General features: G+C 34.9%; 1 protein-coding gene and 1 pseudogene across 1 annotated transcript; one reads left to right on the forward strand and one right to left on the reverse strand.

Annotated features, from left to right (window-relative positions):
- Positions 1–21,383: 21,383 nt before the first annotated feature.
- LOC116533778 lies at positions 21,384–37,046 on the reverse strand (annotated as a pseudogene).
- A 3,173-nt stretch (positions 37,047–40,219) lies between these two features.
- On the forward strand, positions 40,220–41,632 carry LOC116533770 (elongation factor 1-alpha, oocyte form-like). The gene is made up of 2 exons (XM_032253648.1): positions 40,220–40,495; positions 41,561–41,632. Exons 1-2 carry the CDS (start codon positions 40,238–40,240, stop codon positions 41,630–41,632), a joined length of 330 nt encoding a protein of 109 aa, XP_032109539.1. The 5' UTR covers positions 40,220–40,237.
- Positions 41,633–72,089: the final 30,457 nt, after the last annotated feature.

Raw genomic sequence — 72,089 nt, forward strand, 5'->3', positions numbered from 1 at the left:
TAGAAATAAAACATAATTTTATTTTATGCAAGACCTGTTTAAACCACCATTTAATACTTAGGAAATGATGCTATGAGACATACTTTAGTTATAAAAAAAGATTAAACTTTCAAAATAATAATTGTGAAGGGCTTGTACTCTTACTCCCCTAGTACAATATATATTTGAACAGTCGACCGTTTCCTTCTCTCCGTTTTCGTTTCCTTCACTTTTTTTTTTTTTTTTTTTTTTTTTTTTAAGAAGGAGTCTTGCTTTGGTGCCTAGGTTGGAGTGCAGTGGCTCGATCTTGGCTCACTGCAACCTCCATCTCCCTGGTTCAAGCTATTCTCCTGCCTCAACCATCCCAGTACCTGGGACTACAGGCCTGGGCTACCACACCTGGCTAATTTTGTTTTCTTAGAAGAGATGGATTTCACTCTGTTGGCCAAGCTGGTCTGAAACTCCTGACCTCGTGATCTGCCTGTCTTGGCCTCCCAAAGTGCTGGGATTACAAGCGTGAGCAACTGTGCCCGGCCTCCTTTTTCTTTATTTATTTGCTTCTATCTTTTCCCACCTCTTGACTTCTCTCATATTTCCCGTCTTTTTTCTCTTTCTTTCCATTTTTCTTCCCTTTCTTCATTCCTTGCTTCCATCCTTCCTTTCCTCCTTCCATCCTTCCTTCCTTTTTTTCTTCCTTGTTTCCTGTTTTCAACATTATCTTTTTTCATTATTGAAGTCTGCTAATTTCTTAATATCTGCTATGGACTACATGTTTCATTCCCCAAAATTTTTTATGTGGAAGTCCTCATTCCCAATGTGATTTGGAAGTGAGGCCTTCAGAAGGTAAATAGGATTAGATTAGGAGAGTGGAGCCCTTATGATTAGATCAATGCCATGATAAAAAAAAGAAGAAATCTGAGCTCCCTCTCTCTATCTACATGTACCAAGGAAAGACCATACCCATAAGTAGACAGTAAAAAGATGGCTTTCTGCAAGTTAGAAGGGCCTTCACTAGAGCCCTAATTTGCAAGCACCTTGATCTTGGACCTCCAAGCCTCCAGAACTGTGGGAAATACATGTCAGTTATTTACCCAGTCATTAATTCCCAGGCAATGGTATTAATATTTTATTATAGCAGCACAAGCAGACAAAGATAACATTTTCATAATATTGGAGGTTGCTAAATTAAATATTTGACCATGACAAGTATGAACCACTTCATAGATGGGTAAAGGTTTTTTTTTTTTTCCTTAAAACGAATATAGGCAATAGTAATGATAAAAATAATAAAAATATTATAGGGGTAATATTTTTATTATTAACATGGGAAATTGAGATTGTTAAAATATCATTATAGTCTTGATTTTCAGACTGAGTAGATGTCATGTTGATAGCAATCAAAATCTTTATTGACAGGTGTCTATTCCTTCAGGTGTAACAGCAAAAGAGTCTCCATTTGGTAAAAGGGATGAAATATTTGGGCCAGAAGATTGCGCTGATAATTTTTCTTTAAGTTTAAAGAAGCTATGTTCCCCTATCTAGAAATAATATTTGTCACATAGTAATATTATTACATTATTAAATTAGTAATAATATTACTATGTGACAAATATTATTTCTAGATAGGGGAATATAGCTTGGGCATCAATTATTTTCTATGTGATGATAGTTATTCCAGGAGTTTCCTTATATTCTTAAAGTAACCAGACACATCTCACAAATGTTTATGCAAAGACTTTTTTTTCTTGAAATTACAAACATATATGGTACAATTTCTTTTAAGTGGAGAGCGAATATGTTTACAGATTTTTAGTTTCTGTAATCATTACACAAGAGAAACTTAAAATTTCCTTGATCAGGTTCAACTTCTTATTTACTTATTTCAAAAATGTCAGTATAACTCTGCTCTGGTTTCACTGTGGTAGGCTCTAAAGCAAATTTAAGCATCAGATGTTTGTAATAAAGTGCTCACTTACTTAATATAACAGAGTAAATAAGGTCCTTTGTTTTGGTAGTGGGGACAGATTCATGAACTCTATACTTGAATTGATCTCTGAAGCTCCATGTAACCATGATACCTTGATAGAGCCATTAATAGTTCAAAAATATTTTATGAGTGAGATTCACAGAATCGTTTTAGGAATGAATACAAAGATCAGCTAAATCCTGATGTAAATTAAGAACTTCAACCATGTGCTGGTTAGATAATACATTGCTACAAAATTATTTATATCAGGCATATGAAAGTATAATCCTAGGAAAATGAAATAAAGTGAAATAAACTTCATTTTTTAGTGTTTTGGCATAAAATATTCCCATGTTTTGTTTCATAGATTGAAAATTTAGCATTTAACGTTTTCTCTTAAAAATTGAATCATTTATTTCCCCAAGAAACATTGCCAGTGACCACTATAGCAATAGTAAAATTAAGTTTTAGAAACATAGTTAATTTCAAATATAACCCAGGAAAGGCAGATTTTACAACCTCCAAATTGGACATATTAGACTGGGTGTCTAGTATTTGCTGATCTGGCTTCTGCATTTATCTCCACTAGTTCTAAAAATACAGCAAAATTTTCTTTTTTTGGGAAGTCATTTATCCCTATTCTTAACCACGCTGTTTGGATACAATTCATTCATTCATTTAAGAATTACTGAGTGATTTATAGGTGCTGGACAGTATTATAAAATCAGAAGATATAAAAATGAATGAAAGACAAAAAAAGCCACTTCTCTTTTCCCATAGGTGATGAGAGCTTGCAAGGTAAAAGGTGATGTTTGATGGATTATATGACTAAAAGAGGTTCTTCCACTGGATTTCAAAGTGTTGAGATGTGAAAACTAGAGCTTCATCAGCCATTGCACCACCATGTAAGGAGCTAGCCCAGAAATAAGGAAAACGTGGAAAAAGAGAGAGCTAAAAAATTTAGGTGAAAACAGACAAACCAAAATAGGAAATCTTACGGCATTTTCTGATATTCTAAATTAAGCTGTTTCTAAAGCTGGAATTATCCTTGAAGATATGTGAGCCTGTAAATTTCATTTTCAGGCTATTAAAAGCTAGGTTTTCTCACACTTGTAAGTGAAATAATATTAATTTCTGCAGCAAAAAATTTTAAAATGTAAGATAAAGATAAACAAGTTGGTCAATATCTTCTTGATGTCTAAGAGTTAATGAGAAAAGTTAATCTACATTATTTGTGTAAATACCTATATTGATATAAAAATAATGCTATTCATGGAATAATAATATATTTAGAAATCAACTATCTTTTATTTTCATCTTCACATGTGAAAATTGAGTGAAAAGCATTGGAAATTTCCTTTGACTATTTATAAGCAAGAGGAGCAATTTGTCAAACTAGATTTTAATCACTCAAAATTAAAATAAACTTCAGTGTTTAAATTTCTATTGCATTATGCAATTTTCTATTATTTATTCCAAATCTGTGATTTGCATTGGCAAAATTAAAGCTCTTAAAATTTTAGAAAACATTCATCTTTCCATATATTTGCACCTAGAATAAAATAACAAGACTCAAATTACATCTGTAAAATTTGTCCTTAAATTAACTAATTTTAGACACATTGTTAAACCTTTGATTTAATATTAACTTCTACAATTCTCTGGCCTGTCTGTAGTCTGAAGCTCCCAGTATGTTAGTGCCTCCTTAAATCCCTTGCAGATCCAAACAAAAGCTGACCACATATTCAAGAATATATTTTGTCTGCCATACACAATAAGTCTACTATATACTACCTAAAATTGTACAGTCACTCAGACTCTCAGAATTTTTTTTTTACTATCTATCCCCCCACAAAGTTGGATCATGTATTACTGTATATTGAAAATTCTGTTGACCTTTATATATTGAATTGGAAATGTGGAATTTAGAAACATCGAATTACACATAAAATGGGACCACTGGTGAAATCTTGATTACAAAATTTTCCGACATACTGTTGTTTCCATTTACAACATAAGGTTCATTGAATAAATGTTCTGAATGCTTACCATAATATTTGCATCTTGCTTATAACAAATTGCTAACCGGTAAGTTTATGAGGTAACATATGGGTCTCAGTTCTTTAGTTGGCGGCAGTTAAACAAATCCTACATTTTTACACATAAATAAATGCTTGAGAGAGAAACTATCCATTTTATAAAATCATATGTCCAGTTGGATGTAGGTCAGGAAGGATGTGCTAGTGTGTTAGTAGCCATAAAAACCTGCCCCATGCTAATTACTATTTAGTCACAGGGGTTGGTTCAGTTAGCTATGCATACGTTATGGCCCATATGTACAAACCTTCCCATTTGTAGAGAGGCCAGATGGGCCCTCGACGCAGGAACCTTTCCTGCTACGTGGGTTAACTATGAAAAATTTAAATTGCTTGTTTTTTTAGGAAAAAATAAATAAAATAATTCACTTTAAGGCCTATATTTTTTATAGTTACTAGAAACTTTAATTCAGAAAGAGCAGTAAATGCTGTTTGTTCATGCAGAATATTTGCAAGTCATTCATTGTTTTCACTTTGAAATATACATGAAATCATTATTCTATTTCAGATTTTTTCATATATTGTAGATTAACTTGTTTGAACTAGGTACTTGTTTGAACTATGAAAAAGTGTTATATACACTGATGATTAATGTTTACTATATTAAACAGTTTAATATGCATATTATGTGTGTGTATATATATATATATATGAGTTCATGTCTCCAAAAACAATTTGAAATTTCAGTTAATTTCTGTGGAAGAGTAAAATATCAAGATTTCTCTAAAAACAGAATGTATAAAATCATTATTGTTAGAAATAATATATTTGGAAAAATATTTCAGGTCCAAAAGTACATAAATAAAATACATATTATCAGTTTTTGAAGCAAAAGTTATGCTTACTGTGTCATTCTATGGCAAAATAAAGAAGGTATTCTTGGCTTACTTCTTGCCATTAAATTTGAATATAACAAAATGTTATTCATATAAACTATGAATGCTTATGAACAAAATTTTATTCATATAAAATAACCTGATTTAATGTTTTCCAAGTTTTGTGTCGAGTTATTAGTCTTAATTAGTATACAGTGAATTACACATTTTATGTTTTTAAGGTCAAATGACTTATTATTAACTAAATCTGAAAACCTACAATTAAAGTAAACTTACAAGGATGTCCTATAATATATAATTATTGAAATGTCAGTATCCTCAGAATATTCCACATTGTACACTCAAATTTAATTATAAACAGATACAATCTTTAAAAATTTCTATGGGGAAAGCAGACAAACAATTCAATTATCCTATCCAAAGTAGGTCACCAAGCTAAAGAAAGTAAAACTCTAAATGTAAAATTCTAGCTAAAATTTGAATGTTTACCAAAATTCTATTAATTACATTATTAAAATTTTAAATTATTAGATATAATAGTTAACTATTACTCATTAAATATTTTTTATATAGTTCAGGAAATACAAATAAAAATTGATTAATTCTGATAGCTACAAAGAGCTTTGTTGATGGGCTTGGATCATAAAATTTATACATTTCAAAGAGGTGTATGAAAATATGGATGTTAGAGGAATAAAGGAAGATGCAGGAAAGGGAGCTCCCAAATTTACAAAGAAGACACATCTAGATATTTCTGCGATTGTGTAATCATCTGTTATGAGGGTTTAAGTACTTGATGAAATTTAATGAAACGTTATGACATTATTTTCTGTCCTTTAATCAGCAAGATTTCTATTTCTTGAGCATTATTTTAGAGAATAGGCTAATGAAATACTACAACCTTCCATAAATGAATGAGTTTGCTGTAAAAAGAATATAAAAGCAACAATAAATTCATGAATCAGCTATTGAAAATTCTAAATGTAAAAAAGAATCCCATACATCTTTTGTAACATGAAAATTTCTTTACTGATAATTGTGTTCCTAAGTTAGCTAAGGAAGATAATGAAGCTGTTGTTATAAATGTAATATTTTTTATCCTTTTGATGAAGAAAATATTGTTGTTTTATAAGATATAATTATAATTTGATTAATAAATTTAATCAGCATTTTAATACCTTTTCATTAAAACTAGGAAAATAGGTTTTTGAAATAATTTTGTTTACTTATATATCACAGGAGGACATTTTACACCAACAATTTTTACATCAAACATGTCTTATGTTAGGAATAATAACGACCAGAATTCATTTGTTTTTCATCATCAGTACTATTGATCTTTTGGGCCATAATTTGTTGTGAGGAGCACTCCTGCACATTATTAAGTGTTTAGCAGCATACATAAGCTCTAACTGCTAGAAGGCAGTAGCAGTTTGCCAGTTGTGATAACCAAAAGTATCTTGACATTGCCAAAAGCCCTCTGAAAGACAAAATTAATCCCAGTTCAGCACTGTACTAACCATAGGTGATAAACAAAATTTTACATATTTCATGTTGAAAGAAGCCAATAATATAACAAAATATATAAAATATTTTATGAGGTTATTGTTTGTTATAAATTTGTTTAAGTTCCTTATAGATGATAGATAGTAGATCTTCAACAGATGCAGTTTGCAGAAATTTTCTCCCATCTGTAGGTTGTCTGTTTATTCTGTTGATAGTGTATTTTGCTATGCAAAAATTGTCCAGTTTTATTAGATCCCACTCATCAATTTTTGCTGTTGTTCAATTGCTTTTGGTATCATCATCATGAAATCTTTCCACAGGCCTACATACTGAATGGTATTGCCTAGGTTGTCTTCCAGGGTTTTCATAGATTGGGGTTTTACATTTAAGTCTTTAAACCATCTTGAGTTAATTTTTGTTTATAGTATAAGGAAGCAGTCCAGTTTCAATCTTCTGCATATGGCTAGCCAGTTATCTTGGTGCCATTTATTGAATAGGGAATCCTTTCCTCATTGCTTATTTTTGTCAGGTTTTGATCTTTGTTGAAGATCAGATAGTTGTAGGTGTGCAGTCTTATTTCTGGGTTCTCTATTCTATTCCATTGGTCTATGTGCCTGTTTTTGTACCAGTACCATGCTGTTTTGGTTACCGTAGCCCTGTAGTATAGTTTGAAGTCAGGTAACATGATACTTCCAGCTTTGTTTTTTGCTTAGGATTGCCTTGTATATTCAGGCTCATTTTTGGTTCCATAGGAATTTTAAAACAGCTTTTTGTAGTTCTGTGAAGAATGTCAATGGTAGTTTTAATGGGAATAGCATTGCATCTATACTACTTTGGATCGTATGGCCATTTTAATTATATTCTTCTTATCCATGAGCATGGAATGTTTTTCCATTTCTTTGTGTCATCTCTGATTTCTTTGAACAGTGGTTTTTAGCTCTACTTGTAGAGATCTTTGCCTCCCCAGTTAGCTGTGTGTATATATATATATATATATATATATAAAATTTATTTATTTTACTTTAGGTGCATACTGTATCTGGCATTTCACCCCATGTTATCCCTCCCCACCCTCCCCTCCTTCCCCACCCCCCATTGACTCTCCCCTGCCCCCCCCACTGTCCGTGTGTGTGATGCCCCTCTCCCTGAGTCCACGTGTTCTCGTTATTCAACACCCACCTATGAGTGAGAACATACAATGTTTGGCTTTCTGTTCTTGAGTCAGTTTGCTGAGAATGATGGTTTCCAGATTCATCCAAGTCCTTACAAAGGACACAAAGTCATCGTTTTTTATGGCTGCATAGTATTCCATGGTGTATATGCACCACATTTTCTTTGTCCAGTCTATCACTGATGGGCATTTGGGTTGGTTCCAGGTCTTTGTTATTGTACACATTCCATGCTCATGGTTAGGAAGAATCAACATTGTGAAAATGGCCGTACTGCCCAAAGTAATCTATAGATTCAATGCTATCCCCATCAAGCTACCAATGACCTTCTTCACATAACTGGAAAAAACCACTTTAAACTTCATGTGGAATCACAAGAGACTCTGCATAGCCAAGACAATCCTAAGCAAAAAGAGCTGTATTCTTAGGTATTTTATTATTTTGTGGCAATTGTGAATGGGAGTTTATTTATGATTTGGCTCTCTGCTTGTCTATTGTTGACACATAGGTATGGTCGTGATTTTTCCACATTGATTTTGTATTTGAGACTTTGATGAAGTCACTTATCAGCTTAAGAAGCTTCTGGGGTGAGACAATGGGGTTTTCTAGATATAGGATAATGTCATCTGCAAATGGATAGTTTGACTTCCCTTCTTCCTATTTGTATAGCCTTTAATTCTTTCTCTTGCCTGATTGCCCCGGCCAGGACTTCCAATACCATGGTGAGAGAGGGCATTCTTTTCTTGTGCTGCTTTTCAGGAGGAATTCTTGAACAGACACTTTTCAAAAGAAGATATACATCTGGCCAACAACCATGTGAAAAAACTTGACATCAATGATCATTAGAGAAATGCAAATCAAAATCTCAATGAGATACTAACACCAGTCAGAATGGCTACAATTAAAAAGTAAATAGCAGTTGCTGGCAAGATTGTGAAGAAAAGAATGTTTTTACATTTTTGGTGGGAGGGTAAATTAGTTTAAGCATTGTGGAAAACAGTGTGGCCATTCCTCAAAGAGCTAAAGACAGAAATACCATTCAGCACAGTAATTCCATTACTGAGTATATACCCAAAAGGATTTTATTCCTTTTATAAAGTTACACGCACATGTATGTTCACTGCAGCACTATTCACAATAGCAAAGGCATGGAATCAACTTAAACACCCATCAATGATAGACTAGATAAAGAAAATGTGGTATGCATACACCAGAGGCATACTAGGCAGCTATGAAAAAAAAAACAAGATTATATCCTTTGCAGGGACATGGATAGAGCTCGAGGCCATTACCCTTCATAAACTAACCCAGGAACAGAAAACTAATACTGCGTGTTCTCACTTATAAATGGGAGTTAAATGATGAGAACACACAGACACATAGTGGGGAACAACACACAGTGGGGTCTTTCAGAGGGTAGAGGGTGGAGGGTGGAGGGTGGGAAGAGGGAAAGGATCAGGAAAAACACCTAATGGGTACTAGGTTTAATAACTAGGCAGTGAAATAATCTGTACAACTAACCCCAAAGACAGAAGTTTTCCTATGTAATAAATCTGCGCTTGTACCCCTAAACTTAAAAGTTAAAAAATTTTTTTAAAAGTTTATAAAATAGAAAGAGAAATCTATTTCTATTTTTATTAAAAACAAGACATGAGCATTTTTGTTTATAATATGCTCTCAACAAGAGAAAGTTCTTAACTCATAAAAAGGCACATTTATTATACTACATTAAGAGAGAAAAGAGAAATTTCAAAAATTGCTTACACACAATTTGACTACTAGCAGAAATTAAAATTGTATTTTGGTTCATGGCACTAATATTTAAGTTGTAATGTACAGTGGCTCTTTTATCATAATATTTTAGGATTTTGCATTTTGAATGACAGAAGCTCACCCTATGGAATCAGTAATGGGCTACAGATAATGGAAATCAAATGAATAAACATAAAATCACCCTTCACCAATTTGTTTCCATTTTTAAGATTCTCGACTCCGAGCCAGTTTTATTTAGTTGTAGAAATTGAAAAGCACAATTATCAGAGAAGTTTTCTGTATGACCTGGTGTGCATGTGTGTGCTACTTTAATGCTAATAAAATACAACTTAAATAAATTTACGTATAATATCTTTTTTATTCTTATCTACTACCAAGTGTTATTCAAATAAAACTATATCTGTCCAATCCAATTCTTCTTTCTCCTTATTCGCTAGGGATTGTTTCTAGAAACCCACAGATACAAATATCTGCAGATGCTCAAGTCTCATATAAAATGGCACAGTAATTGCACATAACCTATGTACGTCTTCTCTTATGCTTTGTCATCTCTAAATTACTTATAGTACCTAGTACAATGTAAATACTATGTAAATAGTTGTTTCATTGTATTTTTTTTTAATATTTAAACAATATATATACATATATATATTTTTATTGTACTTTAGGTTCTGGGGTACACGTGCAGATCAAGCAGGATTGTTGCCTAGGTACACACATGGCAATGTGGTTTGCCGCCTCCATCCCCCCATCACCTACAACTGGCATTTCTCCCCATGTTATCCCTCCCCAACCTCCCCATCCCCCACTGTCCGTCCCTTGCCCCCCTAACAGACCCCAGTGCGTGATGCTCCCCTCCCTGTGTCCATGTGTTCTCATTGTTCAACACCCACATATGAGTGAGAGCATGTGGTGTTTGATTTTCTGTTCTTGTGTCAGTTTGCTGAGAATGATGGCTTCCAGATTCATTCATGTCCCTACAAAGGACAGGAACTCATCATTTTTAATGGCTACATAGTATTCCATGGTATATATGTGACACAATTTCCTTATCCAGTCTATCATTAATGGGCATTTCAGTTGGTTCCAGGTCTTTGCTATTGTAAACAGTGCCGCTATGAACATAAGTGTGCATGTGCCTTTGTAATAGAAGGATTTATAATCCTTTGGGTATTCACCAGTAATGGGATTGCTGGGTCAAATGGAATTTCTATTTCTAGGTCCTGAGGAATGGCTACACTGTCTTCCACAATGGTTAAACTAGCTTACACTCCCACCAGCAGTGTAAAAGTGTTCCTATTTCTCCACATCCTCTCCAGCATCTGTTGTCTCCAGATTTTTTAATAATCACCATTCTAACTGGCATGAGGTGGTATCTCAATGTGGTTTTGATTTGCATTTTTCTAATATTCAGTGATGATGAGCATTTTTTCATATGTTTTTTGGCCTCATATATATCTTCTTCTGAAAAGTGTATGTTCATATCCTTTGCCCACTTTGCGATGGCTTTGTTTGTTTTTTTTTCTTGTAAATCCGTTTATTTCTTTGTGGATTCTGGATATTAGCCCTTTGTCAGATGGGTAGATTGCAAAAATTTTTTCCCATTCTGTTGGTTGCTAGTTCACTTTAATGATTGTTTATCTTGCTGTACAGAAGCTCTGGAGTTTGATTAGACACGATTTGTCTATTTTGACTTTTGTTGCCAATGCTTTTGGTGTTTTATTCATGAAGCCCTTGCCTATGCCTATGTCCTCAATGATTTTGCCTAGGTTTTCTTCTAGGGTTTTTATGGTGTTAGGTCTTATGTTTAAGTCTTTAATCCATCTGGAGTTAATTTTAGTGTAAGGTGTTAGGAAGGGGTCCAGTTTCTGCTTTCTCCACACTACTAGCCATTTTTCCCAACACCATTTATTAAACAGGGAATCCTTTCCCCATTGCTTGTTTTTGTCAGTTTTGTCAAAGATCAGATGGTTGTAGATGTGTGGCGTTGCCTCCAAGGCCTCTGTTCTGTTCCATTGGTCTATATCTCTGTTTTGTTACCAGTACCATGCTGTTTTGATTACTGCAGCCTTGTAGTACAGTTTGAAATCACGTAGTATGATGCCTCTGGCTTTGTTCTTTTTGCTTAGGATTGTCTTGGCTATGTGGGCTCTCTTTTGGTTCCATATGAAGTTTAAGGTGTTTTTTTCCAGATCTGTGAAGAAGGTCATAGGTAGCTTGATTGGGATAGCATTGAATCTATAAATTACTTTGGGCAGTATGGCCATTTTCACAATATTGATTCTTCCTAACCATGAGCATGGAATGTTTTTCCATTTGTTTGTGTCCTCTCCTATATCCTTGAGCAGTGGTTTGTAGTTCTCCTTGAAGAGGTCCTTTACATCCTTTGTTAGTTGTATTCCTAGGTATTTTATTCTCTTTATATCAATTATGAATGGGAGTTCACTCATGATTTGCTTCTCTGTTAGTCTGTTATTGGTGTATACATTTCCTGTGATTTATTCACATTGACTTTGTATCCTGAGACTTTGTTTTAGTTGCTATCAGTTTAAGGAGACATTGGGCTGAGATGATAGGGTCTTCTAAATATACAATCATGTCATCTGCAAATAGAGACAACTTGTCTTCCTCTTTTCCTAATTGAATACCCTATATTTTTTTTTTCTTGCCTAATTGCTCTGGCTAGAACTTCCAATACTATATTGAATAGGAGTGGTGACAGAGGGCATCCTTGTCTAGTGCCGGATTTCAAAGGGACTGCTTCCACTTTTTGCCCATTCAGTATTATATTGGCTGTTGGTTTGTTATAAATAGCTTTTATTATTTTGATATATGTTCCTTTGATACCTAGTTTATTGAGAGTTTTTAGCATAAAGGGCTGTTGAATTTTGTGGAAGGCCTTCTCTGCATCTATTCAGATAATCGTGGTTTTTGTCTTTGGTTCTGTTTATGTGGTGGATTACATTTATAGACTTGTGTATGTTGAACCAGCCTTGCATCCCTGGGATGAAGCCTACTTGATCATGATGCATAAGCTTTTTGATGTGGTGTTGCAATCGGTTTGCCAGTATCTTATTGAAGGTTTTTGCATCTATGTTCATCATGGATATTGGCCTGAAGTTTTCATTTTTTGATGAGTCTCTGCCGGGTTTTGGTATCAGGATGATGTTTGTCTCATAAAATGATTTGGGAAGTATTCCCTCTTTTTTGTGTTGTTTGGAAGAGTTTCAGAAGGAATGGTACCAGTTCCTCTTTGTACATCTGGTAGAATTCAACTGGGAACCCATCTGGACCTGGCCTTTTTTTGGTTGGTAGGCTATTAATTGCTGCCTCAACTTCAGCCCTTGTTATTGGCCTGTTCGAGGTTTCAATTTCTTCCTGGATTAGACTTAGGAGGTGCAAGTGTCCACGAATTTATCCATATCTTCCAGGTTTACTGGTTTATGTGCATAGAGTTCTTTGTAGTAATCTCTGATTGTAGCTTGTATTTCTATGGAGTCAGTGGTGATATCCCCTATATCGTTTTTTATTGCATCTATTTGATTCTTCTCTCTTTTCTTTTTTATTAATCTGGCTGGTGATCTGTCTATTTTGTTGGTTTTTTCAAAAAAACAGCTCCTAGATTTATTGATTTTTTGAAGGATGTTTTGTGTCTCTATCTCCTTCAGTTCTGCTCTGATCTTAGTTGTTTCTTGTCTTCTGACAGCTTTTGAGTTTTTTTGATCTTGTTCCTCTGGCTCTTTCAATATTGATGATAGGGTGTCATTTTAGATCTTTCCTCACTTCGCTGGTGGGCATTTATTGCTATAAATTTCCCTCTAGACACTGCTTAAAATGTGTCCCAGAGATTCTAGTACGTTGTGTCTTCATTCTCATTGGTTTCAAAGGACATCTTTATTTCTGCCTTCATTTCATTGTTTATCCAGTCAACATTCAGGAGCAAGTTGTTCAGTTTCCATGAAGTTGTGCAGTTCTGAGCTAGTTTCTTAATTCTGAGTTCTAATTTGATTGCACTGTGGTCTGAAAGACTGTTTGTTACGATTTCTGTTCTTTTGCATTTGCTGAGGAGTGATTTACTTCCAATTATGTGATCAGTTTTAGAGTAGGTGCCATGCGGTACTGAGAAGAATGTATATTCTGTGGATTTGGGGTGGAGATTTCTGTAGATGTCTATTAAGTCCACTTGGTCCAGATCTGAGTTCAAGTCCTGTATATCCCTGTTAGTTTTCTGTCTCGTTGATCTGTCTAATATTGACAGTGGAGTGTTAAAGTCTCCCACTATTATTATGTGGGAGTCTAAGTATCTTTGTATGTTATTAAGAACTTGCTTTCTGTACCTGGGTGCTCCTGTATTGGGTGAGTATATACTTAAGATTGTTAGTTCTTCTTGATGCATTGATCATTTTTCCATTATGTAATGCCCTTCTTTGTCTCTTTTGATCTTTGTTGGTTTAAAGTCCATTTTATCAGAGACTAGGATTGAAACTCCTGCTTTTTTTTGCTCTCCATTTGCTTGGTAATTCTTCCTTCATCCCTTTATTTTTAGCTGATGTGTTTTCTTGCATGTGAGATGGGTTTCCTGAACACAGCACATTGATGGGTTTTGACTTTTTAATCCAATTTGCCAGTCTGAGTCTTTTGAATGGGGTATTTAGTCCATTTACATTTAAGATTAATATTGTTATATGTGAGTTTGATCCTGCCATTTTTGATGCTAGCTGGATGTTTTGCCCATTAGTTAACACATTTTCTTCTTTGTGTCAATGGTCTTTACCATTAGGTACATGTTTGGAGTAGCTGGTACTGGTTGTTCCTTTCCTTGTTTAGTGCTTCTTTCAGGAGCTCTTGTAAGGCAGGCCTGGTGGTGACGAAATCTCTCAGCAATTGTTTGTCCATAAAGGATTTTCTCTCTCCTTCACTTATGAAGCTTAATTTGGCTGGATCTGAAATTCTAGGTTGAACGTTCTTTTCTTTAAGGATGTTGGATATTGGCCCCCACTCTCTTCTGGCTTGTAGGGTTTCTTCGGAGAGATCTGCTGTGAGTCTGATGGGCTTCCCTTTGTGGGTAACCTGACCTTTCTCTCTGGCTGCCTTTAGTGTTTTTTCCTTCATTTCAACCCTGGTGAATCTGATGATTATGTGCCTTGGGGTTGCTCTTCTTAAGGAATATCTTTGTGGTGTTTTCTGTATTTCCTGGACTTGAATGTTGGTCTGCCTTGCTAGGTTGGGGAAGTTCTCCTGGAAAATATCCTGAAGCGTGTTTTCCAGCTTGCATTCATTCTCTCCATCCCATTAGGTATACTTATCAAACATAGATTAGGTCTTTTCACATAATCCCATATTTCTTGGAGGCTTTGTTCATTTCTTTTCACTATTTTTTCTCTAATCTTGCCTTCTCATTTTATTTCATTGAGTTGATCTTTAATCTGTGATATCCTTTCTTCTGTTTTTTCTGGTTTCTTCTCATCTTAGTGGCTTTATCTACCTGTAGTGTTTGTAACTGATGACTTTTGAATGGGTTCTCTGAGTGGACATCCTTTTTGTTGATGTTGAAGCTATTCTTTCTGCTTCTTAGTTTTCCTTCTAATAGTCAGGCCCCTCTGCTGTAGGACCACTGGAGGTTCACTCCAGACCCTGCTTGCCTGGGGATCAACCATGGGGTCTGCAGAAGAGCAAAGGGTGCCGCCAGTTTCTTCCTCTGCTATCCTCATCCCAGAAGGGTACCCACCAGATGTTGGCCTGAGTTTTCCTTTATGAGGGGTCTCTTTGGGTATATGGCAGTTGGGGAATTGCCCAAGCAGACAGTCTGTCCATTATAGGAGCTCAAGTGCTGTGCTGGGAGCTCTGTTTTTATGTGCAGAGCTGCTGGGTAGGTGCCTTTAAGTCTGCTGCACTTGAACTCATAGCTGCCTCTTTTCCCAGATGCTCTGTCCTAGGAAGGTCAGCTTTATTTATAAGTTCCTGTCATGCTGCTGCCTTCTTTTTTTTTTTTTTTTTTTTTTTTTTTTTTTTTTTTTTTTTTTTTTTGAGACAGAGTTTCACTCTTGTTACCCAGGCTGGAGTGCAATGGCGCGATCTCAGCTCACCGCAACCTCCACCTCCCGGGTTCAGGCAATTCTCCTGCCTCAGCCTCCTGAGTAGCTGGGATTACAGGCATGCGCCACTATGCCCAGCTAATTTTTTGTAGTTTTAGTGGAGACGGAGTTTCACCACGTTGACCAGGACGGTCTCGATCTCTTGACCTCATGATCCACCCGCCTCGGCCTCCCAAAGTGCTGGGATTACAGGCGTCACCCACCGTGCCCGGCCTGCCTTTTTTCATAGATGCCCTGTCCCGCATGGAGTAGCCTAGTCACAGTCTGCCTGCAGCAGTGTTGCTGAGCTGCCACAGGCTCTGCCCAGCTGTTGTGCGAACTGCCTTGGTAGTGGGGGATGCCCTTTCCCCCACTGAGCTGGATGGTTCTGGGGCCAGCTGCACTTGCTGTGAAAACTCTCAATCCAGAGCATTTCAGGTTGCTTGTTTTGTGTGGGTGGTACCTGCTAAACTAGATTGCCTGGCTTCCTGTCTCAGCCCCCTCCCTTTCAGTTGAATGGCTGTCTCTGTTTCCAAGGTATTCCAGGCACCAGTCGAAACAGCTGCCCAGACTTGTGTGAGTTTTTGTGTGCTGACCCGGCACTGGCTGAAACTGCCGTGCTGAAAACTCATGGCGTTTTTTGGCTTGGGAATCTCCTGGTCTGTGGGCAGTGAAAACTTGTTTGGAAATGTGGTGAGCACTCACCCTCTACACTGTTCTCGCTGGGAACTGCGCTCTGAAGCTGTACCTATTCGGCCATCTTGGATCCTCCCCGCACTGTATTCTTTAGAAAATAATGACAAGAAAAAAACCTGTGTGTGTTTAGTACAGATGCAACCCCACATTAAAAAAAAAAAAAAAAAAATTCAATCTGCAGTTGTTTGAGTCTGTGAGTGCAACACTCACAAATGTGGAGAGTTGAATGTATTTGATTTAGGGGCAGTAATGCGAAATATGCAAGAGGAAGAGATATTTTCTCTCTCTTTTTTTTTTTTTTTTGTAAAAGAACTATCATTCAGTTGCCCAGACTGCAGTGCAGTGGTGATCTTGGCTCACTGTAACTCCCACCTCCTGGGTTCAAGTGATTTTCCTGCCTTAGCCTCCTCAGTAGCTGGAATTATAGGTGCAGGCTAATCTTTCTATTTTTAGTAGCAATGGAGTTTCACCAGGTTGGCAAGGTTGGTCTTGAACTTCTGACCTCAGATGACCTATCTGCCTTGGCCTCCTAAATTGCTGAGATTACAGATGTGAGCCACTGCACCTGGCTCTATATTTTCTAAATTTTAACCAATCTTTGATCCTTCCCAATCTTTCTAATAGTTAATAAAATCATTCCATAATAAATTTACAGTACCTTTAAGACAGACACCAAAGTACAATAATAAATTTTATTATTTGCTATATTTGGATTGGTGACCTGAAGTTTATAATATGAAAAACATATGAATGATTATTAATATTTTTAGATTTAAAACTTTTCATATTTTTGACATTTAGTTTTTACTATCGACATGATTATTTTCTTTAAAAATTTCTCATAACTTCCACTCAGTGTAATAATTTCAATGAAATGTACAGCCCTTTTAAGATTACCACCTGAGAGAACAATCATAAAACTGAAACACTGAACAAAGATAACTTTCAGAATCACCAGAAATAAATTAGAAATCAATAAAAATAATATAACCATAAATCCCTAAATATTTGAAAATTAAACATCACACTTCTAAAAATCTAGTAGCTGAAAATTGAATTATATAAACATTTAAAAAGATGAGAGCAAAATAATGAAAATACAGCATATAGGAACTTTTCAGACACAGCTAAAGAAGTACCTAGAGGGCAAGACATATTGTTAAATGAAATAAAATAATAAAAATAATTTAAAATCAATGATTGGAACTCTTCCTTAATAAATTAGAAAAAAATCTAGGTTCAAAGTAAGTAGAAGAAAGAAAATAATAATGATGAGTAAAATTCAATGAGATTAAAAATGTTCAAAATAAAGAAAATCAATGAACCCTAATGCAGGTTCTTTGAAAAGAGTCATAAAATGTATATGCCTGTAGGTAGATTGCCAAGAATAAAAGAGGAAGTATAAATTACTAATATCAGGCAAAAGGAGTAGTCATATTACAGATTCTACAGACTTTAAAATCAAAACAAAGACATATTAGCACCAACTTTATTCCAATGAATTAGACAGCAAAAATTAAAATTGATGAATTTCTTGAAATGCACAGATTACCAATTATAACCAATGAAAAAATTAAAAATGTGAAAACTCCTTTATTATGGAAATTGAAATTATAGTTTACAGAAAGAAAACTATAGATTAAAAGGTGAATTCTATCAGAATTTTAAGGTAGAAAATTACCAATACAAACACCTCCTCTTCAAAAAAAAAATTAGGAATCATTTTCAATTATATTTACAAAGCTGGTATATCCTTATATTAAAATAAGGTAATTAACAAGAAAAGATATCTATAAAATCCCTCATAATGAAAGATATGAAAATCACTTTAAAATTTAAGCCAATTTAAGTCAATGATATATGAAAAAGCAGGTAAATAATAAATAAACAAGTGGATTTATTCTGTCAATGAAGGTTTCTTTAAAGTCCAAGATATCAAGCAATGTGATTCATCACATAACAAAATAAAAGAGAAAAACGCTAAGGGGACTTTAAAAGATTTAGACAAATATTTTAATATAAGTCTCTGCCCATTCATGTTTTAGAAAAGAAAGTAAGGATAATAAAATTATCTCTCAGCAAAATAGGAATATGGGATTAGAAGGAAAACATCTTAATCTGACTAAGGATGTTTAAAGAGGGAAAAAAACCCACAAAACCGTAGATGAAATTAGACTCTCCTCTGAATGGTATAACTAAGACCAGGGAGAAAACAACAATAATGGTGTATTACCTCTCCTCAACATCATACTAGTCATCCTAGCCAGTGAAAAAGGACAAGCAAAAGAAATAAGAGGTACAAATTTTATAGCGCAAAGAGTTTAACTGTTCATATTTGCAGGCAACATGATTGTGTACATACAAACACTAAGGAATCTATATAAAATCTTCTTGGCTAATAAGTCAATTTAGTAAGCTCAGAGAATATAAGTTTGGTATACAGAAATTAATTCTATTTTAATACTGTAATGAACAATTAGAAAAAGAAATTTGCCAATCCCATTAAAAATGAAAATAAAATACATAGAAACAAATTTAATCAAAGTTGTATAAGATGTGTATACTGAAAACTATAAAACATTATAAAGTAAAACAGAAGACTAGATTTGTTTATGACTCTTGAAACTAATGTGTGTTATTCATTTATTTTCTAGATTAATTGTTATTTGACATTGGCATATCTTTTTGTAAGTGTATCAACAATGGGCTGATAGTTAAGATATTTAATGAATCTTTCACACTTCATACCATCAACATGAATCTCATATTTGGAAGCACTGAAAACATTTTATAAAAAATTAGAATTAAAAAAAAATGTTACCTCCTTCAACGAATCCTGCTTGACATATTTTAGCAATGTATTTGTGTCACTTAATGTACGTGTTTCCAGAAAGGGATCATCTCCTCTCAGCTGCTTTCTGTGTAAGCATCAAGAAAAAGAGGGAAGAAAGTTATATGTATTTATTTTTAAAATTAGTAATTTCATCCTGTTATTTTCTGGGGATTATGAATCATTATCCCGTAACACTAATTCTAGGCCAGCCTAGTTAGTTACATCTTATGGGTGGAATTCCAGCAAAAAGCAGATTAGATTAAAATTTGCTCTTATTGGATTGTTATGGTTCTACATCATAAGGATAATGACCACTTGGTCGGGAGCACTATTCTCTGAATCCTTCTACAGTGACACTTGTGGACCAAAGTTGGGGAAAAATTGTTCTCTGTAAGTTACATAAAAATGCCTTTCTCCCTCTTAAATCAGAACCTTTTGGATGAAAATTCTAGGTGTAAACAGGAGATGATTAGAAAAAAAAAAGGTGACATTATAAATATCAAAATGGAATACATCAACTTTACATAGGTAGAGAAGAATAACAACATAGGAACCTGGATCTAGATGTGTATATTTCTCCCAAGATTTTGGAAGTTTTCAGCTATTATCTCATTAAATAGGTTTTATGATTCTTCCACCTCTTCTTTTTCTGAAACTTTCATAATGCTAGTATTTGCTAGCTTAATGATGTCCCGCAATTCCTGAACACATTTTCTTTTATTCATTTTTTGTTTTTGGCTACTGAAGTATTTCAGAATACTTGCCTTTAAGGTCAGAAAATTTTCTGCTTGATCTATACTATTGCTGAAGATCACTATTGTATTTTAAAATTTCATTCATTGAGTTATTCAGCTCCAATAATTCCGTTTGATTCCTTTTTATATCTATCTCTGTTGAATGTCATTCAGATAATGAATTGTATTCCTGATTCCTGTGAATTTTCTATATATACTCTCATATCTTGCTGAGTTTTCTTAAGATTATCATTTTGAATATTTTATGCATTTCATAGTTATTTTCTTTAGGGTCTACTACTGTAGAATTATTGTGTTCTTTTGGGATGTTGTTTTCTTGCTTTTTTGTGTTTCTTGTGTCACAACATTAAAATATGTGCATCTGGTGAAACGGTTACTTCCGATTTTATGAAGCAGCCTTTGTAGGGAAATACTTTTACAAAAATTTGACCTACAGTCAGTTGGGTTGGTTTCTTTGGATTTGGTTCTACAGTATGTGGAATAGGTAGTGTAATCTTTACATAATTTCTTCATCTGTAATCAGTCAGTGATATCTGCAAGTGTCTTAGTGGGCTAGACTGTAGGTGTTTATGGAGGCAGTGGCATGACTTTTCTGGAGATCAAGTCACTGGCAATAGGTTCCTCACCAGTCAGTTCTTCAGCCCTAGGGGGTTTGTGCATGTTGCTAAACGTTTCCACTAGTTAATCATGTAAGTTTGCTGGTGGTGGTGGATACTCTGAGGCGTTGGAAGGCACATAACTGCAGTTTTTATGGTTTTGAAGGCAACTCTCTGCTATGTTAGATCACCTGGTTTGGGAGGCATAGTGCATTGCACGGGCTCAGGTACAAGGAATACTGCTATACTACTTGGTCCAGCTGGAGTTATGGTGTTACGGATTATTGTGTGCACTTGGTGCTTCTGCTTTTTTTTTTTTTAATATGTCAAATGATTTTTTTAATCATCAAAAAAGTGGTTAGTGTGGTACTTTTGCCTAGTGGCTCAAACCTACCCTATGACTACTGAATTGTGACTACGGGGCGGAGGGGTTCGGGCCTGCGCTGCCGGGGTGGCCACAGCAGCTGCCGGGCTCCATGCTGTCTGCTCCCCCCAGTGGCCGGGCCCGCCATCCACCCGCCTGCGCGCCCGCCCGTCTGGTGGAATGTGTGTATACGGGAGTGCGGCTCAGACCTTGGACTCCGTCTCCACTGGCCCGGGCAGGCCCTCCTTCCCCACGAGCTTCAGCACAGTGGGCTTTTCCCTGCTCCCTCCGGCCCCGCCTTTGCGGCCAACTGGGAAGACAGGCCTTTCTGCTCTTACCTGGCCTCCTCTGACGCGTAGGGATAGATCACCGGGAATGCAGCCGTCAGGAAACCCAGGAAAAAGCCTGTAAGGCCGGTTGCCTCATCGGGAAGTTGGACACACCCACCTCTGCACCCGGCACCAGGCTCTGCACTCGGCACCTAGCTCTGACGCATGGCTCTCCCGGAAGACTCCAGCTGATGCAAGGCTCCGGCCCGCTCTCCACCGGAAAACCCGCCCAACAACCCAACAACCAATAGCGGCCCGACCCGTCTCAATCCCGCTCCCCTGGAGTCAATCAGAGCACCCAGCTGTTGCTCCTTCCTCCTAGCCGTAAAAACCCACGCCCCAGGAAGTTGGTGCGACTTCCCTGGCCCCTTTCCCCTGGACCAAGGTACCTTGCCCAGGAATTTAATTTTCTTATGCTGGTCTCAGTTTCCTCATTCTAAACTCGGCAATATCCCTTACAGAGCCCACAGAGGCCACCATGGGGATGACATGGACAGTCCCCACAGCGTCGACCACACCCCCGAGGGCCAAGGTCACCAGGATCTGGGAGATGTACACCTGGCAGGACAGGATGGCGCAGTCGATGCCAAAGCCACTCTTGGAGTTCCCGGGGCTGTGGTGGACGTACTGCTTGATGTCGTGGTACTGGCCCAGCAGGGCATAGGGGCAGTAAGAAATGCTCATGGAGACGATACCCATGGTGCTGATGGTGACCATGGCGACATAGACATCGGGAAACATGGCCATCACGGCAGTACCCACGGAGAAGCCCAGTGTCCCCAGCACGTAGATCACCGTGACTCTCAGGTCGTAGTCCAAGTACTTCTGTAACAGGGCTGAGCAGATGGCACCAGTGGCCCATCTTCACCCTGGCGTTGTAGGTTTGTCAAGCGGTGGAGTTCGAGGCAGCCTTGGGGTCACCCTTGAAGATGACTTGGCCCATGAAGTCGCTGTAGAACACAGCCTCAGCGATGATGGAGAACCAGGTGAGGAGGTGGCAGAGGCACAGGCGCATCAGCTCCCTGGGTATCTTCAGCATGGAGAGCCACAGCAGGCGCACGGTGGTCTCGCCCTCCCCCTCCTCGCTCTCCGTGTCTCCACTGGAGATGGTGGCCCCGCTCTGGTTCCAGTGCTGGCGCCGCTGCCGCTTCTGCATGTCCTACTGGTCGCTCATGCTGCGCGAGGGCTTGATCAGCACCACCGCATTGGCACGCCGGTAGCGGTAGCGGTGGGACCCGAGCTTGCAGTAGTAGGAGAAGGTGCTGGAGGCCTGCCGGCTGAACGCGTGCCGCCGCCGCCGCACGGAACTCCACATGGCCGGGGGCTTCACATCCACCCTGGCGTAGCCGCCGAGGGCACCTTTTGCCGGAGAGCCACTTCCGTTTGGGACTTTAGCTTCATTCAAGTGATTAGCCAGCAAGGTCTCGTCCTCCTTGGCGGCTTCCCTGAGGAAGGTGGCCAGGTGGGGCAGCCCGGCCTTGGCAAGCTCCTGGCTGGTGCTGCAGTGGGTGGCAGGGTAGGAGGCGTCTTGGAAGATGGAAGGCTCCATGTCGTGCAGGAAGAGCAGCTCCGGCTCCAGGTCCAGCGCGGCGTCCGGCATGTGCAGCGCCGAGTCGCTCTTGCTGCTCACGATGTCCACGTCCAGGTAGTCCAGGGCCAGCTGGTGCTCCGACTGCACCTCGTCCGGGAAGGCAGGGACGCAGTGTGGCGCGCCCCCGTCCAGGGCGCTGGGCTCCTCAGCGCCGCGCGCTGTACTGCTCCTCGATGCTGAACAGGTGCAGGGCCACGGACACAGTGAAGATGATGGGGGCGAAGAAGAAGAGCACCTGGTTCTGTGTCCGGAACCAGCTGCCCAGGAAGGTCTGCGTCCAGCACAGCCCACGCAGCACGTAGCCGACGGCCCCGCCGAGGCCGGCAGAGAACGCGTGGATGTTGAGGGCCGTGTCCTGCTCCTCGCTGTCCACCACGTCCAGCAGATAGGCGCGAATGGGCCCCTCGGTGGCAAAGGCGCTGAGGACCACCACCCTCAGCACCGTGAGCACGATGCCAATGTGCTGCTGGCCGGGGACATCGCCGAGGGCCAGACCGATGGCAGAGCCGTTAAGGAAAAGTGCAACGCCAAAGAGGACGCCGACGCAGAGGGCGAGGATGAAAGGCCGCCGGCGGCCCCAGCTCAGGGTGTACCGGTCACTGGCAGACCCAATAAGAGCGTGAAGATGAGGCCAAGGATGGGACTCAGGAACCAGGTGAGGCTGTAGTACTGCTCCGGAAGGCCTGTCTCCTCCGGCTGGGGCCGCGGGGGCGGCTGGGCGGCCAGGAAGGGCCGGGCAGGGGTGGCGGGGGCGCGGAGCCCCGGGCGCACCGGAGTCGGGCTTCGGCGGCGGCGGCGGCGGCGGGTCCGGGCGGGGGCTGCTCCTTCGGCCTGCCGGCCGGGCGGGTCAGTCAGTCAGCGACACCGGCGCGGGGAGAGCGCTGGGAGGCAGCCCCGCGCCCCCGCCACCCCTGCTTTTTTTTTTTTTTTTTTTACGGTAGTTAACAGATATATATATATATATATATATATATATATATATATGAATGATATCTATCATATAGATGATGGCTGGTCCCCACAGACGTAGAGATGCAGGGGATACTAGGCCCCAGGGTAGCATGCTTTTCAGCAGTGGCTCCATTCTCAAAATTATACCATGCTGCGGCAGCTTGGGTCCTGGGAAGTAAGGGAACCCAGCTGTTTTTTTCTCTGGAACAATGCAGCCACATGGGATCCAGGTGCCCCCTATATAAAGTTCAGGATCTGTGAAGATTGTGTGATTCTTTCGTAGCTAAAATTGCAGGCATCTGTGGTCGTATTAGTAATTAGTAATGGGGACTGCTGGAGGTCTCCCACTTACCTATTTACTACAACGAGGAGTCCCTAATAGCTGGGAGCCAATCCCTGCAGAGTGCTTTGCTTTCCTCTCTGTGATGCCACTCTAAGTTTCCATGCTTCAGAAAGTCTTTGTTACTTCTTTGCAGAATTCCAGTGCTCTCCCTTAAAAGCTCCATTCCAATTGAAGTTATCTATTTGTTGTTTTGTTGTATCTTGGTGAAGAAGAGCATTTAACATTCTAATTATGCATCTTGGTGATAACTTTTTTGCTCATTGTGTTTTGAGGAATAAAGTTCTTTGTCTCTGACCCAGAGTCTCATATCTCCTGCCATCATCAATAAAATTGTAGAAGCTTATTAGCTTTCAAGTGGAGCAAAATCTTTGACCCCTTCAGTTTGTGATACAATTTGAAAAAAGTGTTTAAAATAGACATTTTTTTCTTATTCCTGATATTACAGAAAACAGGTTTAGTATTTTATTATTAGGTATGATAATAGCTACAGTATTTTTTCATAGATGACCCTTTATCAAGTTGAGAAAGCTTCTTTTCATACCAGGTTTGCTGGATTTTTTATGATAAATGTCTTATGGATTTTGTCAAATGCTTTTGTTATGTCTAAGAAGATGATTGTCATTTTTAAATCTTTTAGTATGAAGAATTTCACTGATTTTTAAATGCTATCAACCATGCATTGAGATAATCTCTCACTTATTTATAATATTTTATCCTTTTTATATATTATTGAGTTTAATTGACTAAATCATTGTCAAGGTCTTTATATCTAGGTTCATGATCTAGGTTCATGAGGGATTTTTTTTTTTTTTTTTTTTTAGCACTGTTGGTTTTGACATCAGGGTAATTAGGACCTTATATAATAATTTGGAAATATTTAATCTGAAATAAATTGTGTAGAATAATTTGGGAAATATTTAATCTGAAATGTGTAGAATTGGTATTATTTCTTCCTTAATTGTTTGGTATACAGTTCATTAACATTTAAATCTTTTTTCCCATATAATCATTTAAAGCAATAGCTTTTTTTCCTAAACTCTACTTTAGGTGCATTCTTCAATTAGAATTACATTGTGTTTTCTTTATCAGTCAATACAAGATAGTCTCTTATTCTCTGGGGACTTTCACCATGAAATATTTAGAAGACTTGTGTAAATTTGGAATTTTCCAGACACTTTTCCTTACTTGTTTTTTAAAATTTAATTATAAGTTAACATACTTTATATATTTCCAATTTTTCTAAATTGTTTGAGGATTATTTTATGCACTGTTATATAATATATCTTAGTATAGGTTTCATGTAAATTTGAAAAACATGAGAATTCTACTACTTTTGAGTATAGTATTTGAAAATATCAATTAGATCAAGCTATATGATAATGCTATCTAGGTTTTTATAATCTTCATAATTTTCTTTCTACTAAAAAAAATTTCAAAGAGAAAGAGAAATGTTTCAGTTCTCCAAATATGACTGTGATTTCTCTATGTCTTTTTAAAGGTCTATTTATTCTTGCACTATTTTTTTGAGCTTAGCTGTTTAATATATACACTTTTAGAAATATTATTTCTTTCAAAGCATCAACTCTTTGTCATTATGAAAATTTCCTCCTTGTCTTTGGTAATATCTCTTTTCCTGAAGTTTATTTAGATAGTAATGTAATTATTCCACATTTCTTATGAGCAAAAATTGCACAATAAAATATTTTTATTCTTTGTCTCTTAATTTACCTTTGTCAGTAGTCAAGCCAAGTTTCTTATAGGCAGCCTGTAATTGGACCCTGCTCTCTATTCAGTTTAACAGTTTATTTCTTTTAATTTCTTTGTTTTGAACTCTATTTAATATAATATTAATCTGTTTTATTTAAGTATCTCATCTTGCTGTTTCTTATCTCTTCATCTGTTTTTGTAAATTTTCCTCATTTTAAATTATTGATATTTTTATGCAGTTTATTTTATATCCTCTACTGGCCTGTTTACTAACTCTCCTTGTTCCTGTTTTGTTTGCTTGTTTTTTGTTCAATGAATACTTTTGGGATTGTAACATATACCTTTAATTTATAAGAGTACATCTTTAAATAGCATCATGGAAGTTGACATATCTTATGTTATTTTACGGTTTCTCCATCTCATCATTTATGCTGTCATTTTAATATCTTTTACTGTTTCATTCTTTATAAATCCTGCAAAATATTATCACTGTATTTTGCTTTGCACAGTTAATTATCCTTTAAATAATTTAAAAATGATTTAAAATATTCCCCATTAACCCCATTTTTACCATTTCCAGGACTTTTCTTTTTCTGTGTAAATTCAGTTTTTCACTGGTATTACTACTTCCACTTCTTTTAGCTTGTCTTATAATGTAAGACTGAATCATTAATTATTCTCGCCTTCATTTTAAAAAGTTTTCGTTTTCGTTCGTTTTGAAAGACATTTTGTTTAGATATGCAATTGTAGATTTACAGTATTTTTTTCATCACTGCTGATATAATTTGTCTTCTTGTTTGCATAATTTTTGTTGAGAAAATTGCTTCTATTTATAAATATGCATATATATTTTTCTTCGTGCTTATAATTTTTTCAGTTAAATAATGGTTTTCAGCAATTTAATTATAATACACTTTGATATTTTGTTGTTATTGTTTATTCTGCTTGAAGTTTCCTGAGCTTCTTAGATTTATGGGTTTTCAAATAATTTGGCAATTACATAATCAAAGATATAATCATTTGTGCTTTTCTAGAATAAAAATTACACATTGGTGCAATTACCCTCTATGATCTGTTCACAGATCATAGAGGCTTTTATTTCTAGTCTTTTTGCTTTCTGCCCTCTGTTCTTTATTTTAAACAGTTTCTAACATTAATTCTTTAACTTCATTCATCTTTATTTCTGCAATATCCAATCTATTCTTGTCTATCTAGTGAACTGATTACTTTAGATTTTGTGTTTTTATCTCTTGAAGTTTAAACATTTGGTATTAATTTTTTGTCACATATTTTCTTTTCTTTACATTATTGAAAATCTTTAAAATTGTTATTTTAGTGTTTATTATTTAGTGTTCACAATTTCATCATCTGTTATTTCTAAATCTCTTTCTATTAAGTGATTTAAAGTCATACTTGTTACAGGTCAATTTTTGCAGCTTCCTTTAATTTGTACTACTTTTTTAGTTTTTAAATTTTTTTTAAATGCATATAAGTTAGTATTTGTCATCTTAACTATTTTTAATTTTACAATTCAGTAGTATTGTTGTGCAACTATCACCTACCATTCACCTCCAAAACTCTCTTCATCTTACAAAATAGAAAATTTACATGCATTAAAAAATAATGCCTAATTCTTTCCTCTCTCCAGGCCTTGGCGACCGCAGCATTTCTATCCCTGTGATTTTGCCTACTCTATGTATCTAAGCGAAATAACAGAGTATTTTCTTTTTTGATGACTGGATTTTTTTTACTTAACATAATCCTCAGGCTTTCCTCATGTTGTAGCATTCAAGGTTTCCTCACATTGTAGCATATGTCAGAATTTATTTCCTTTTTAATGCTGAATAATATTTTATGGTATGTGTAAAATACATTTTACTTATCCATTCATCTGTTAATGGACACATAGCTTGCTTGTGCATTTTGGCTATTGTGAATTATTCTGTTATGATTATGGGTAACACAAATATATTTTCAAAACCCTGCTTTAATGTTTTGGGGGTATATACCCAGACGTAGAATTTCTGGATAATACAGTAATTTTATTTTTATTTTTGGGGGGGAACTGCCATACAGTTTTTCATAGTAGTTGTATCATTATAGCTTCCCATTAACTGCACAAGAGTTCCAATTTCTCCACATCCACAATAATATTTATTATTTTCTTTTTTCTTTCTTTCTTTTTTAAAATACTAGCTATTCTAATAACTGTGAGGTAGTATCTTGTGGTATTGATATGCATTTCCCTAATGATTAGTCATATTGAGCATACTTTCTTGTGTCAAAAAGACTATTTGTATAATCTCTCTGTTACTTGCTTCAGCAGCACATGTACTAAAATTGTATGTCCTCTTTGGAGAAATGTCTATTCAAGTCCTTTGTTCATTTTTTAATTGGGTTGTTTTGCTTTTTGTTGTTGAATTTTAGAAATTCCCTGAATATTCTAAATATTGTTCCCTTATCAGATATATGGTTTGCAAATATATTCTCCCATTCTCTAAGCTGCCTTTTCAGTCTGTTGATAGACGTGTTCTTTGATATACAAAAGTAGCTTTTTAAACTTTTTTTCTTTTGTTGCCTGTGCCTTGGATGTCGTTTTCAAGAAATCACTGCCAGATCTAATGTCATGAATATTTTCTCCAGTTTTCTTTTCCAGGACTTTTAGTTTTAGTTTTTACATTTAAATGTTTAATACATTTGTAGTCAATTTTGTATATGGTTGTAGGTAAGGATCCAACTTTATTCTTTTGCAGATAATATTCAATTTTCTAGCACCATTAGCTGAAAAAACTGGCCTTTTCCCGTTGAGAATGGTCTTAGCATTCTTGTTAAAAATCCTTTGACCATATTATGTGAGGACTTATTTCTGGGCCTTTTATTCTAATCCATTAGTCTCTTTGTCTGTCTGTAATGCTGGTATCACTGTTTTCATTATCGCAGATTTTTAGTAAATTTTGAATTACCTTTAAATTTAATAAATCTATTAAATTTAATAAATTTGGAAGTCCTCCAAATTTATTCTTCTTTTATAAGGTTGTTTAGGCTATTAGGCGACCATTGAAATTTCATATAAATTTTAGGATAAATTTTTCCACTTCTGTGAAAAACGTTATTGGGATATTGATAGGGATTTCACTGTATCTGTATATAACTTTGGGTAGTATTGACATCTCAACAATATTAAACCTTACAATTTGTAGCAAAGTGCTATATTTTCGGTTTTTATTTAAAAAAAATTTTAACAGTGTTTTGTAATTTTTATTACACAAGTCTTCCATGTCCTTGGTTATTCCTAAGTATTGCATTCTTTTTAATGTAATTATAAATGAAATTGATTTCACAATTTTCTTTTTAGATTATTAATTGTTAGTGTATAGAAATGCCACTGATTTGGGCTTTGTCCTCTGCTACTTTTCAGCGTTCATTTATTAATTCTAACAGTTTTTTGTGCAGAATTTTGGGTTTTCTACATATTATATTACCTATGAATAAAAACAATTTTACTTCTTTATTTCTAATTTGTATGGCTTTTCTTTTCCTTACATTATTGTTCTAGCTAGAACTTTCAATATATGTTAAATAGAAGTGATGAAAGCCCATATCCTTTCCTTGCTCTTCCCTTTCTCTGATTTCAGAGAAAATGATTTTGGTAATCAGTCATTGAGTATGATGATCACTGTGTGTTGTTTATACATGGGTTTTAGTATATGGATGTAATCTATACTTCTGTTCCTAGATTGTTGAGAGGTTTTATGATGAAAGCATTTTCAATTTTTTCCTGCATAAATTAAGAAAACCATGTGATTGCCCCATTCATCCTGTTAATGTGATATATTAGAATAACTGATTTTGGGATGTTGAATCATATGGTATTCCTGGAAAAAATCATACTTGGTTATAACATATAATCCTATTAATATGCTGCCAAATTGGCTTCCTAGTATCTTATTGAGGAATTTTGCATCAATGTTAATATGACATATTGGCCTGCTTTTGTTTTTGTTTTTTGGTTTTTTTTCTTGCAGTTTTCTTTGCCTGGCTCTTTTATGTAAATAGTGTTGACCTCATGGACAGATTACCAAGTATTTCCTTCTTTTTAATTATTTTCAAAAATTTGAGAAGAATTGTTGTCAGTTTTTTAAATATTTCATAGGATTCACCAGTGAACTTATCAGAACTTTTCATTGTTGGGTTTTTTTGTTGTTGTTGTTTTAATTACAGATTCAATATCCTTGTTAGATATGTATATTTAGATTTTCCATTTCTTTATGATTCAGTTTTTGTAGGTTTTGTGTGTGTAGAATTCTGTCCAATTTATCTAAATTATCCAAGTTTTTACCATAAGCTATGATACTCTTTCATAATACTTTTGATTTCTGTAGCGTTTGTAGTAACTTTTAAAATTTTAGTATTTTATTTTCTATAATTTTATTTCTGATTCTAGTAATTGTGTGCCTTCTACTTTTTCCTTCATCAGTATAGCTAAAAAATTACAAATATTGCTGGCTTATTTAAAGGACCAACTTTAGGTTTCATTGATTTTTATCTGTGGTTTTTCTATCTTCTATTTAATTTATGTCTTCTCTAATCATTGTGTTCTTACTTTTTTTTTTTTTTTTCTACCTTTAGATCATTTTGTTATTTTCCTAGTTCCTTGAGTTGTAACGTTAGGTTGTTTGTTGGCAATCTCTCTCTCTCTTTTTTTAAATGTAAGCTTTTATAGCTATCAATTTCCCCCTTAGCACTACTTGTGTTGCATCTCATAAGTGTTGATATGTTATGTTTTCATTATAATTCATCTAAATATTTTCTTATTTGTCTTGTTATTTTATCCATTGTTCACAAATTAATGGTTTAATTTCCTTAAATGTGTGAATTTTTCCATTTTTCTTCTATTTTTCAGTTTTAATTTCATTCTATAGCAGTCAAAATAGATAGTTCATACATCATTAATCTTTTAAAATTTATAGAGTCCAGGTGTGGTGGCTCATGCCTGTAATTCCAACCCTTTGGTAGGCTGAGTTGGGCAGATCACTTGATTTTGATCACTTGATCACTTGATCTCAGAAATTTGAAACCAGTATGGGCAATATGGCCAAACCTTGTGTCTACTAAAAATATAAAAATTGGCTGAGTGTGTTGGCACGTACTTGTAATCCCAGCTACTACAGTGGCTGAGGCAGGAAAATCACTAGAACCCATGAGGCAGTGGCTGCTGTAAACTGAGGTAGAGTCACTGCACTCCAGCCTGAGAGACAGGCTGTCTTTTCTGAGACTCTGTCTCAAATAAATAAATAAATAAATAAAATCTATAGAGACTGAATTTGTGGCCTAATATATGGCCAGAAAATATGCCTTATGCACCTGAAAAAAATGGGTTTTCTGTTGCTGTTTGGTAGCGTGTTTGTATGTGTTTCTACATCTTAGGTATAGTTTGTTTATTGAGTTATTCATCTGTATTATTCTGCCCATGATTGAGGGTGAGTATTGCAGTCTTTGACTATTACTGTTAGAACTTTTATTAGAATGGCTTATTTCTCCCCTCACATTTTTTTCAGTTACTCTTCATATATTTGGATGGTCTGTTACTAGTTATATACATGTGCATAATTTTTATATATTCCTGTTGTATCAAATTTTTTTTAATATATAACGTCCTTTTCAGTCTCTTGTAACTCTTTAAAGTTAAAGCCTATTCTGTCTGATATTATCATGGCCACCTCTGCTCGCCTTCGGTTCTTACTGGCATGACATAAAACTTTTTACATCCTACCACTTTAATTGTGGCCTTTGGATCTAAAAGGAATCGCTTGTAGACACCATATCCAGTAGCGTCCAGTGATTATGTTTTTAAAACATCAATTCCATCAACTTTTTTTGATTAGAGCCTTGAATCTATTTCTATCCAAAGTAATTACTGATGAGAGAGGTCTTACTGCTGTTATTATGCTGTTTGTTTCTTGTATGTCTTATAGCTTTTTGTCCTGCATCTTTGCATTACTATCTTCTTTTGTGTTTGCTTGATTGAGTTTTCATAGCAGAAGATTTTAATTTCCTTCTCATTGCCTTTTGTGTATGTTGCATAAGGAATTTTTTGGGGGGTTGCCATGGAGACAACATTTATTATTGTAAAGTTAAAGCACTCTAATTTGAATATATACCAGTTTGACTTCAGTAACATATACATTTTCTTCTCCCTCACAGCCCTTTCCTCGCCCCTTTGAGTTATTAATGCCACAATATTACATCCTATTATACTGTGTGTCCAGAAACAGAAACTGCCGTTTTTAGTGCATTAGTCTCTTAAATTATGTGGGAAACAAAATGTGGAATTAAAAACCAAAGTTAAAATAATACTAACTCTTATATTAATAATTTTTAAAAAGTAGTAGTCTCTTAAATCATATACCAAAAAGACTGAGTTATAAACCACTGTTAAAATAATATTAGCTTTTATAGTTTTCTATGCATTTGCCTTTACTGAGATCTTTATTTCCTTACATGACTTAGAGTTACTGCCTAGTATTATTTTATTTTAATCTTCAGTAATCCCTTTAGCATTTCTCACAAGACACATCTAGTGATAACAAACTTCTTTAGCCTACTTCTACAGCTGTTTTATTTAGCAACTTCCTTGGTTGTTTTTATTTTGTCAATTTTGGAAGATAATTTTGCTGGATATAAGACTCTGTCTGGCCAGGTACAGTGGCTCATGCCTGTAATCCCAGCATTTTGAGAGTGCCAAAATGGGTGGATATCGAGATCAAGCAATTGAGACCATTCTGGCCAACATGGTAAAACCCAATTTCTACTAAAACTACAAAAATTAGCTGGGTGTGGTGGCACATGCCTGTAGTCCCAGCTACTTGGGATGCTGAAGCAGACGAATCGCTTGAACCCAAAAGGCAGAGGTTGCAGTGAGCTGAGATCCTGCCACTGCACTCCAGCCTGGTAATAGAGCAAGACTGTCTCAAAGAAAAAAAAGAAGACTCTTTCTCCACAGGGTTTTCTACATTAGCCCACTCCCTTTCATCCTCCAAAATTTCTGGTGATAGATCTGCTGATAATCTCATTAAAAAGCCTTTGTTTGTTATAAGTCACTCATCGATGATCTTGCTTTCAATGCTCTTTCTTTGTTTTTGTCTTCCAACAGTTTGACTGTAATGTCTCTCAGTGTGGTTGTCTTTTCGTTCATTCTACCTGGAGTTCATTAAGTTTCTTGAATATTTATATTCATGTCTTTCATCAAACTTGCAATGTTTTTAACCATTATTCCTTTAAATAATCTCTCCACTACTTCTCTTCCTCTTTTCTACAATTACAGTATTTTGGATGTTTGTTCATTTCATGATGTCCTCAGCTAGCTTAGGCTTTGTTCACTTTTATTCAATTATTTTTTCTTACTGTTATTCAGATTATACTTCCAATTGTCCTATCTTCAAGTTCATCAATTCTTTCTTCTGCTCATACAGGCCCTTGAATCTCTCTGGTGAATTTTTCATTTCAGAACTTGTATATTTTAGATCTGAAATTTCTCTTTGATTTTTTTAAGGTTTTTGATTTTTTTAATTTGTATTTTCATTTTGGTCATACATCATTTTCTTAACTTTCTCTATATCATCCTTTAGACCTTTGAGCATCTTTACGACACTTATTTTAAAGTCTGCCTTAAAAATCAAAAATTATTTTAAAGGAATACATTGGCCAAGAAGTAACTTAACTAATTTGTAAAAAAGAAAATTTAATGTTATGCAAAGAAAGACAAAATCTGAATGTATAATAATGTAATATTCATTATGTATTGATCTATTTTTATTATCATATGAAGAAATAACCAAGACTGGGTAATTTATAAAGAAAAAGAAGTTAAATGGACTCCTAGATCCACATGGCTGGGGAGGCCTCACAATCATGGTGGAAGGTGAAGGAGGAGCAAAGGCACATCTTAAGTGGCAGCAGGTGAAAAAGCATGTGCAGGGAACAGCAGGTAAGAGAGTGTGTGCCAGCTGGTCTTTCTAATGTACAGTTTCTGTTCGTTTGTATTTTTCCTTTGAATGGGCCTAAGTTTATCATTTTTTTGCATGCTCTGTTATATTTTGAATAAAAATAGGACATTCCATCTAATAGTGTAACTCTGATAATCAGATTTTTCCCCTTCCTTGTGTTTTTGTTTGGTTTTGTTTTCCTTGTCGTATTATGTTGTTTTATTGTTATTGACTGTCTTTATACTAAGGATCAACCTGCAGTGTAAATTCAAAGTCTTCTGAGGTGTTTTCTGAGCCTACACCTTTCCCTGGGCATGCATGAAGACCTTCTAATTTTCCTATATGCTGTTAAAAAAAAAATCCTGGTATTAAATGACTGATTCTCAAAAGAAATAAAGAGGAAAAAAAAAACTGAAAGAAGAGAGGGTAATGCATTAGCCATTTAAATCCCTGAACATTACTTCACCTTAAGGCTAACAACAAGGTTATGGGGTACAGAAATGGCTGCCTGCCTCTGTATCTGTATCTCTATGATTAGAAACATGAGATTAGAATATGGATTTCTGATATATTGAGAGCAGAATCCTTATTGCCCATTGTATTAGGGTTTTCTAGAAACCGAATCAGCTTTATATATATAATTACATATTATATATATATAATATTATAATACATAGTATATAATATTAATGTGTGTGTGTGTGTATAGTCCGTCTATCTATCTAGCTAGCTAGCTAGCTAGCTATGTAATTGGCTCACAGTTATAGAGTCTGACAAATCCTAACACCTGAAGGGTGGGTCACAAAGTTCAAGACCCAGGAAGGGCCAATATTTTACTTTGAAGACAGTAGGCAGGTACAATTCTTCTTATTGGAGTAGCATCAACCTTTCTATTGTAGTTAAGCCCTAATCTTATTGAATAAGATTCACCCACATTAAAAAGGGTAATCTGCTTTACTTATGCTACCAGCTTAACTGTTAATCTAATTCCAAACATTCTCATAGAAACACCCAGAATAATGCTGGACCAAATATCTGAACATCCCATGACCCATCCACTTGACACATAAAATTAACGCTCACACCCACCTTGGTTCCTGCAAACTGTGTGCAAATTGCTCTAGGAACACATGTAGGGCTGTGTACCAAGAGGTTGGAGGGTGAGGGATGCATAGCTGCTGCTGAGAGAGGAGCGGAATTTGACCAAAAGTAGCTATGATTTACCATGTAAGTCTTCCTCTGGAAGTTGCAAAGCTTCATTAGACTCCAGAGTCTAATCAGACAGCTTCTAGCCATGCAGTTGTTATCTAACTGGAGAGAGATTACTGGTACCTTCAATTCCACTATCTTCACGGAGTTGTCTCTTATTTCTACTATTTTTTCACTTGATATTTTGTGTATTGTGATATGGTTTGTCTGTGTCCCTACCCAAGTCTCATCTTGATTTATAGCTTCCACAATCCCCACGTGTTCTGGGAGGGACCCAGTAGGAGGTAATTGAATCATGGGACAGGTTTTTCTAGTGCTATTCTCATGATAGTAAATAAGTCTCATGAGATCTGATGGTTTTATAAAGGGCAGTTTCCCTGCACATGCTTTCTCACCTGCTGCCACATAAGATGTGCTTTTGCTTCTCCTTCACCTTCCACCATGATTGTGAGGCCTCCCCAGTCATGTGGATCTAGGGGTCCATTTAACTTCTTTTTCTTTATAAATTACCCAGTCTTGTTTATTTCTTCATATGAAAATAAAATAGATCAAAACATAATGAATATTACATTATTTTATATTCAGATTTTGTCTTTCTTTGTATAACACTGAATTTTCTTTTTTAGAAAATAGTTAAGTTACTTGTTGGCCAACTTATTCCTTTAAAATAATTTTTGATTTTTAAGCATTTTTGGTCAAGATTGTAATAGTATTGGTTTTTAAGCATTTTTAGATCCAAACTATAATAATATTAATTCTAATTCTAGTTTATTTATGCTACTAAGACATGGTCCACCATGAATCTACATGAATTTACCTATTTATTCAGACCTTTCTTCAATTGGTTTTTGGATAAGAAATCTGGAGGGCATAATTTTACCAATATATTTTCATAGGAATTACTGGAGAGAATGAGGTAAGATACTTTTGAAATAAAGATTTCACAAAACAGTAGAAATGTAGAACACTAAGGAAATAACAAAATCTTAAAAGTAATTTCATGTCTTTTTGCAACTTCTTTTTGTATTACCTATCACTTATCATTTTATGCTGTATGGTTGATGATTTACTCGGATCTATGTTTCAAGTAACAGATTTGTTTAATTTGTTTTTAATTTTAAGAACTAGCATGAACTTAATTACATGCTCTCAAAATTCATCTTGAAGGCTTACACCTCAATATAACTGCGTTTGAAGATAGGGCTTGTGAGGAGGTAATGCATGTTAAATGAGGTTAGAGGGTGGGCTCTAACTCAATAAGGCTGGTGTCCTTATAAAAAGAGGCTCTGGACACAAACACAGAGAGAAGATCATGTGATGACAGATGGGAGATGCCATTTGAAAGCTGAAAAGACAGGCTTCACCATAAACCTACCATGTTGGCAACAGAGTTTTAGACATGCAGCGCCCAGAACTGTGATAAAGTAAATGTTTGTTAACATCTACTGCTTAAGCTACCCAGTCATGGTAGCATGAGCAGACTAATGAACTATATAATTTTTATGACTACTTTTTGCTTCTTTTTAAAACCATTCTAGTCTAATTTGACATTGTCTTGCATTTTCTACATGATTTTTGATCCCTTTTTATTGTTATTTTTATTTCATTGTGTGAAAATATAATTCTTTTATCATTTTACTTTCATAATGATTCATTTCTTCGTATAGTTGATTGCTAAGAGTTTATCTTGTGAAGATTTTGTTTTGGTTTTGGTTTTGGTCTAGGAAATGTGCATTCCTTGGGTTAGGAAGCACTTATTCTGGGAGGCTTCACTGTCCTTCCTGCTTTCTGTCTAGGCAGTATACGTCTGTGCAAATTTGGACCCCACAAAGAAAGTGGACTAGCCTGAGGGTTCTATTTTATTTTTTCATTTTGTCTATTTATATTTTTATGGCCAAAGGAAATTGACAGGTATTTTTCTTTTAATTTTCCTAGCTCTTTTATGAATAAGGTAGCTCTTCATAATTACCTACTTAATGTAAATAGATCAAGTTCATAATCCTACAGGTTTATGACATAGATGTCCTCTTCATTAGAGATTTAGGATGAAACCACTAAGGTCTATATCTGGCTCTGACTAGATATAAAGGTACAATCTTCTAACAAAGATTGTTTCTCATGTAATGTTTCTTAACATCCAAAATGTGGAGAAAAATTTCAAGACACATTAAAATAGCCTTTATGTCTATATCTCTGAGCAGATATAGACCTTAATAATTTCATCCTAAGTCTCTAATAAGGGGGACATTTATGTCATAAACATAGAGCCATTGACTCACTGGAGCCATTTTTGCTTCAGTTTTGACTCACAGCATTAGTGAGATTCTGTTTAGTGTCTGAAAAATTGTGGATTTCTAAGTACTTATTGAGGAGTAGACCCTTCCATGTTAGTCCAATCTCCCAGGTAGTGTAGAAATCTATTTAATCTCTTTAAGTCTATGTTTACAGATCTGTAAGATGGAGATAAGAACCCCTAATGTACTAGATGTTCCTGAAAGCAATTTAGATTAACATATATTAATGACTTAGCATATTTCCTAGTGAATCGTAAATATTCAGTAAATATGGATCATTAGTAGAATTCTAAACAACATCCATTTAAATTATGACATATGAAGCTATCAAACCTCAGCATTTGAAGCAATTTGAAATTAATCACGTTTTATATTTTTTCTAACAAAAGATTGTTTCTCATGTAATGTTTCTTAACATCCAAAATGTGAAGAAAAATTCTGAGACACATTAAAATCACCTTTATATTATTTGCTTTTGCCTAATTTTTCAAATATATGTTGAATTTCCTGCAAGTGGCATTATGTTTTGGGTTACTCTCTGAGCTTTGCTATTTTGTACAAAGATTTCATGCAAAAAAGACTACAGTGTTCTATTCTGCTGGAAGCATTTTTCAGTAAATGTATTTTTAATTTTTCTTATACAACATTGACGCCTAATGAATGGATTTTCAAATATTATAACTGCAAGAGAGAGGCAGTTAGGTCTGAGGGCAGAGAATTTGTAATTCAGAATTTCTGATAGTTTTTGATAAGCCAGTTTAAAGTATCTATAAATCTCTTTATATATTAATTTATTGATTAAAATCATTACAAATTATTTGAAGGATTCATATGGAATCTTTGCTCTTAGAGGAATTAGAGAAAGAAAAAAGATAAAAGAATGCAGAGAGAGAGAAAGAGAAAAGGTGAATCCATTGAGTTAAATTAGTAAATAATTAAGAGTGGTTAAAACAACAATGTTCACACATTTTTAATTTAAGACTGTTCGAGCCTTTTAAAATTCATTTGGAGCTGCAATTATTTAAGCTGTGAGCTGTGCACTGAAGAGAGAGTAAAACTATAGATTTTAAGATTGTAGCTGGAGGTAATATATAAATCCAATTGATCAGTCCGGCAGAGAATTGATGCCACAATTTGTACCCAGTGGCATTTTCTCTCTCTTACTCAACTGGCTTTAGAACATTATCAGGAAGTCAATATGATATGCCAATATAGTGATATACTTTCAATCATAAGTCCCTTGTTCAGATTAAAACTTAGGCACTCACATTGTGGATAATAATGGACAGACAGCCTGACTCCATCTCACTCTGTATCTCTCAGAGAGAACTTGACTCAACTTTACTGCAGGTTACCGTATAGTTATTAGTGTTCCCAAGAGACAGTCAAACTAGTGACAAAGGATGTCTGTCTCTTCAGGACAAAAAAATCGAGAGAAAGGATAATATATACCCAGAGCTGCAGTCTGGCTTCAGAGCATTCTCTAGTAGCCTCCTGTCTCCAATGGCTTTTCCTGATTTTCTGATCAAGTTACCTTTAAAATTCACTCTTGATTTCATGTTTTGATTCTCTTTCTCTTTTAATTTATTAATGCATTTACTGCCTCAGCATTATCTTTACAGCTGATTCCCTCCCAAGCTTACTCATTCCCATAAAACTATTGAGAAAGTTTTACTGTCTTTCAAATCCTTGTATTGTAATTTAATTCTGAAGGTTATTTTATGACACAAAGGTTTTTATTCTTTTAACAGTGCAAAGCTCCGTGAGAGGACTTCTATACCATGTATTTTATCCTCAGCAAATATGCCCAACTTATTGACATGTTTCAGGCAGAGTATATAAGTAGTCTTCAGTACTATTATCAGAAGTTGGTGATTTCATAAACTGTTATGCAGTCCATATGGCACAGCTCCAATCTAAGCTTGGTTAAGGCAACATTCTATACCATGTGGTACTTATCAGGTAGATGACAAATATTTGAAGATGACAATTATTTTGCAATAAATTGTTGAGTCACAACTAGTCCAGATATTTATCGGTAATCCTTCATTCAGGATTTCTTTAATTTTGGACATCAGACAGGCAACATAATGCTTAATTATAGAATAAAAATTTTATTTAGTTTACTGTGTAGTTAAGTTTTGCATAGTTACTCATTTATACATTTCATTTTAAACATGTGCTGAATGCCAGCCATATAATCAGGCTCTTGCACTGTGTGCTAGAATGCAGCTGGGGAATAGAGACACATGGGATGTATACCCAAGTGTGGAAAACAGTTTGCAAACAAAAATAGATGAAGATGAATGTTGCAGAGAATGGTAAGGGGAAAAACATGTATGGACTGGGATAGGGTAAAACATATAGGGTGGTCATGAAAGACATCCCTGAAAAAGTGATATTTGTATGGAGACCTAAAGAAAATGAAGATGTGAAATGTGTGGACAGGTGGGAAAATGGCATTCAGACAGAAAGAAAGCCATCCACAAGTCCTGGAAGTTGGGTAATGGTGCAGGTTAAAGGAAGGGCAAGGAAACTCGTGCATCAGAAACAGAGGGGAAAAAAGGGTGCATCTTTAGGTTCAGTTCCCCTGAACTGTGGATTCTCGTGCAAATGATTTATTAAGAAGCTGATAAAGGGGATGGGGAAGCAGAAAAGCTAAACAAAAGTGCAAGTTCAGGTGAAAACACCTCATCTTAATTCTTTGGGTGTTCTGTTATATAAATTACATTGCAGAGTCTGTACCACTTTAAGGTGAGAGAGGTGGGCTTTCATACTTCTGCAGCAGTCAGTCATTGGCACTTCTGAATACAAGGTAGTCCTCTGAAGAAGGTCGTAAGTGCAAAGCACAAAGAAGTTGTGAGAATGGGTACATAGAACTCGAAATAATTTCTTAGGAGATAAGAGAGAACATGAATGCCAGTGCTCATTAATATTCAGCCTCCCTTGCATTTAGATATAGCCAATATATTTATGTTGTAAGTAGATTCCTTTTGTTACAATGAAAATAAAAGACCACAGGAGAATAAGTGATAAATCAAGACCAGTTAGGAGGCTACTGCAATATTTTTAGAAAGAAAAACTAGTAAGACTAGAACGATGGGATATGAAAACAGAACTAGCTTTTTCTCAACGGGATTGCCATCAGAACACAAGTGTCTTGAGAACTACTTCTAAAAGCCAAAATGGGAAAGGAAAAGATTAATATCAACATTATCATCATTGGACACATAGATTCAGGCAAGTCCACCACTACTGGCCATCTCATCTACAAATGCGTGGGCATTAACAAAAGAGCCATTCAAAAACTTGAGAAGGAGGCTGCTGATGTGGGAAAGGGCTCCGTTAAGTATGTCTGGGTCTTGGATAAACTGAAAGCTAGGCATGAAGCTGGTATCACCATTGATACCTCCGTGTGGAAATTTGAGACCAGCAAGTACTATGTGAGTATCATTGATGCCCCAGGACAGAGACTTCATAAAAAACATGCTTAAAGGGACATCTCAGGCTTACTGTGCTGTCCTGATTGTTTCCACTGGTGTTGGTGAATTTGAAGCTGATAACTCCAAGAATGGACAGACCTGTGAGCATGCTCTTCTGGCTTACACACTGGGTGTGAAACAACTAATTGTTGGTGTTATCAAATGGATTCCACTGAGCCACCCTACAGCTAGAAGAGATGTGAGGAAATCATTAAAGAAGTCAGCACTTGCATTATGAAAACTGGCTACAACCTTGACACAGTAACATGTGTGCCAATTTCTGGTGAGAATGGTGACAATATGCTGGAGCCAAGTGATAACATGCCTTGGTTCAAGGGATGGAAAGTCACCCGTAAGGATGGCAATACCAGTGAACCATGCTACTTGAGGCTCTGGACTGCATCCTACCACCAACTGGTCCTACTGACAAGTCTTTGCACCTGCCTCTCCAGGATGTCTACAAAAATTGCTGATATTGGTACTGTTCCTGATGGCTGAGTAGAGAATGGCGTTCTCAAACCCAGTATGGTGGTCCTCTTTGCTCCAGTCAATGTTACAACCGAAGTAAAGTCTGTTGAAATGCACCACGAAGCTTTGAATAAAGCTCATCCTGGGGACAATGTGGGTTTCAACGTCAGGAATGTGTCTGTCAAGGATGTTTGTCATGACAGTGTTGCTGGTGACAGCAAAAACAAGCCATCAATGGAAGCAGCTGGCTTCACAGCTCAGGTGATTACCTGAACCACCCAGGCCACATCAGTGCTGGCTATGCCCCTGTACTAAATTGCCATACGGCTCACATTGCATGCAAGTTTGCTGAGCTAAAGGAAGATATTGATAAAGGTTCTGATAAAAAAAAAAAAAAGCTGGAAGATGGCCCTAAATTCTTAAAGTCTGGTGATGCTGCCATCGTTGATATAGTTCCTGGCAAGCCCATGTGTGTTGAGAGATCCTCCGACTATCCACCTCTGGGTCACTTTGCTGTTGGTTATATGAGACAGACAGTTGCCATGGGTATCATCAAAGCAGTGGACAAGAAGGCTGCTGGAGCTGGCAAAGTCATCAAGTCTGCCCAGAAAGCTCAAAAGGCTAAATTAATATTATCCCTAATACCTGCCCCCCTAGACTTAATTAGTGGTGAAAGGACTGTCTCAGAACTGTTTGTTTCAATTGGCCATTTAAGTTTAATAGTAAAGACTAGTTAATGATTACAATGCATAATAAAACCTTCAGAAGGAGAGGAGAATGTTTTGTGGACCACTTTGTGTGTGTGTGTGTGTGTGTGTGTGTGTGTGTGGCAGTTTCAGGTTTGTAGTTTTTAAAATAAGGACTTTTTAATGGAAACAACATGACCAAAAACCTTTCATGGAATTTTGAGACCTATTAAAACTTTTTTCTTAAAAAACATTTTAGTCCTATTATCTTCATTTTATACTCAGAATTATATTGTGTTGAATAAATAATATCAGTAATAAAACACATCTGCTTTCATACATCTAAATAAACAGTTTGGTATAAAAATTAAAGAGTTTAAAATGCACATATATTTCCATGTTTGTACATAGTATATAATGAGGAGCTTTTCCAATAATTGCTTAGCAGAAACATCGTTCTTCTATAAAAGGGAAAATGTTACCTTATTTGGAGTGTATTCTTGTCCACCTCATACATTTGCAAATGGAACTATGTATGCAGAGTTGACCTGATATCCCAAACATAAAATGAAAAAGAAACAATGTTTTAGTATAGTGTAGAAATATGTAAATTTCTTTTTCTGAAAAAGACAACTAATACAGAAACAGAAAACCAAATAATGTATGTTTTCACTTATAAGTGGGAGATAAATGAGGACATGAACACATAGAGGGGAACAACACACGGTGAGACCTTTTAGAAGGTAGAGTGTGGGAGGAGGGAGAATAAGGAAAAATAACTAATGGCTACTAAGCTCAAGACCTTGGTGATGAAATTTATACAAAAAACTCCCATGACACAAGTTTACCTCTGTAACAAACCTGTACATGTACCTCTGAACTTAAAAGATAAAAGAAAATGCTATGTATCCAAGTTAATAATTTTCAAGTAAAGTAATAGGTAGAGATAAATTCATAGCCATGAATGTGTCTCTCAAAATGCAGAGTGAAAAAAGAGGCAGAGTGGCTTAACTCAGCTGTGTTACCCTTACATTTGGTTCCATTACACATTATAGAGGCCTTACACGTTACACTCAAATTTCCTGTTTGCTATGTGCCTCCCCTACCAAAGTATGAAGAAACTTGAGATCCAAAATTTCTTTTCATGTTTGTTTTCCAATACATAATACAGTTACTATGAGGGACTGTGTTAAGGAAAAAAACTTCTCTTCCCTGGTCCGTGAGGGGCGTGGCTTCATCTGGATTTGGGAACCAGAGGGGTTTCAAATGTAAAGTTATTTGTCTGTCATACCCGGCACAGGCTAGGTAGAGAAATCCAGGTGTGTTAAGAGCCTTCTGAAAGCTCTGGGAGGAGAAAGCTCTGTTGTGGACCCAGCAACCAATCCGGTATCAGAGTCAAAGATCAATCACTCCAGAGGAAGTTTGTAAGAACTCCTCACATTGGATGAGAACATGAATGGGGAGGAAATAACTCCAGGGCTAACCCCCCACCCATGCTCCTTACCTATATGGATTCCTTCCTTGGATCCCTTCCCACAGCAGCATGGGAGATCTCTCTTGCTCTCTTTTTCTCTGTCTCTGCCTAATAAATCGCTCTCTGCTAAACTCTTTGGGTCCACAATAATTATTGGAATGCTAAGCTCACTGCACCTCTGGGGCTCCTTTTCTCATTCTTGGGGTTAGAGAGGCCATGGACCTCGGAATCAGAGCTGCGTAGGCAGCACCCCCCCAACCCCATTACACTAGCACATAGTTGACACTCAATAAGGTAATAAATGCTTTCTTAAAAAGGACATGTGAAATAAAGCATCACTGAGAGAGAACAAACTTCCCTGTCACTAAAAAATGTGTTCTGTCAGTTTTTCTTAAGAAAAACAAAAATAACTTACTACTGGTAAATGTTTTGTAGTTTTCTACATTTATGGTTTAATTTTACTGCTGGGATCAATTTATTCTCCAGAGTTAATAAGTAAGTTTTACCAGATTTAGTATATTGCTACAACTGGAATTTTTCCTTTGTATTTGGCGTGAAAAGGGCATTGCCCTCAAAATGTAACTGTAAAAACTGTACTTTTGATCGTACCAGTGGTCTAGTTTTCTCTCCTGTTATTCTACTTCTTTATCTGCATGCTGTCATATACAAAGAAAGTTTCTAGGGCCAGGGACTTAAAAAAAACTTGGATGGGGGGAGTAGCCAAAAAACGATGAAGTACATCTTTAATAAGGCAAGTTGAGGTGGCTTCATAGTTTGATACATGGATAGATTGGGGTCAGCATAATTGTAGCTGAAATCTGTGCCACTACTGAAGAAAAAGAAATGACGTATCATACCAAAATAAGGATGGTTTTATCCCTCAATGAGGATGAGAGTGCAGAAAAAAAAAAAATAAATTCTCTTTGGAGATAAACCTTGTGTAACAAATACATATATGACGGTTTGACCGTATTTTAGCTTGGGTTCCCCTGAAAGCAGAGTCTGATTTATTTCCAGGTGGCATTTAGAAGGTAACACTGAAGAGCAGGGATGACAGTCAAAAGAGAGATGAGAATAAAGGAAGGAAGAAGAGCTTCATCAAGTTGACCAGTGTGGGCAACTGGTGCTTGCGCTCACTCTCAGAAAAGTATAGCGTGCCTTTTACAATTGTCCCCCCAAAGGACAGGAGGCAGCACTCAAGTTCACTATTGGTTGAGGGCCATTCCATCAATTCCCCGACATTTTATGAGCTATTCATATGGGTAAAAGGACTTCAATGCAGAAAGCTAATATGCCAACAGTTGAGGAAAAACATTATTAGTGAAAAGTGAGTAGAAGCTGCACAAAAGTGTCCAGGCTTGCCAGATAGTGGGCCAGTGCATCAGATACATCAGACACCAACGGCTCAGGGCTGATTGATGAATGGAATCCAAGACACTTTAGTTTGTAGTTCAACTTCCCAGAATCTCTGATGAAATTCTTATTCTATCCTCTGGGACTATACACAGGTAGCTGTCTGCTGGCAGATGCATGAATATGATAACCCATTTGTTTTTATATAGATTCTATCAGAGGTTAAAAATAGGCAAATGGTTGCTTTGTGAAAATTACGTAATGTTTCATTCCAAGTTAATCTTAAAGAGAGGTTTATTTTTGAACAGTGTTTTCTTAAATACTCATATCTCAAGTTTCCTAACTTTAAGGTCTGTGAATAAAGCTGCTGACATTTTGTGAGAGGTAAATGACTGACTCCTCAACATTTTATAAAGCAACTATTTTCACCAACTTTTTGATATATTACTATTTAACTATAAGATTGAAATCTCAGAATAATCTCACGCCTGGGAGATTCCCATAAGAAGTTATATATTCTCTGTGTCTCTAGTAGGCTACCTTGACCTTTCATGTTTTAAGCTGCAGCCCTTTTCCATCATTAGATTTTAAAGTTTTCAAAAATCTGGGGAGAAAGGGTTTTCTTTCTCATCCTCCCTTACATTGCCTCTGGGCTGGGGAAGAAAGTAGGTAAAACAAAAGATTTTTGTTTGCCTTGAACCCAAAAGAAGTTCAAATGGAAGCCTCAAGTGCAATGACCTTAATGACTATTGCTCTTTTATCATAACGGTATGCTTAATAGTTCATAGAATATTCAGCTCAGCAGGGCACAATTTGAAACTTCAGACAGAGGACATATCTCTGTAGGGAAACTTACCTTTCCAGTGGGGGTAATTCCTTTGTGCCTATAATTTCAGCAGATTGCAAGGGGGAAAAGCAATGTTTGAGGATATCTGAAAGATGACCTAACTAATGATGTAAAATGAAATAAAGTCTACATCCTCTAATTTATCCGTATCAACCTGAATCAAACTGGGGTAACTGACAATTCAATTTTTTTTCATGAATTAATTTGCCCAAGTCATTGCAAACCTAGTTAGCAAATACATTGAAATACTGATAAGATATAACATTTTAGAAAAATTGAAGCAGTAAATACTGACCATGATATTATATGAGCACAATATTGTATGTGTGTTTATAGGTCCCTGCAAGCTTACATGAGTGTGTACGTGTGTGTGTGTGTGTATGTGTGTGTGTACATACAGAGCCAATTTATACCATCTGGGAAGAACTTATTGGTAAGTATTTAAGAATTTGGCAATATGGTTACTGAACTTAGACACAATTAAATATGAAACTATACAAGTTTATAATTAAATAAATTAAAAACAAAGTAATTGCAAGTACTCAAAATGACTTCTTAGTTGTTTTACTATATTTTATGATTATCTATGCTCTTGAGTTTTTTTACATTTGTTTATTGCAGGTGAGAATGCCTTGGAATGGTATGGCATACCTCTTTCTAACTCCATTTTCAGTGTAGTTGAGTTGATAGCTTGAAACTGGACAGGGTACGAATACATCATGGAAACAGGCAAATGCTAAACTAGGGGAATACTTTTGTTGATTGACTAAATTTTAAGTATTAAGGAAAATGTTAATAATACAGAGTAAATTTAAAAGTGTGTTGTTGTAGCCATTCCAGTGTCAATAACACAAAAAACAGGAATTATTTTTCCAGCATTTGAAACTGTTATCTGATTCAGCAAAGAAATTGTTGGCATCATTGGCAAAAGTGTAGTTTTGACATATGCTTTTATGGATTCATATTTTTCTTACTCATGAATGGAATCAATAACATTAATCAATATTTATCAATTGTAATTATAGGCTGGTTAGGCATATAAAAGTTCAGAAAAAATGGTGAAAACATTCTATGAGAATTAATTTTCTATATGGAATTTAAGGCAAATATATTCTGTACATACATTGTTATTTATAATTTCTTAATATTACTAAAATTTATAATAAAACATATACATAAATGATATATGTATAATCACATTTGTGTGTATAGAATGACATTTATATAAAACATAGAGATATTTACATAGAGATATTTCTTTATAATTATATGTATATGATTTTTTTTGAAAATTTTGTCATTAAACATTTACTAGAATGGGTTACACAGCTAGGTAGTTTACCAACCAAAACATTTATATAGTTTACAAAATTGTTAAAAATAACCAGTTTACTCAGAACTTTGGAATACTTTTCTCTTTTATACATTAGAATTAAAACAAAATATGAATCAAATTTTGAGCAAAATTTTATTGAGGTAAAGCTTATAATTTAAGCCATAAACAGAATAATCTTAAATGCAAGATTTGTAGTATCCATACAAATGTAACCTAAATAAATATTCACTTGAAAAGACCTACTTTTGCAGAATTCAAAATTTCCGGATAATGTAGGAATGATACTTATTTCAGAGTGTTTTAATGTTAGAAAGTATGGCAATGTGAATAAAAAATACCACAAAAAGAATATGAAGTTTTAAATAAATAATTGAATAGCAATAGTACCTGAGAGGTAAAGCATATTTTTGTAATGAGATATACCAACTATATATAATGTAAGTTCTTTAAGTTGTTTCGAAATATACAGAAAAAGTGTAAAAACTACTTTTAATATACTACTTTATTTGGCAATGGTATTTGAGCTCCTTAAAATTTGCTAGGAAAAAATCCAAATTTATGGTTAGAAAAAAGCCTTCTAGCACATTTTATTTATAAACACCTACAGATTATAATATGATTAAGTCCTTTATTATAATGGGTCTCTTAACAGTTCATCTATAATCACTTTTCCAAGCTAGACATTTTGATGCAAATATTTATAGGACAGACATCTTTCTACTTCCAACTTAAACCTTACTTCCTTAAAGCCTAGAGAAAACCTGTACTCTTATTGCTTTTATTCCTGAATAAGCCTGGACCAGTCTCCAGTCCTGGTTTATATTTTCATCCCAGAACATTTGTAGGTATGTTGAATACACGCTCGTTTAGGGGGAAAGTGGAAGTTCCCTTGACCTTTCAAAGGTTCACTGAAAAATCAAGTTGCAAAAGGCAGATTAATTGTGGAAAAGGTTTATAAATTTATTTAATGTGCATGCATAGGAGCCTTCAGGATTAAGACTCAAAAATATAAGGGATATTGTTCATTTGTATGCTTAGGTTCAATGAAGTGTGGCCAGCCATATAAAAAGATGATTGGAATAAAAGGGTGTGGTCTAATGCAATAGACTGAGTGGGGAAACCCTGCAAGGCCTGTCTAGAAGTGCAGTATTCCTTCTTTCTTGGTGTGAGGCAGGACCCTCTCCAGAATGGGTTTCTTTTGACCTACAGTCAAACAAAATTGGTCAGATAATTTTTAATGTGCTGTTTTCACATTGAAAGGTGGAGGAAAAATAGAAAATAAAAATGTTACAGTTTTAGGATTTATGGCTAGCTTTGGAGAAAATGAGTTCTGGTTCCTATGAACTGTCTTGGGCATGAATGATTCCAGCTTCTATGATTAGTCTTGGAAAGGAATGTGACAGAAACAGTGGACAGGAGAAGGTCAGAGAAAAACTTTTGCTTCTGAGTTATTCATTTTGGTATATTGTTTTCTGAGCCCCAATACTTGTATCAGTTTATTGCATCATTGTCTTAACTATGCTTTTATTATGTGAATACTGCGGACCCAGGACTTATATATAAGATTTTTAAAGTAATGATATACTCCAAACATGTAAAAAATATTATACTCACTCCTGTTTCTATGACACAAATTTGTTTGTTTCATTTCGCTCTCTCTCACTTCCTTCATATCTTCCTTCCATAAGGAAGCACAATAGATGAAATTAAAAAATACTTTTATTCCCCTCATCTGATTTCCCTTTGTTTCTCTTGGGCAGAAGCCATCATTTTAACTTTTTTTTCATATTTTTACTATCTGTGTTTTAAAATAATCTAAAGGGAACATATAATTCTGCAGTTTATTTACTTAGGATTTTTTTCAATATTTATCTATCTTATTGATTAATGTAAATTTACTTCATTTTTCTTGAGTGTATTGTATTTAATTGTTAGAAAATGTCATTTCTCTATCATTCTATATTAAGTAAGTTCCACGTTTTCACCATTAAAACCAACAATCATTCTTGTACATAGTAAGATCTTTTCCTAAATTATATATCTAGCGATGTGTTTGCTGAGTTTTAGGTCTTTATACATTTTTAGCTTTAATAAATATATCATAATAGTTCTCTATAGATTTTTAACAATTTACTTACTCAGAACATTTCCATTTTTTTATATCCCTTCAGAATATTGACATCAGAAGACTTTCAAATTTGCTAATCCAAGGAGTGTTAAAAGTCTTCATTATTGTTTCAATTTGTATTTTTTAGTTCTAATGAATTTGTAATTATCTCAATATATTTGTAGACCATTCATGTTCACCTTTGATGAACTTCCAAGTCAAATCTTTTGCTCATTTGGCTATTGTTTGGTTTGATTTTACTAATGATAAGTACTAAGTATTATTCGTCTGTGGGTTATATGTTTTATTAATAAACTCAGTGTATGGTAAATTTTTACATATTCTCATATGTTTGTCACTGAGAAATTTAAAATGTTATATAAGCAATTTTTCTTTTATGGATTACAAAAATGAGAAATCCTATGCCATAAAAATAATTTTCTTCTTAGTTTCATTCATTCAGTTTTCTGTTCTTCATATCATTAATCTATTTGTAATTTATTTCTATATGTTTTATAATTCTAATTATTTCTACATATTTTACAATACTAATAATACTATTATAATTAGTATATAATTATAAAACTATAATTAGCTTTATGATACTATTATGATTAGTATTATAGGTATTATAAAATACTAATAGTTTTCTAATACTAATGATACTAATTATTACAAATTAAAGTTATTTGTAATTATTAGTATTTGTAACTATTTGTGAAAATCTAATTTATTCATTAGTTTGTTTACTGTTCTTCGATACAGCAATTTATTCATAAATCTTTGTTTTTTCTGAATGAGTATTTAAGGGCTTACAAAATGCCTATGTTTCTCTTTCTAATTTTTTATACCACTCTATAATGTATACCAAATTCTATATAGTATTTATATGACTCTTTTTCCAGAATTTTCTACCATGTTCTATTTTTACCTATTCTTATCTCAGTATTAATTACCTCTAATTTCTTTAGAATTTCAATAACTTTCAACATATACAGAACAATTCTTCCTGTCTTGTTCTTGTTTTTCAAAATATTATTGGTCCAATATTTAACTTGTATGAATTTTAGTCAATTTTTATGTTTTCTGGAGAGCACTGGTGGCATTTTGACAGGACTTGTATTTACAGATTATTTTTGTGGGAATTGATATTTTCTAACGCTAAGCCCTCCACATATGACCATAGTATAACTCCTCATTTATTTAGGTGTTGTTCATAATACTGAATAAAATTTTGTAATTTTATCCATATAATTTCAAACTTTATTTTTCAGATTTATTTTTAGATTTTTATTCTTTTAATGGTTTAAATATAATTATTGTATGTAACAAGGAGTTACATTTTCCATTATACAGTTTCTATAATGGAATTTTGTTATTTTAATTTTGCACTTGCAACCTTGCTGAACTCTCTTACTACTTCTCATTATGTCCTTAGCTTTTCTTTAGTTTTCTGCAGAAACAACTTTGTTTTCTTTGATAAATATTTTTTCTTTTTAATTCTTATGCTTTATTTTAGTTTCTTGTGTTACAGAATTGAATAGCTCTTCGATTAAATATAAAAGAATGTTACATTTTTATCTTTTTATTTCTCTAATCTTTACTTTTCAGATAACTGATTATAAAATTAGCTTTTTCAATATGCAAGGACTACAGTATGTCATAACAGCTTTAAAAGAAAGCAGGTGTGAAAGAAATGCTTTCTTTTTCTGTAAGCTTCCTACACACACAAACAAAGCATTTAGTATATTTAACCTGATATTAATTTAGGTTAGTTTGCTAATAATTGCCAAGTATCAATTTATTTCTTGGCTATATATTGCTCTAAATTTCCTGATAGGAAGATTATTTTTATTTTACTTGTTACATTTTTTCTTGTCAATCCCACTGTGGTGGCTGACTGTCTTTCATATACCACTAATAATCTAAGAGACATATAGCCTGATCATCAAGTTTGTACTGATCTTCCGAAGGTACCTATTAGGGAATATTACTGTTTCTGCTATCTACAGTGTAAACCAGGTATGAGTGAAAGTGGCAACTATCACTTATTTATTTGTTATTGCTTATAGTGGTGGGTTTTTTGAGACTCCTTAGTGAGCTGTGCACTACCCACAACAAGCGGCTATTAACAAAACAGAGTTATAATCAAATATTTTTATTTAGCATGTTGCAGCTTAACAGGTGATTCATTTAGTTCAGTCAAGGCAGAGTATATCTAAATAATCTTTAGCTATTATCCATAGAATTATAGAAACAGCCCATACCTTTTTGCCATTTACTTAACACCATATTGGATAGAGATAAAGATTACATGCTTTCATTATATTAATATAAATTAATGCGATTTGGATCATAATCTCAAAAGGCACAATCCCAAATACCATAATCCTGAATGTTCAAAACTCAAAAAGTCGAAATTCCTAACAATCAAAATCCCTAAACTCTAAAGTTCCTAACATCTAAACTCTCAAAAATTACAATCCCAAAGATTAAAATCCTAAATGTTGAAATCCTGAAAGCTGAATTCCAGGAAAGGGGTTAGGATGCTTAAGATTGTATTCAGGATAGTTGTATCATGGTAGGCACAACTATTATATTATTATTGTCTTTATTTTGTTTTTGTTTTTATGTTTCATATATATATATATTTTTATTTCAGTAGCTTTTGCGGTACAAATAGTTTTTTATTACATAAATAAATTGTATAGTGGTAGGGTCTGAGATTTTAATGCTCTCACACCTGAGTAGTAGTGTACGTTTTACCCAATATGTAATATTTTATCCTTTACCTCTTCTCTCTTCCCCACCTTCTGATTCTCCAGTGTCTATTATACTATGTATGCCTTTACATACCCATAGCTTAGCTCCCTCTTCTAAGTGAGAACATACAGTTTTGGTTTTCTTAGCATGAATTATTTCACTTAGAATAATGGCCCCTAGCTCCATCTAAGATGATACAAAAGACATTATTTCATTCTTTTTTATGGGTGAGTAGTATTCCATTGTATGTGTGTGTCTCTCTGTGTGTGTATACACATAATTTCTTCATCCATCTGTTTACGGGCACTTAGATCGATTCCATTTCTTTGTAACTGTGAATTGTGTTGCCATAAACATATGTATGCAGATGTCTTTTTGATTTAATTTCTTTTCCTTTGAAAAGATACCCAGAAGTGGGATTGCTGGATTGAGTGGTAGATCTACTTTTACTTGTTTGAGAAATTGTTTTCCATAGATGTACTAATTTACAATCCCAGTGTAAGTGTTCTTTTTTCACCATACCCATGTCAAGATCTTTTGGTTTTGGACTTTTTGATGATGGTTATTCTGGTAAGCTTAAGGTGGTATCATATTAGGGTTTAAATTTATATTTTCCTGATGATTAGTGATGTTGAATATTAATTTTATATGTTCATTGGCCATTTGCATATCTTCTTTTGAGAAGCTGCTATTTATGTCATTCACCAACTTTTTGTTGGGATAATTTATTTATTTTTTCTTACTGATTGAGTTACTTATAGATTCTGGATATTAGAACTCCGTGGATGCATAGCTTGCCAATATTTTCTCCCATTTTGTGGGTTATCGGTTTATTCTGATAATTATTTATTTTGCTGTATAGCTTTTCAGTTTAATTAGATCCAATTTATTTATTTTCTATGTTTCATTTGTTTTTTGGGTCTTAGTCATAAATTATTTGCCTAAGCCAATGTTCAGAGGAGATTTTCCTAAGCTTCCTTTTATAATATTTATGGTTTTAGGTCTGAGATTTAAATCTGTAATCCATCTTGAGTTGATTTTTGCATATGATGATGGGGATCTAGTTTCATTCTTCAACATGTTGCTATCCAATTTCTGCAGAACCAGTTATTGAATAGGTATCCTTTCCCTATTGTTTATTTTTGTCACTTTGTCAGAGATCAGTTGGTTGTATTTGGCTTTATTTCTGGGTTTTCTGTTCTATTTCATTGGTTTATGTATCACTTTTATATAATTACCATGTTGTTTTGGTTACTACAGCATTATAGTATAATTTGAAGTCAGGTAATGTGATGCCTCAAGATTTGTTCTTTTTGGTTAGGAATACTTTGTATATTTGGGCTCTTTTTTGGTTCTATATATATTTTATAATTTTTTTTTCTAATTTTGTGAGAAATAATATTATTTTGATAAGAATTGCAATGAATCTGTAAATTGCTTTGGGAAATGTGGTCATTTTTATGATATTGAGTCTTTCAATCCACAAGCATAGATGTATTTCTGTTTGTTTATGTCATTTATGATTTCTTTCAGCAGAATTTTGTACTTCTTGTAGAGATTTTTCACCTCCTGAGTCAAGTATATTCTAGGTATTTTACTTTATTTTTTGCAGTTATTATAAAAGGAATTGAGTTCTTGATTTGATTCTCAGGTTCATTGTTGTTGGTATGTAGCAGTGCTACTGGTTTATATACCTTGATGTTGTAACTTGAGATTTTACTGAATTTATTTAACAAATCTAGGAGCTTTTTGGAGGACTCCTTAGAGTGTTCTAGGTAAATAATTATATCATTAACAAACACAGATAGCTTGACTTCTCCTTTTCCAATTTAGTTGCTCTTTATTTCTTTCTCTTGCCTGATTGCTCTGGCTAGGACTTCTGGTGGTATGTTGACTAGACATGGCGAAAGTAGGTATCCTTCTCTTGTTCCAATTCTTAGGGGGGAATGCTTTCAACTTTTCCCCATTCAGTGTTATGTTGACTGTGGTGTATTGGGCTGTTCTCATGTTTCTATAAAGACATACTTGGGACTGGGTAATTTATAAGGAAGAGTTTTAATTGGCTCACAGTTCTGCAGGCTGTATAGGAAGTATAGCAGCATCTGCTTATGGGGAGGCCTTAGGAAGCTTTCAATCATGGTAGAAGGCAAAGAAGAAACAGGCACATGACATGGCAAAAGCAGGGGCAAAGGAGAGAGCAAAGTACACAACCAAATCTCATGAGAACTCACTCACTATCATGATGACAGTGCCAAAACGATAGCATTAAATTATTCATGGGAAATAACCCTATAATCCAGTCACCTCCCAAGACACCCCAGCTCCAATACTGGGAATTACAATTCAACATGAGATTTAGGTGGGTACACAGATCCAAACTATATTATGGGGCTTTGTCATATATGGTTTTATTATTTTGAAGTATGTCCCTCCTGTGCCTAGTTTGTTGAGGGTTTTTATCATAAAGAGGAGCTGGATTTTACTGAATGCTTTTTTTGTGTGTCCATTGAGATGATCATTTGGTCTTTGTTTTAAATTCTTTTTATGTGGTGGATCATATTTATTAACTTGCAGATGTTGAACCATCCCTGCATCCCTGGGATAAAACCCACTTGAACATGGTGAATTATCATTTTGATATGCTGTTGGATTCAGTTTGCTAGCACCTTTGTTAAGGATTTTTTGCATCTATACTCATCAAGGATATTGATCTGCAGGGTTTTTTTGTTTGTTTTGTCCTTTCCTGGCTTTGGTTTGAGGGTAGTGCTAGTGTCATAGAATGAGAAGGATTCAATCAGTAATATAAAAAAAATTACCACCACCACTAACAACAACAAAAATAAAAAAACAAGATAAGATGGATTCACAGCCAAATTATGCCAGTAGTTTCAAATAATCTTTTGCACTACTAGGTCCTACCAGTAGTACAGAAGAAAAATTACTAGTAGTTTCAAATACAAAAAGCACTAGTAGTTTCAAATACAAAAAGGGCTAGTAGTTTCAAAAGAAAAAGTACTAGTAGTTTCAAATAAACTTTTGTATTTCTGTGGTGTTGGCAGTAATGTTTCCATTTTCATTTCTATTTTAGTTATTTGAATCATTTCTTTTCTTGGTTGATCTAGTATATAGTGTATCAATTTTGTTTATCTTTTCAAAGAACCAGCTTTTTGTTTCATTGATCCTTTGTATTATTTGTGTGTGTTTCAATTTCATTTATTTCTGCTCTGATCTTTGTTATTTCTTTCCTTCTGCTAGCTTTGGGTTTGGTTTGTTCTTGTTTCTGTAATTCCTTGAGATGTGACATTAGGTTGTTCATTCATGATCTTTCAGACTTTTTGATGCAGGCATATTGTGCTATAAATTTTTCTCTTAGCACTGCTCTTGCTATATCCCAGTGGTTTTGACAAATTGTGTCACTATTATAATTGATTTCAAAGAGCTTTAAAATTTCAATCTTGATTTTATTGTTAACTCCAAAACCATTCAGGAGCAGATTGTTTAATTCACATGTATTTGTGTAGTTTTAAGTGTCCCTCATGGCGTTTATTTATAGTTGTATACACTGTGATCTGAAAAGAACCTTGATACAATTTTGATTTTTAAAGAAATTTACTGACTTGTTTCACAGCCTATAATAGGATCTATCTTACAGATTGTATCATATACTAATGAGAAAAATGTATATTCTGCATTTCTTGGTAGGATGTCATGTAAATTTTGTTAGGTACATTTATATTAGAGTATAGTTTAAGTCCAGTGCTTCTTTGCCGACTTTCTGCCTTGGTAATCTGTCTAGTGCTGTCAGTGAAGTATTGAAGCTCCCTACTATGATTGTGTTGCTTTCTATTCTTTTTTTAGATGTAGTAATAATTGTCTTATAAATCTGGGAGCTCCAGAGTTAGATTCATATATACTTAGGATTGTAATATCTTGTTGTTAGATTGATCCTCTTATCATTATATAATGACCTCCTTTGTCTCTTGTTACTGTTGTTGCTTTAAAGTCTGTTTTATCTGATATAAGAATAACTACTCATGCTGGCTTTTGGTTTCCATTATCATGAAATATCTTTTTCCAATCCTTTACCTTGAGTCTATTAAAATCATTACATGTTAGGTGACTCTTGAAGACAGCAGATATTTGGTTGGCAATTTTTTAACCCATTCTGCCAATTGCCAATATCTATCTTTTAAGTGGAGCATTTAGACATTTAAATTCAATGCTATTATTGAGATAGGAGGTGCCAGTCATTAATTGTTACATAGATATTTCATTTTCTTCATTGTGTTATTGGTTTTTGTTTGTTTGTTTGCTAGAGTAAAGGGAAAGTAAGGTTGCTAGAAAATAAAGGAATAAAAGAATAGCTACTCCATAGGCAGAGCAGCTGTGTTATTGTTTTATAGGGCTTGTGAGTTTCATGCATTCATGACATTTTATTTTGAGGCATATCAACCTTTTATTTCAAGATTTAGTTTTTTTTTAATCATTTCTTATAGGGCTTGTTTTGTAGTAACATATTTCCTCAGCATTTGTTCACCTGAAAAAGATGATTTATCCTTCATTTATGAAACTTAGTTTTGCTAGATACAGAATTCTTGGCTGACAGTTTTTCTGTTTAAGGAAGCTAAAGGTATGACCCTAGTCCCATTGGCTTATAAGGTTTCTACTGAGAAGGCTGCTGATAATCTGATAGGTTTTTCTTTATAGGTTACCTGATGCTTTTTGTCTCACTGCTTTTAAAGTTCTTCACATTAGCTTTAGATAGCTGATGACTATGTGCTTTGGTGATGTCCTTTTTGCAATGAATCGCCCAGATTTCTTTTGTACTTAGACGTCTACAACTCTAGCAAAGCCAGTGAAGTTTTCCTCAATTGTTTTCTCAAATGAGTTTTCCACACTTTTTTCTTTTTCTTCTCCCTCAGAAACACCAATGATTCTTAGGTTTGACTTTACATAATCGAATATTTTTTTAGAGACTTTCTTTCTTTGAATTCTTTTTTCTTTATTTTTATCTGATTGGGTTAATCCAAAAGCTTTGCCTTTGAACTTTGAAAATCTTTCTTCTATTTGGTCTAATCTATTGTTTAAACTATTCACTACATTTTGTAATTCCCTAAATGTGCCTTTCATTTCCAGAAGCTTTTATTGATTTTCCTTGAAAATATCAATTTCTATAGAAATTGTACATTTATATACTGCTTTTTTTTATTTCTCTATATTGGTTTTTACCTTTCTTTTGTATCTTTTTGAGTGACTTAATAATCAACCTTTTGAATTATTTATCTGGTATTTCAAAGATTTAATCCTGGTTTGGATCTACTGCTGAGGAGCTATGTGTTACTTTCAGTATTATAGAACCCTGCTTTGTCTTATTGCCAGAAATATTTTTCTGGCTTATTCTCACTTTCATTGGTTATTTTTAAAAAAATATTTTAAAATTTATTTTTATTCAACTGTGTTTTTTTAAAAATATTTTTCACCCTCGAGGGTGTCAATTTAACAGTTATTGTTTATTGTAACCTAATTTAGCTCTGGTTGCTATTAGCGGTAAGATTCTGTAAGAGTTCCTTGGTTATGTTCTCTGTATGATGGCTTTCTCAGATATTGAATGTGGTGGCAATGTGCTTGGTGTGTGGGCAGGTTCTGTGTCTCCTATGGGGCTATAATGCCAGAAACTTCTGCAGGAAGGCAGAAACAAAAGGCCCTACCTGGCCAGAGGCGGGAAGGCTGAAACAAAGGGCCCTAGCCGGCAGAGGCAGGAAAACCAGAGAATTCCTCAAATGGAAACAACGCCCCTCCCTGCAAGCTGACCCCGGGAAGTCTCTTTAACATAGTCCCTCACTATGGTCTACAAGCCAAGTCTGGCCCAACACCTGTTTTTGTAAATGAGTTCTGTGGCAATAAAATGACACTCTTTTACATAGCATCTATGGCTGTGTTGAAGCTACAGCAACAGAATTGAGTAATTGCAACAGACATCTTATGGCCTTCAAAGCCTAAAATATATACTATCTAACTCTTTAGAGGAAAGTTTCCTGACTGCTGATCTAAAGCAGGGATGACAAGCTAACAGCAATCAATTGAATGTCATTTTTAGAGTGACTAATTAATGATGTCTGTGATGAGAGAAATCATAGGCTATGTGGACATTTAGGCTAGATATTTGCCATCTTTTGTCTAAAAAATAGCATTTCCTTAATAATTACCAACTGAATCAAAGAAAATCAGTCAGTTAACTCCCTCTTACTTAAATCTTTGAAAAAGCTAAGCATAATCACACATTTTAATATAATTAGGACAAAAAATTTCAATTTGTTGCCTTTCTCATGATTTCTTAACTACTATGAACCACAGATGTTTTCCTCCTTACTCTTAAATTTGAGTAAAATACCTTTCCAGTTACTTTGCATAAAGATACGGCTTTATGCATTAAAGAGCTAAACACTTCTTTTCCTGTCTGCCTGGAGCCATAATCTATTTCTTTTCTCCCGTGTCTTACAGAAGTGGACACTGGAGGAAAAGTGTCAACATGATAGGGCGGAATTAAGTACATATTTTAAACTTTCTGCCTTTACTTTTTCAAAAGCATCCAATACATCCAGATAATCTTGTATTGAGAATGTGCAAAAAACCAAACAAAACAAAACTGCAGCACTAGACAAGAACAGAATCCTTCAATCCTCTAATACGGGCCCGCTGATAGTTTCTTTGAACTTTCTTCATTCTTTGTAGCATTTGCTTCTATAGGTCTTCTTCAGCATTTCTTGCTTTTTGACTTATAGGACTAAGGTGCTCTGCTTTATTTTTTTGATATTCACTTTCTGGTCCCCTAAAGGTAGGCTGCAGTTAACAGGCATTCCTGCTCTCTTCCTAGCCCAATAAACTGACCTAAGTGGGTTTCCGCTTGATTTTCCCATGTGTAAAGCTCTACTAGACAGACTGGCATTCAGAAGACCTAGCTTTAAGAGCAGGCAGTACAATTAATTCTTTATGTGACTCTGACAGATCTCTAAAATGTAGTTTTCTTATTATTACAATGAGAAAGTTGGCTTTGATGATTTAATTCAAGCTTTGAATGATTCTCTTTGCATCTGTCTCTACCTTCACATCCGAGAAGTTTCTGAAAGAGATTTCAACCCATAGCAGCATATGCTTTGCCAGAAGCCTGAACTCTAATGTAGTCAGGACTCACTTCCCCTCACCATTTTTAATTTTCAGTTTATTCAATTCCATTCTCCCCATTCTCCCTCCTTCCTCCCTCCCTTTCTTCCTTCTCCCTTTCTGCCTTTTAATGAAAGCCTCTTTCATCAGCTATTATTTAAGAACTGCATCTCATTGAATATTTTATCAAATAAGCTTTAACTCATAAATACATCAAACTTGCAGTTAAGGGGCTCATGTTATGACCAGTTATATTAGGACATCAATTTTGAGAATTCTTTTAAACAAAAGTGTTTTGAAATATAAAATAATGCACTTGTTACATTTCATGTTGCTAGATACATCGTTGCCAATGGAGGCAATATATTTTTAGGAACACTTTTGTTTTTCTGTTCACCGTTATTAAAGTTAGTACATGGATTTAGATGTGATTCCACACTGGTTTGCAGTCTATCAGGAAAGGCTTTGTGGTACATTAGAAGTATGTTCAAGGAATGTCATCTCACTACTTCAAGGGGCTTTTCTTTAATAAAAAGGGCAATAGGGATCAAACCAATCCACTGAATTTGCATGTTTTCTCCTCACATTGCTGAAAACATCTATTCAAACTAGCTTCAAACTAGAGCAATTAGGTGGGTAATTGCCCTAGTGTGAACTTAGCCTTAAAAGCTTATTCTATGAAACTAGAGTAATTAGACTTACTTCTTCGTCTTTTTTTCTTCACCTCATTGTTCTCATGCATTAGGCTAATGTTGCTGTGCTTGGGTTCACTTCAATGCAAATGAATGGAGGCTGGGGATGGGGGAATAGAAAGGTATAAATGATAGGAAACCCAGGGAAAAACAAAACAAAAAAAGCCCCTGAAAGCCAGCTTGTGACAGCAATCATGAAAAACATTTGCATTCTAATAGGGCTTGTTAAACAGCATTTTAATTAATCTGAAATTTGCAACATACCTGCTTGTCACCATCCTTTGTAATGACTAGTTTATGTTCCTAAAATAGATATACAAAATACCTCATGTTTTGCCAGATAATTTAGCAAAGCTTGGCTATATCAAATGAATCTTAGTTGCTAACAGGATAACAGTTTTAGTTGTTTTTTCTTTGCTTTAACGTGTTACAATCATTATCCAGAGGGAACATACCAGGTCAAGTGTTAACAATATGTGCGTTACAAAAATAAAGTTAAGATTTGCCATCTGTTCAAAAAAGACACCATTACATTAGATAATTTTTACAATTTCTTTTTAATCCTAATACATTTTAATTTTTGTTTCACTTTTAAAAATGATAGATATACTTTGTGTATCAAAACTATAATATAATATAATATACAATTAAGGGATCAGAATTGAAATGTTGTAAGGCAATACAACATACTTTGAGACAGTATTTGAAGTAGATAAAGTACAATTTTGTGGGATCTTGTTCATGGGTGTAAATTTAAATTTTGGCGATGGCATGTGCAATGGTATGTGTATTAACTGTTCAGTTCCATAGACTGTATGATTAAACCTACAGTGTTGTTTTCATGTTCACATTTAAAATGTCAATCAGAAGTGCTATTTGCGTCCTGACTCCTAAGTTCTTACTCCATACAGCCTACACTCTACTCTACAGTCTAGGTGATATACAGTGACTTCCTGAGATTCTGTGATTTCTTGCTCCAAAGGCCTCATCTTCTATATGTAAAAGGGCCATGTTCCTGTAACCAGGTCTACTTTTTCTGCTCAGGTGTACATGTTGCCCTTTTGTTAGTCCATTTCTTTAGTTGTTGTTCTTCCTTTAGAGACAGGGTCTCACTTTGTGGCCCAAGCTGGAATACAGTGGCATGATCCTGAATCACTGTAGCCTTTGCCTACTGGGCTCAAACAATCCTCCTACCTCAACCTTCCGAGTAGCTGGGACTATAGGCATGCACCACCACACCAAGCTAGTTTTGCCTGTTTTTCATAGAGATGAGGTCTCAATGTGTTGCCCAGGTGGGTCTTGAACTGGACACAAGTGATCTTCCTGCCTTGGCCTCTCAAAGTGTTGGGATTACAGGTGTTAGCTACCATGGCTGGCCTTAGTCCAGTTCTTTTGCGTTGTTGCCTTTTATTGTTCACCAGCATAAATGTTCTCAGCAATAGCAGTGATGATTTATTTCAGTTTCTACCCCTTCAAGAAATAACTGTGACATCCAAATGAAAGGCGAAAAAATGTGATTTTAATAGGGATAGGAGGCAGGGAAATTCTAGACAGAAGAGGGTGGGTCCCTAGTGAGGGCCCCACCCTCAAGCCTAGAGACAGGGCCCAAAGGGAGAGCTTACATCCCAGTTTTCTTGCTCAAATGTTGCTTTTTTCAAAACTACCTATGGCCCACATCACCCCTCCATCCCGTGCCCATAAAAACCCCAGGCTCAGGGAATAGAAAGATGAGAAGCAGCTGGACATCAGACACTGTAGTTGGATGTCAGAGAGAAGCAGCTTTACTTCAGGGGGATGGCTTGATGATGTAGCTTTGGAGAAGAGTCTGGTTGGGGACAGCCTGACTTCAGGGGAAGATTACCTACCCACTACTCTGTCCACTTTTTAGCTCCCCATCCCTCTGAGGTCGACTTTTATCAGCAATAAAATCCCCCACATTTACTATCTTTAATTCATTTATGTGAACTTGTTCCTCCTGGATGCGGGACAGTAACTCAGGTGTCCAGGGTGCAAAATGCTGTCACGCTGACCCTCCACTGAGCTGTTAACACTTAAGCCATCCACAGACAGCAAAGAGCTAAAAGAGAACTGACTATAACACTCTTTCTTGGGCTTCTAGGATCAAGGGCACTCCCCACTAGATGCTTCTGTGGGGCCAACACAGTTTTGCTCCTGCTGGCACCCAAAAGTGCTTACCTTGGCTTCTGCACCCACTCACCCCAATACTCCCCATCCTGAGAGGGGTGAAGCGCAGAGGGTCTGAGTGAATGGAATTCCCCCTTGCCAGTGCCAGAGCAGCTGGCTAGTTCCAGTGCCCTTGCACTCCCTTTCCTATCTGCAAAGGGGTCAGGGAAATGTCCTGCTTCAATAGTAAACCTCTATTTTCAGAGTCATCTTTTTAGGTTCTCTAAAATTGAAAAGGAAAGGTTTGAAAGGAGCACATACTCAGGTTTAGTTTATTAATTAGAGTGGAAAGAAATACCTGAGTTCCCTTTTTCTCTCAGCTCTGTGTCCTGAGCTAAAGCACTGCTGTACTATTAGGGCAGACCACTCCCACTGTTGAATGAGTGACGTTAGCTTACAGGATCAATACATTCATTTTCCATGACCAAATTTTCCTATAATGCCATGAGATTGATACATATTAAATTCCAGTCATTCTTTATGGGAAATGGAATAGGAAACAGGAAGAGCCTGTACCTTGAGTTCAGAATATAAGAATCTTGCTTCTGCCATGTACTGGCCGAGCAGGTTTGAAAGGGTGGTGCTTACCTTCTCTGGATCTAATTTTTCTCACTTGCAATGTAGTCAATGATACCTGTTTCCTTAGTTTATAGTGAGGGTTAAATGAGATGCTTTGCAAAGCCTGTAAATAATGCCTGTTATATAGCAAAGTCATAAAAGGTAGGAATTAAATGTATAATTCTCCAAATACTAGGGCTGATCTCGCTGTGGAATCCTTGAAGGCAGGAACATGGAAATTCTTAGACTCTCTGGGGCCTATCACTGTCTTGACATATAGCAAGAACTCACGCGTTTTTTTCTGATAGGGTGAATGAGTAGGTAAATGCATGAATAATTACTTAGAATGCTAAAGCATGCAGAAATAGTAACATAGATCAATCAACATTTAAACAGTTTATACTCATCAATTCCTATTATCTATGTGATGTTTGATAAAATTGACACTGTTATATGGAAGAAGCATAGAATGAGAAAGGTCTTGAAAAGGACCCAAGAAGTCTGGCTCTACCACTAACTGTCTGAGATGACATGAAACAAACCTAAATCTGTCTAGGATTTAAATTTCTCATGTGTAAAATAAGAAGTTTGCATAAAATGATCTCTAGCATGCCATCCCCCCCCCCTTCCTTCTAGAGTTTCGCGAAGTTCATCACTTTGAAGGGTGCCAAAGTTTACAGTGAGAATGTACATCAAGGATTGAGGGGAAATTAGTTTTAACTTTCTTCACTCCTACTCTTAGATCTCTAGTCTCAACCTCTTATATGAACAGATTTCAACAAACAGATTTATAAGATAAATAAACAAACATGTAGGAAGACAGAGACATTTTGCATATGGATTTAGTTTTAAAAGAAACTGGAAAAAATACAGTAGAATATGTTTAATTAGCACAGATTCTGAAAAAAAGTGTTAATTAATCACTTGTCTTGATTGTTAAAAGGTCATACCCATATATGCAACAATACATATACCAGAAATTTAAGATTTCTTTTGAAAAACTATTGCAAGATTCTGTTACAACTTTCAGAAGATGTATACATTGAGATATAAGGGTCTGCTATTCTTTTCATATTAGCTTGAGGATTATTACAATATTGTAGTGTTGTGAACTTAAAAAAAAAAGTATGTTAACTGTATCTCATTTCTCTTATTCAGAATATAATTACTCAATTTTTCTGTCTCAATATGCTTACTTCTTTCCTTTACTCTTACACTGCTCATGTGACAATGTTACTGGGGAATGAGAGCTTCAGCGACTTTAAGGATCTCATCTAAAGTAAGATAACCTAATTTAACAGCTGTAGTAGAACAGGAAAGCAGCAGGACACCAGAAAAAAGGTTACACAGTGGAAGTTCATGCTGGCAAATACCAATTCACACCTGTTTTAGGCCTACAGACAACATCAGGGGTGCTATTTAAATGGACTCTGTGTGCAATTTATCCATTGTTTGGAGTCATTGAAATGAACTACTTGATTCTTCTCCCTGACAATTATTCCAATTAAGTGGATGCACCATTTATCAGGGTGCTGATTAAGTGGCTTTCGTAGCAAGTAGCAAAGAAAGACTATAAGAAAATCTATGAAAGTGATATTCACACTTTCTAAGGTTCTGCTCACACTCACTAATGTCAAGTGTTATATAATTAGTGACATAGACCATTCTACAGAAAAACGCAACAGAAACTAAGGTTAAAGTGTTAAACAGATAATTAAACTTTTCCTTATAAGTACATTGAGATTTTAAATGTCAACATGTTGAAAGGTAATTTTTGATTGAAACTATGTGCTGCTCTTGGTATTAGATATTAAATATGTAATTTTTCAAATTTAACAAACTTTATATCAGAGAAAAGGGTCACGTTTTCTCTACACAACTGACTTTATTTGGAGACTACAATCTACCATAAGTCAATGAATGTTAAGTGTTAATGATCTAAACAGAGAAAACACATTTGTTTCTATGCAATCTGACATTATAAATAGGAAAACTTTGATTCTGTTCCATGTTAATATTAGGTTTAAAAAATTAACATTTTAATTTTTGTGGTGATTATTTTTTAGAGGCCAGTTATATTTTATATTCCAAATATCCTGACTTCCCAGGATATTTCTCTTAAAAACTGAGTATTAAGTGACACATTTTTAAAGAAAAAGTCAATTACTTCTTAAAAGCAATGACTAATAAAAAGTAGTGAACTCAAATATATGAAAATTGTACTCAGTTGTAAAATATAAAACGAAGATAGCATTTTCGAACAAGAAGTTTAATTTACTTTTATTTTACTGTAGTATTGCTTCACAATAATGATTGTGATAGAAGTCTGAACTTTTCTATGTCTGTCTACCGAAAAGGAGTTACACAGTCTTTGGTAGAATGGTTAAACTATGATAAATTTGGTAAAATAAAAATTTTTAAGTGAAGATTTTTAAAAAGAAAGTTATCTTTAAATTTGGCCCTAAAATACTAAACCCAAAAAAGTTTGATATACAATAATAGCATGTTAAATAATGAATCATTTTTAAGTTAACCTTCAGACAAGGTCGGTAATACAAGTCTAGGGCCACAAGCTCTACACCAAAACAACCCTATCAACAAATTTTATCTCCTGTCCAAGCTGCTTCCTCTGGCAAAGGCTTGTTATTATTTTCTAGAAGTATTTTTAGGCGCAAATCTTTTGTTAAGTATATAACTGTGAAGGGGCAAGGGTTTCCTCTACTTGTAAGCAAACATATTAGCTTGCCACAGTTTCCTGGATGTTGGCGAAAGACACAAGTTTCCTGGGTCAGAGACAAAGGATAGGTTACTACTCATAGAAATAGAAGTAGCCACATTATTCTAATTTTGCTCTGGTTCCCTGATTCCTAATTCCTACAGAGCAACATTAAGAGGGCTGCCGGGTAACAATTACCCTCACAAGTAGGGTTCATGAGAGGGCTTCTGCTTTCATGGAATCTGAATCCTTTACACTGCACCATGAATATGCCTTCTCACTGCTTTAGAGAGAATCATAGGTTCTGTTTCCTGAGGCTATAAGTCTGCCCGTTGCTAAACAGAGAAACTCTATCATAATGCTCCATGGCTGCTCTCTATACAATTACCCTTTAAATGATAGTCCAGAGCAAAGAGCAATCAGTTCATCTTTCATCTGCTCACAAGATATGCAGGTTTCAAGATATACAGAAACACAAGAGAATTGTCTCTCAAGATTCAGAACTGCAAATGAAAGCAAGTGACTTTGTTATAGGAATATTCTAATCTTCTCTAGTTTGTTACTTTAAAAAATCATATGCACAGTTGAGGATTTTGATTTATCAGCGCATTATATGTTGTATATGTTAGAAACTATCATATAAAGTATGTCAGAGCCTAATGACTGGAAATTGCCATCATATGACATGTGCAAATTTTTAAATGCAAAGTTGGCTTACATCGCTCAAGATTGAGGAAATTGTGACACATATGATAATCATTTAACTTGATACCATATTTAGATAGCAATCATTTCTTTTTTAACAAGAGTTGATTTAATGAGCTTTATCACACCTGCCAATCAGTTCTAACCACTAGCCAATTAGGTATAAAGCCAATGTATCATGATCAAAAGAGAAAAAGTGATCAACTTGATTTAACTGATTTGATTTTTTTCTCTTCACTTTCAGTGAAAATGATGTAGGCAATACAATTAGCCAAATAACCAACTTTACTATATTTCTCCCTGTGGAAACGATTAGTGCCACCATTGGAAAGGGCAAACAGCTTGAAAATAATGTGGATTTTTGGAGACACATGACTTGAATTTAATTCTCAGCCTTGAAAAGTAGTTTCATGGCATTAAGTAGTCTATTACTGACTTTTCTGAGATTTATTTACAAAATAATAATAATCATTCCAATATAATTCACTGAGAGTGTTATAAAAGGAATGAATTAAACAATTTTTGCCAAGAGCTAGTAAGGCAGCTGAAAGCTAAGATCTTCTATTTTTTGCTTTTTTTTTTTTTTGTCTATAAGATGTGTTCCTACATCATAAGTCAACTAATGTTCTTCCTATTTTCTAACTAATTTTATAAGCATTCAGTCTTTTTGGTTTGATTTTAAACTTGCTTTCTTTAATGCTATATTATGCTACATCAGTAACTTATATACATAAAATCAATTTATTTCAAAATAGTCTCATAATTAATTTGTCACACAAAAAATATGGTACTGTAAATAAATGTAATTTATGGACAGAGAAACCAAGCATAGAGAAAAAGAGACACAAAGCTTTGAGTTTAAGTCATAGAACTAAAATTACATAGACAGGACAGAAAGAGGGCAAAAAAGTAAGAATAAAGAAGAAAAGAGCCGGAAGAGAAAAAAAGAAATCTCTACAAAAGGAACAGAGTGTACAGAATGTAGAGAGAAAATGGCATGGAACTCAAATCAAGTCCTGGTTCCTGTCATTTTCTAGGTGACCTTACAAGGAGCCACACCATTCAATGGCAAAAAATGAAGGTGAAATCAGAGGACCTCCAAAACTAAATGCTTTCAGAACTAAATACTTCCAAAATTAAAAAAAAAAAAAAAAAAAAAAATATATAAATATATATATATATATACACACAACTACTTGAGGCTGTAATATTTAAAAATTTTAAAATATAGTAGAAGAAAAATGTTTACAACTTATACTTTTTAAGCTCCCATAAACTAAATCATTGATGAGATAGACTGCCTAAAGAAGTTTGTCAGTGCTGATGCTAATAAGGCTGGCATTTTAAAAATTTAAAGTGAAACTACTCAAAGCATATCAAATCAGGTACGAAAGAATTAACAGGGAACATATTAGAATGTGGCAGTTAGCTAGAGCAAATGTCACATCAAGTGTTTCCTTAAATACATATTCAAGACCATTGTAGCTATCATGAAGGTTCTCATATCAAATCATAGATGCACTGAGAAAAAAATAAAAATGATTATTCAATAAGTTTGGAAATATGACTATGCAAAACAAGAACTGTAAACCTTTGGAAAACAAAGTAGAGAATAAAAAAAAAATCAGTAAGTAAAATTACCTGGTAAAGATTACTAAATACTGTTATTTTCTTGTCTGAAAGATAAAAGTTATGCAATTAAAAGGCACATCAGAAAAGACTACATCACTTAGGTAGATGGATATTGTCCTTTTATATTTTAACAGACTAGGAATCCACTAAGCATTAAGTTACAAGGGGGGACCTACAATATTTAAAAGGTAAATTTGAGTGCTTATTGTACGTCATACATTACCACCCCTGGAAGTTGAAAAACAGATTTTTGTCCCATTCATTTTATATTACTAGAATATACATTTTCCTGTACCATCAGTGCCTAGAATTACGTAGTGTGTGCTACATATAATCCGAGTTGGTAAATATTTGCTAAAGAAATATCTATTTTCATGACAACCCTATGGCATGTATGACTCCTTTTTGCTGCAGAAGAAATTGAAAAAGAGAAAGTTTAAATAATTTTTGAAGATTATGGTATAGCTAATTGCAAAGTTGAAATTTGAATTTTGTTTTCTCTTACCTCAAAATATTTTATTTTTCTCTTTACACCAAGAGGTCTTCTGACCAACTCAACATATAAAAGGACTGATAAAAAAAAAAATAAGTGTCATATTATTTGTGAAACAATTACTCTGTGCTATGTAATATGTGTTAAATGCCTTCCATAAATTATTTCATTTAACCTTTATGATAACCCCATGAAATAGAGTTTCTTAGGTAAAAGTTCAAGATCTAAAACTAGATAGTCTGGTTTCCAGTCCTGGCTTCTCTGCTTACTAGACATGTGACCTCAAGTCAATTGTTTAAATTGTTCATTTCTTTAGTTCCCTCATGGTGATGCTATGAGGGATTGCATTTGCTAAAATATACAGACCAAATGATCTTGTATCTGGCATGCAGTAATAAATTTTAGTTCGTGCATGAGAACATTGAGGTGCAGATAAATTAATATTCCTTAAAGTTTTGATATGTAGCTAATAAAGAGTCAATGAATAGCATACATTCCTCTGTCTGAATTCTAGGACAATTGAGAAATAATGTCAAGAAGTATATAGTGATTTGGAATCTTTCACCAAATTTACGACCCAATTAGTGTTAAGATTCATGCAATTTTTAGAGAAGTTCAAAGATAAATAAACAAAAAAACAGGGTAGTGAGCAGTGATGGTAAGATTCAATTAACTTTAGAGGTATTAAAATCTCAAAATAATATGTAGTTTAGAATCAATGAAACATGTCAAGTAGTAAATTTAATTTTTACTTTTATAACTGGCTAAGCTAATTTTAAAGAATGCAAAATATATCTGTGAGCGAGTGAACTTAGTGAAACTCAGTCCTATAATTAGACACATTTTAAATTCAGGCAATTACAGGCATTACTGGGCTACCACAGGCTGTTCTTTTAGGAATGAAATTTCTCTGTGTGACAAACATTAGCAAACTAAGACATGTGAGAGTCAGGTCATTTTCCTAGATGAAGGAGACGGGCAGAGGCTAGGCTATGGATACTCGATTTCTCCTTCTTTCCACATTCAAATTGAATTACTCCTATAGAAGAGGCCAGGAGTTTGTTATGCTAGCAAGCACTGTTCCCTTCTGATGACAGAATATAAGGGACAAATAGAAGCATGCCCTATCAAATGGCATAGCCATAGCCAGGTATCAAGCACAGGTTTGTCTGACTCCAAAACTCATTTCTTCATCCATTGTGCTCCTTCATTTATTATGCTAAGCACATTTAAAAGACAGAAACAATAATATTTAGAAAATTATTTAGAAAATTAACACATTTAGAAAATTAATCTCAGAATGAGCTGTGGCTTATAAAAATGCTAATGATTCAGTCATGTGAGTTTCAATTTGGAGCAAAGAACTACAATTGGATGAACCAACTCTGAGAAGAAAATATTGCAATTTATATGAAGACAATCAAATAATTAAAGTTCTAATTTGTTAAGAATTTGTGTTTAAATAAGCTCATGTTTTTATAGCTAAATCCATTATAGCTAAACTTAAGAAAATATTTGTAATATTTAGTCAAATAGTTTTCAAGATTAATATTCAAGTATTCCTGGAGAAGTGTGATTTAGAAATGAATGAAAGATCAATGTTGACTTTTCTAGAAGGTGGCAAAAATGAAAGTTGGTGAAATGGATATTTCTTGGCAATAGGTAAAACATCATTAAACTGATCACGTGAACTATTGAGAAGAGATCACTTGTAGCCATCATGGGTTTGTTTAGAATAAATTATTCAAAATCTTTGTGAGCTCTATATCAAATCACTGTACCTTGCCCTAATCATTCTCATTACTGTCAACTCTTCATCTACTTGGTGGTACCTTTCCTTCATTCATTGAGAACTTTGTTGATTTCCACACACAAATGTATGGCAGGACTACACAATCATGAAAACGTACCATTAGATCTTCTAAGGGGGGAAGTGGAATGACAGCCCCAGATATCACCCCTTTGGGCCCATCATTGCCTTTATATTAAAGCTATGCTTTTTCCTGGCCAGCCACCACGCCTGGCCATTTCTGAGAATTTTTGACATCTGAGTGAAAGTTAAGTTTTTCCCATGAAGATTTACATTTACTTCTTCTGGATCCTGAGAACACAACTGATCCTAAAACATGAGAAATAAATATGAAGCTTAAGGGATTTTTGGAACCACAAATGAAAGTGTGAATTGGTGTTATAATCTCCTGTGACACCTGGTGTGTGGTCATGCATTCCCAGGGGAGATTCTTCTTTTCCACCATCTAGCTCCAAATTTAGGACAAGAAGTTTTCCTTGTTTTACCCTTTTGTGAGGAAAAAATTACCCTTTAATTTTTTCATTGTGCCATTTGTAGTTCTAGTGTTCTAGGACTGTTCTGGTACTAAAGGAAATCTCCACACTTCCCTCTGCAAGCTCCACATCACTGGATTTTGACCTTTGTCCTTAGGGCAAAATTGGATTTGTTACTGACTTACCTCTCTGAGTTCCTGTTTTCCATTCAATTGTGTTTTATTCTTATATTTTTTACATACTCAATGGTGCTTCTGATATTATTTTATTTACACATGTATGCATTATGTATAGTTGTAATATCAGTGACTGTAGGGCAGAAGCACTTAGACTTCATGTCAGGCCCTTTAATTGTTTTCTAAAGAATATATTGCTAGAGTTGTTCATATAACAAAAAAAAAGCTTTTACAGCATAGACTTCAAACTAGAAACTCTGGCTTATGTAGTAGACACTAACTTAATATCGAAGAATGTGCAATTGTTTGCTTCTGTCTTACTTTTTATGTGCTGTATTCAAAGTAACCGCATTCTTGTCTGTACTTCACTGTGTTGCGATTTCAAAGTTAAGAGGACAGCACTCTATCACTCATTCACATCTCAGCAAAGTGCTCTGGTTTTAATAAGGGCAATTTCATCATTAAATATGAAATTGGCATGAAATGGCAGAGCAGTCTTTGTTAACTTGTTTCTGTGATAAAAACAGATATGCACTCTGGGACTGTCCATCTGGCACCTTCAGTGACAAATTAAAATTTGATTTTTAATTATTGCAATGCTCAACCATTAACAATTATTTTTATACAAAAAGAAAGTAATTTAATTTCAAATTTAGCATCTTTTTCCTCAACTTCTGAGTAAATGTTGTTCTATCACATTCATTTCTCTATGTTTGCATATGAAAAGATATGATCTAAGTATATATATATGTGTAAATATATATGTATATGTGTATCATATCATATATATGTGTAAATATATATGTATATGTGTATCATATCATATATATGTGTGTCTTTTGTTTTTGTGTGTCTTTTTACAAATTGGTGTTGTCTTAGACTGTTTGGGCTGCCATGGTGAATACATACACTGGTTAGCTTATAAACAGCAGAAATTTATTTCACATAATTCCTGGAAAATGGGAAGTACAAGATCAAGGTGATGGCAGATTTAGTGTCTAGTGAAGCTCATTTCCTGCTTCATAGATGACACCTCACTGTGTCCTTATATGGTGGAAGAAGGCAAGGCAGTTCTCTGTTGCTGCTTTGATAATGGTACTAATTTCATTTATGAAGGCTTCATCCTCATGACCTAGTTACCTTCGAACTTCCTTCACCTAATACCATTACATTGGTGATTAGATTCAACAGATGAATTTGGGGAGACATAAACATTCAGAAAATTTTAATATTTAAATACCCTCAGAAATTCAAAAATACCAAACATTAAGAAAAAATATTGTTTTTTTTTTTTCTCCAGTTTCTTTCTGTCCTCCTAGATCATTAGAATGATTGGTAGTAAAGCTGGTTGGTCAATGTAGACAGCAATTATCCTATTTATTTCCTCGGCTGATATAAACTGTCTGCTACTGGACAATAATTTTTTTTAAGCATCTAATATCCATTCTTATGTTTACAGATATATTTCCTTTTTTAGGAATCTGAATTATTCATTTGGTTACAATTTCATGTTTATAGATAATATTTTTTTCTATGCAAAGCTGATTATCAAAGTTTTGTTTCTTTTCTTTTTGCCATGGCTACCATCCAGCATGCCTGCATAGACAATATTAAATATTGAACAATCATTTAAAAATATATAAATGGTAATATAATGTATTGACCAACGTCAAGCTAAGCCAAGAGCAGTTTTTTCTTTGCATTGATCTGAGGGATTTAACATTTGGATTATGGTGAAGCCTTTGACTTGACTCTTCGGTCACAGAGCAAATTCATCTTCTATTTGAGGACATTCAAACTAGAGTTCCACCCACTCTGTTGCTGGCAACACCAGGTGGTAGATATAATATTTCTCATGTTAATTGAAAAATGGAGCTTTTTCTTTAACCATATGTTGACATCCAGTGAGTTAACAGCATTC

This window comes from Sapajus apella, unplaced genomic scaffold (genome assembly GCF_009761245.1).
Source record: "Sapajus apella isolate SASKATOON/1434 unplaced genomic scaffold, GSC_monkey_1.0 scaffold84, whole genome shotgun sequence".
In the NCBI taxonomy this organism is placed as follows: Eukaryota; Metazoa; Chordata; class Mammalia; order Primates; family Cebidae; genus Sapajus; species Sapajus apella.

Bases quoted from the DNA above. Each gene is read 5' to 3' on its own strand.
- LOC116533770 (XM_032253648.1), top strand. From the start codon at position 40,238: ATGGGAAAGGAAAAGATTAATATCAACATTATCATCATTGGACACATA. The intron at 40,496-41,560 runs GTGAGTATCATT...GTATCATCAAAG, and splicing joins TTGAGACCAGCAAGTACTAT to CAGTGGACAAGAAGGCTGCT.